The 72,089-nt window shown below is 31.8% G+C and overlaps 1 protein-coding gene and 1 long non-coding RNA gene across 3 annotated transcripts; one reads left to right on the top strand and one right to left on the bottom strand.

Moving 5' to 3' along the window:
- Window positions 1-8,098: 8,098 nt before the first annotated feature.
- LOC114370995 lies at window positions 8,099-8,636 on the top strand. Its single transcript, XR_003657980.1, has 3 exons — window positions 8,099-8,268; window positions 8,384-8,410; window positions 8,520-8,636. It is a non-coding gene; the product is annotated as an uncharacterized LOC114370995 (long non-coding RNA).
- A 38,839-nt stretch (window positions 8,637-47,475) lies between these two features.
- On the bottom strand, window positions 47,476-54,335 carry LOC114372405 (protein cornichon homolog 1-like). Of its 2 annotated transcripts, none has more exons than XM_028329937.1 (4): window positions 54,068-54,335; window positions 53,779-53,960; window positions 50,415-50,537; window positions 47,476-47,789 (listed from the first exon to the last, which is right to left on the bottom strand). In XM_028329937.1, exons 1-4 carry the CDS (start codon window positions 54,143-54,145, stop codon window positions 47,723-47,725), a joined length of 450 nt encoding a protein of 149 aa, XP_028185738.1. In that variant the 5' UTR covers window positions 54,146-54,335; the 3' UTR covers window positions 47,476-47,722. The 2 variants fall into 2 exon arrangements, with proteins under 2 accessions (XP_028185738.1, XP_028185737.1); XM_028329936.1 differs by lacking the exon at window positions 47,476-47,789 and adding an exon at window positions 49,957-50,304.
- Window positions 54,336-72,089: the final 17,754 nt, after the last annotated feature.

The following is a 72,089-nucleotide window of genomic DNA, read 5'->3' as shown; positions in this document are numbered from 1 at the left end:
GAAATTAACCACCTTATTTTCCATCCTTTCCTTAATCAATTTCCGCATTTTCCATCAAAGTTTAATCCTAGACGATCCTAAGTCAGCCTTTATACAATGAAGGTTCATATCAATTAGTCTTTCAAAGCTATTATCCTAGCCTTGAATGCAATTAAGAGACAACTGGAGTGCTCTTCAGAGTGTATATATTTCCAATTAAAATATTCATGTAATCAATCAATATCATGAATAAAAAGTTTTCTTTAATTGTAAATTTTATCATTCAATTTTTATTATTTTGTAAATTTTATCATTTAAGTTTTACTTTCATAAATTTTATCACTTAAATTTTCAATTTTTATATATTTTACTATCGTTGATAAAAAAATAAATGATTTTAACTTTTGACATCGGTTAATTATAATCAATATATAAAAATGACTTTTACATAAGTTATAATCACAGTTGATATAGAAAGTCAATTTTCTAATCAATTATACTAAAAAAGTAAATTTGTGCATCGTTTTGCTACCAACATTATGATAAAATAAACAAAAATAAAAATTTAAATGATAAAATTTATAAAATGTTTAAAGTTGAATAGTTAAATTTGTAAAAAAAACTTAGTGATAATATTTGTAAAATTAAGAAAGTTGAATGATAATTTTTTTTAAATTAAATAATAAAATTGAAAAATAATAACAGTTGCATGATAAAATTTATAATTAAGCTTATAATTTTAAGTGTCAGTTCTGAATAAAAAATAGTAAACGTACGTTCCACAAGTTATCTCGAATTAGTGATAGCTAGACATGAGAAGTCAATTTGAACTGCTGATATTGATGGAGAAAACCTGTTTACATACGAGATAGGGTTGGTTTCGGCGTTTTCTCGATTTATTAAACTGGAGTCGAATTCGAGGATGTAACTCTCTGGCCCCGAATCCTTCATTTTTATAATTATTGAAAGCCTATTTTTTTGTTATTTTTTTACATATTATTTGAATTAAAATATAATTTATTTAAAAATATATAAATAAATTTAAATGATAGAAAAAAGGTGTGGCAAGTTCCCTTGAAACCAATAAAATTCAACAAAAATGGGGTTGATATAAAAAATTTAAATTAACCCAACCATTTCAAACCCAAATCCAAATTTGCCCCACCTTTATATAGAGTGGGGGACGGAAAAACCCAAACCCATTTAGTCATACTTTGTTCCATGATATTTTTTTTTAAAAAAACTTTTCTTTTAATGATAAAATTTATTTTTAACTGTACAAACTATTTTTAAACACAATAAAGTTATATATAATTAAATAAAAGAGTGGAATCAAATAACTATTTTATATATTATATATATAAATAACACTTTTTTAAACAATCTTCGAAGACAATCATGCTTAAGACATCATCGGTTAATAAATGTAGTCACTTCTCCCTGCAATAAAAATTATTTGAAACTATAATTCACCATGTTGTGAAGTAATAGGGAACTTGATTAATTATTTAATTTAAGGACCCAAAATAGTAAATAATATTTATATATATACTCTATATTAAGAGCTGTATAATCCTATTTTAAAAGACAATAATAAAACTGCTCAGAATTACATATATAATTCAGTATAATGCCACGTTAAGATATATATAAGAGTAAAAATATTCTAAAGAGATTTAATTATTTAATAGAAGAAATTTTTTCTAACATCTAAGAGAAGAACAACAACCCTCTTTAATTTTTCCTTCTTCTTCAAAGCTTGAAGACCCATTTTTTTACCCATATTTCTTTTAGGGTAATGATATTTGAACACCCTAATATTACTCGGCTACAATTTATAATTGTTGGATAATACAAAGCATGCAACTACTCATTTATCCAGAAAAAAGAAGAAGAAAAAATGCCAACTAATTCGATAATTCCTTTTCAAAAATAAAAATTCTAGCTGTTTAATGCTGAAAGGGCACACAATAGCACTATCACAATGGGTGTTGTTCTTGCTCGAAAACGAAGGTAGCACAGGTCCACTAAAATATATGTAACAAGTTTACGAGTGCATGACCAGACACATGCAACAATATATGCAAGTAGCCTCATATCTCTCTGACTAAGCTAGCTACACTTCATAGAATGGAACTTTTTGTGTGGCTCCAAATACGAAGTATTTAATATTTATGGAGCTTACTAGTTTTTTCTTTATTTTATTTTAATTTAATGTATGAAATGGAGCTCCCTAGCTAGTCAATAGCTACTTATATATTACAGATGAACAATCAGTGAGATGTGGTCCTAAGGCTTGACAAAGTTAAAAACATGACAATTTTTATTTATTGCTATCGATTGTGTTGATAGAAGAAATAGGGTTACCCTCTTCTACTCGGTAACAACTTGTTGTTTTAGTGCTCTGATTATGACCCTACAACCGAACCGTATATGTACCTACGCTATCAGCTTCCGTATGCTTCAACTCTGCCAAAAATCTGGCCAGCATACAAATGTACTAGGGTTTCAGAAACTTGGTTGGAAGTGATCATACTCTTCGTTTATCTTTATTTGAACTTAGATATAATAATAATCACAATACTTAGCTTTAAATAGTATATGTGTTACACATCAAAACTCAAGTACTTATAAAAGTTCTATCTTTTTGGTACCTATAGAGAGGCACTTTTGCTTTTAACTTTAATAACTTATGTTGGTTAATATTCAATGATAATTGTATTTTGAATTTTGTGTTTTGAATGATTCATGCAATTTAAATAAGAGTATAATTTTAATTTACTATTAATATAAGTCAATGTAATCGAATTGACACATCTGATCAAATCTTCTGTTCACACTAGTTGTGACTTAAATTTAATTTTTAGATATTTCTTGTTGGTAAATAATATGTAAATTATTTTACTATAAATCATTGTTGAGGTTGAAACTTGAAAGTCTTTTTTACCTTAAAATGAGTGTTTTTTAAATTTTTTTTAACAAAAAAATATTGTTAATAAAAAATTACATTACCAATTAATTAGAAAATATCTTGAATTTGACTTTTAATAAAATTATTACAAAAATTTATAACTTTCAATAATATGAGAATATATAATTGGATGACTCATGGGTATATTGTAATTGAATTTTCTTAAAATAGTGCATGGTAGGTTAAGAAAAGAACAAAGGAGAGCTGGTTTGGTTTGGTAGGTATACTATGATGTAATAAGGATGGAAGAGGGACAACACCCAGACATATCCTGACAACATCAAATGGGCCTGCTCCATGGTGGGGGTAAGAGCCCATTGAGCTCAGATTTTAATGTTAGTCATCAGCAAGGGCCTAATCCTAAATGTGGGTCATGGAACTTTGTGATGTAGCTCTCTGTTCATGCATTGCTCATCATCCCTCTCTCTCTTTCCATCTTGTGATGGAGATTCCTCTGGCTCTTATAGTGTTCACTTGCCCATATCCATGATCCATCTATGTCTTGTATCTATTAAGGGCTATTTTGGCCTCGGAGGGGAGGGGTGGGGGGACAAGATTGCAAGAATTGGAGAAAGACATGACTTGGCAGCTTGACATTTGTCCTTGTACATGGTGGTTATGATGTGATCGGTTCAATTCAATAGTGAAAATTGAAAGGAAAAAAAAAAGTAGCAATTACAATTAGGGTACCTCTATTTATGGACTTTCCAGCTGGGTAAAGCGACCCTTGGATATTGGGAGTTTTAAACTTGTTTCCACTATTGAAGGTTAAGCAACAAGGGCACTAGTCTATTCACGATTGGAATATGTGGGAATCTATCTCAAGATAAATATTCTGTTGAAATATTCATCCGTGGTGAATCCCAACTCTTTTTGGTGTTTTGTTAGACATGTATGCTGACGTTTCATCCAACCACGTACTATTAGTTGATTTTTGTGTTTTTATTCATTTGTTTTCTCATGGGATGGTAAAGGTTCTGATAATAATGTATCACTAACGAGCATGCTGCATTGAATTCGTTTTGCCTCGGTTTATTGAAAAGAATAATGATTTAATCATGTCAAAAGAAATAAATAAATTACCCAATTAATTTAATACTGATCGACGTTGTGTAATCAAACAGTGTTATCTTATTAAATATCTAAAGTCAACTCAAGTCCTTCTTTTTATCCGGGACATGCATGTCCATATATAATGTGTTTAATTTTCTGTTTAGGGTCTTAAAATTATGGTTTGGGAAAAAAGTTAAAAGAATTTATGTTTTTGTTTGGATCATGATTTAAGACTTTTCAAACAAATTATTTAACTTGTGTAAAAACCAGTAGAAATAGTATATCATATTCAAATAGAGGCCTCTTAATAATATGTTTGAGATAACTTAAATTTAAGGATTTCAACTGTTTTTTTTTTATATATATATACATAGTTGTTTGAGAATTTTTTGCATAGTTTAATAATATATAGTTGTTAGGTAATCCTTAAAGGCAGTGAAAGTTTTATAGAATTTTTCTCTATCCTTGTAGGTAATCCTTGAACTTACGCGGTTGTTTCATGGAAATTTCTTTTATCCTTTTAGATAATTCTTGAACTTTTGCAAAAGTTTCATGGAAATTTCATCTTTCCTTGTAGGTAATCTTTGAACTTATGCAGAAATTTCATGCAATTTTCCTCTATCCAATTGCTAAAGAATGATTTGTTTTAGGATAAGAATGAGTTATTATGTAGTAGTAATTAAGTTAACTAGAATTAATGGAAAGTAATTTGTGACACACGTCTAGCTAATTTGTGACTATATTAATCGAACTAGTAATTAAATTAACTAGAATGAAAATTAATTAATTTCTTCTGCTATAGTATAAAACAAATAATAAAACACATTTACAATTTACCTCCAAAGAAAATTTATATATGATCTTGGTTATCATCAATTATACATATAATTAATTATTAAAATAATCTAATTTTTGCATTCATCTACGCCTAATGAAATAAAATATTTAATAATTAATTATGTTCTTAATAACATAATATAATATTTCATAAGTTATCATTATCATTAATGATAAGGAGATAAGATAAGGATAAGAAATTAACGTTTACGTACTTAATTTAATAGTGTTAGTAAATTATTATAAATCATTATATCATAAGAATAAAATATTAATTATCGCCGAAGCACAAAAACAGTCAATTTTATAACAAATGGAAGGTATATTTATAAAAAAAATTGAAAGTTTTATTGTTGTAAAACATGTTAATTAGATAAAGAAAAATAGATTCAATGTATATATTCTCGTACTTCAATCATATGAAAAAATTGTGAAGAGGAATAAGCAAAATTAGATAATAATAAAAAAATAACAATAGCCTAAAATTTAATAAACTATTAGAAATATGATATGAAAATTAGCATGTATTTTTTTTTACTTTGATATTAATATGAAATATTTATTAATAAAATTGATGTTTAATTTTTATCGAGAAATTTAATTGATCACTTGTAATAGTTCTTTTCTTTCAACAATGTGGTTTGATTTGAACCAATGACGTGTTGGTATGATAAATTAACATGTCATTTATTGAAAAGAAGGCATATTTTTTTTATTTGTAGAAATTGAGTACATATAACATATAAACCAAGAGAGATGGATCTTGAAGGGGATAGGCAGGGCCTAAGCCGACCTCCCTTGAACTTTTCATGTACATACATATACATTTTTAAATTAATTAGTATGAAATTAAATAAAATTAATTTTTTATGTTGTTATTATAATAATGATTAAGATTAATTAGTGTAAAATTGTATAAAATTAGTTGTATTTGTTGTGTTTATTGTAATGTTTAAAGTAATAACTAATATAAAATTATATAAAACTAGTTGTGTGTTTATTTTTATTATCATTTAATATAAAAATTAGTTTCAATTTATGTGTGAAAATAATAATTTTTCAAAAATATCATTTATTAAAATTTGGACATTTAAAAAATTATAAATGAAGAAAAAAAAATTCAATCCTCCTATATAATGTTTGTGGATCCATGATTGTGAATTAGGAAGTTTATGAACCAAAAATTTTACAACGCTCATGTATTATGTTTTATCAACTGGATTAGACATCTTATTATTAGGTATTGAGTCTTCTAATGTAGTATATGTTATGCACATTCAATTTTAGTATGAAATTCGTCATGTAACTAAACTAGATACAAAAATTAAGAAAGGATAAATAAAAAAATAAAGTTCTTTGTAAGTTTATTTTATCATTTCATTTATTAGTTAATCTAATTTTTAAAATTTAATAATGATGATATAACTGGATAAGTATTCTCTAAAAAAAGTGAATAAGTAGATTTATATATGTAACTTGAGAAAGATGTGAGTGTTGTAAATTGATATGGTATTTAATTTCTATGGATAAAAAAAATAATAGAACATAAGGATGGAAGTTAAAAGCATAAGCTAAACTAAGCCCACACAATATTGGCCTAAAAATGGAATAATTGGACTTTATTTCGTTTCAATCAAACTAAAGACATACAATATTGGTCTTTTCGCTCTAAAAAAAATATTTGATTCTTTTATTTTTTTAAAAGTTTATCATTTTAGTTATCATATTTCAAAATAAAGACATTTGGTCATTCTTTTTCAAAAAATTCAAAATTTTGGTTCTCATATTTTTAAAAATATAAATTTGGTCCAATCTTCAATTTAGAAACAAATAAAAATATATTTTATTTTCATGATAAATGAACAAAAAATTTAATGTTGATTTGATTGATTTATATGTTAAAATACTTATTCTATTTTTTAAGGAAAAAATACTTGATTCTATTAAGTATGATAAAGTACCAACTTATATATTTTTTTTGGGTCAGAGACCATATGAGTATCACCCAACTTATTATAATTCAGTAAGTAAAAAAAAATTTAAATATCAAATAAAAATATTCACCCAACTTATTTTTTAAAAAGCAATTAGGAGTAATATATGTTTTAATTCGGATTAATGAATATATTTTAATTCAAAATTACAACATATTCAAATTGAGATAAAATATAAATAATTTATTGAGTGACTATAAATTTAATTCTTAACTTTATTATTTCCATATTTTTTGAGATATAATAATTATTTGGATCTTAAACTGACTATTTATGTAACGTTCTACATTAAAATAACACCCCATTCTAAAAAGAATATAAAATCTAAGAAATTATATTAGTATGAAATGTCTAGTATATAGTAAATGAAGTCAAATAAGTAAGTTTTTACATAAATAAAAATATTACTCTCAAATATGGGCATCTAAAAATAATATATACTAAAAGTATAACGTAATAAGTAACATTCGGCATAATATTCTGAGTACTAGCAAAGCTAAAAATGTATCTAAAGGTAACTAAGTTTTCAAGTCTCCTCAATTCCGAGAGCTTCTTCCTTGTGCCCTAAAAATAACATTTTTAATGAGATGATAGCCCTAGTGAATAAAACAATCCTAGAATATTTGTAAATAGTATTGTTCTTAGCCAACGTGCTAATCTGAAACATCAGTCATGATATCCATAATCAATTTAAAATAAGATTATATGTATATATATACTCCAATAAAAATCATATTAAAACAAACATAATTCATGACATTATGAATAAATAAATATTTAAATAAACGACAACACCTCAACGCATTTAAATAAATATAACAAACATAATTACTAGACTTAGTTAATGTGGATATGAGATTCTTCAAAGGATCTATGAACTCATATTCCATACAATGACATCTCATTGTCTTTCCCATCCCAAATGGAGGTGTCTATCATATAATTCAAAATTATTAATGCAACATTTACGATTATACTCAATTAAACACACAAATATCTATATACTATCTATAAAAGAGATACCCCTGGAAAATTCTAAAATGCCCATACCTAAGGTTGTGACACCTGTTCATTTTCTTGGTTTTTTTGTCTTTTAACCTTTTCATTTCCCATTCCCTTGGTTGCTCCACGTATTGTTCCATGTGTCTTCTTTTCTAACCTTTTCATTTTCCACTCCCTTGGTTGCTCCACGTATTTTTTCATTTCTCTTTCTCCCGTGAACAAACAACGCAAAAGGCTCATTTCTCTTTCTCTCTCACTCACTTTCTTTCTCTGTACAACTTGGAAGCTTTCTCTCTCTCAAAGCAGCAAGGTCCTCCACCACCACCACCTCCAATCTCCGTCTTTCAGGCAGAGAGAGATATTGTGTGTGAGATCAGTTTTTGGTTCATGGATTCCTTTTCTCTTCTACACAATTCCAAGCATCTATTCTTGGTATTTGATATATTTCATTCCTTTATTTCTCATATATTTTTTTCTTCTTTTAATTTACTAGTTTTTGGTTTATAAACGGTCACCCATGATGCGGATTGGATTTTGTGTTGTGCAGGTTTGAACAAGTTTTGGGCTTTTGGTGGTAATGTGGTGTTCTTTTTTATTCATTTTATTTAACATTAGATCATTGTTATTTACGATTGAGTTTATGGATTGTCGTTTTGACGTGTTTTGGTGCATTTCGTGTGCAGATGGTGGTGTATGCGTGTTGGACGAGGTTTGGCTTCTCTTCCGGTGCTGTTTTCATGCATCCTTTCTTACATGCATGTTAGCTTATCGTTTTTCTCTGTTCATGGTACTTTTGTTGTTCTGTTTTTTAATGGTAGCTTTGCTATTGTATTTTCTTTTATAAATGTATAACTTTTGACTTCCTATTATTAATGTTTTTCTCTTCTTAATTTTTCCAGATACAAACAAGGTTTGCCTTCTTTTTTGGTGCTGTTTTCATGTATGGTTTCTTACATGCATGTTAGATTTTTGTTTTTTTGTGTTGGCCGAGGTTCGGCTTCTCTTTCGGTGCTGTTATCATGCATCCTTTCTTACATGCATGTTTGCTTATCGTTTCTCTTTGTTATTTTTACCCTAAAAAGTTTCAATTTCTTAGAACAAACGCATAAAACAGACTAAAACAAATTCACTGGTACTTGAGATTCAACATTTTTACCCCTAAATTTGAAGTTTTTTATTTGTTTAGTCAATGTAGAAATTAAAGCAAATGATATGCAATACCAAAATCAATCTAAATCGTTATATTCTTCTTCTTGATAAGATGTTGTCTCTATTTAGTTTTATGGTGAATACTAATTTTGCTGATATAGAATAATGACATGCAATACCAAAATCAATTTGAATCGTTATATTGTTCTTCTTGATAATATGCAGTACCAAAATCAATTTGAATCGTTAATGATATGCAGTACCAAAATCAATTTGCTGATATAGAATACTTTTAATTTGAATACTAATTTTGCTGATATAGAATACTTTTAATTTTACATGCAGCGAACAAAAATTTCATCCTGTGATTCAAATTTCTTTTCTGAATATTGTCATTTTAATTTTGCAGGTTAATTTAGAATACCTAGGTAGAGTTGTGTTCAACATAAATGACGGGAACTGATTCACACACAACTATGATTGATGGCCCTGGGTGTTGCTGGATGGGGAGTTTTGCCCCAAAAAGTTTCAATTTCTTAAAACAAACACATTCACGGGTACTTGAGATTCAACATCTCCCCCCCTAAATTTCAAGTTTTTTTATTTGTTTAGTCAATGTAGACATTAAAGCAAATGATATGCAGTACCAAAATCAATCTAAATCGTTATATTCTTCTTCTTGATAAGATGTTGTCTCTATTTAGTTTTATCGTGAATACTAATTTTGCTGATATAGAATAATGAATTGTAATACCAAAATCAATTTGAATCGTTATATTGTTCTTCTTGATAATATGTTGTACCAAAATCAATTTGAATCGTTAATGATATGCAGTACCAAAATCAATTTGCTGATATAGAATACTTTTAATTTGAATACTAATTTTGCTGATATAGAATACTTTTAATTTTACATGCAGGGAACAAAAATGTCATCCTATTATTCAAATTTATTTTCTGAATAATGTCATTTTAATTTTGCTGGTTAATTTAGAATACCTTGGTAGAGTTGTGTTCAACACAAATGACGGGAACTGATTCACACACAACTATGATTGATGGCCCTGGGTGTTGCTGGATGGGGAGTTTTGCCCCAAAAAGTTTCAATTTTTTAGAACAAACACATTCACGGGTACTTGAGATTCAACATTTTCCCCCGTAAATTTCAAGTTTTTTATTTGTTTACTCAATGTAGACATTAAAGCAAATGATATGCACTACCAAAATCAATCTAAATCGTTATATTCTTCTTCTTGATAAGATGTTGTCTCTATTTAGTTTTATCGTGAATACTAATTTTGCTGATATAGAATAATGAAATGCAATACCAAAATCAATTTGAATCGTTATATTGTTCTTCTTGATAATATGCAGTACCAAAATCAATTTGAATCGTTAATGATATGCAGTACCAAAATCAATTTGCTGATATAGAATACTTGTAATTTGAATACTAATTTTGCTGATATAGAATACTTTTAATTTTACATGCAGCGAAAAAAAATTTCATCCTGTGATTCAAATTTCTTTTCTGAATATTGTCATTTTAATTTTGCAGGTTAATTTAGAATACCATGGTAGAGTTGTGTTCAACACAAATGACGAGAACTGATTCAAACACAACTATGATTGATGGCCCTTGGTGTTGCTGGATGGGGAGTTTTGCCCCTAAAAGTTTCAATTTTTTAGAACAAACACATTCACGGGTACTTGAGATTCAACATTTTCCCCCCTAAATTTAAAGTTTTTTATTTGTTTAGTCAATGTAGTCATTAAAGCAAATGATATGCAGTACCAAAATGAATCTAAATCATTATATTCTTCTTCATGATAAGATGTTGTCTCTATTTAGTTTTATGGTGAATACTAATTTTGCTGTAATAGAATAATGATATGCAATACCAAAATCAATTTGAATCGTTATATTGTTCTTCATGATAATATGCAGTACCAAAATCAATTTGAATCGTTAATGATATACAGTACCAAAATCAATTTGCTAATATAAAATACTTTTAATTTGAATACTAATTTTGCTAATATAGAATACTTTTAATTTTACATGCAGCGAAAAAAAATTTAATCCTGTGATTCAAATTTCTTTTCTGAATATTGTCATTTTAATTTTGCATGTTAATTTAGAATACCATGGTAGAGTTGTGTTCAACACAAATGACGAGAACTGATTCACACACAACTATGATTGATGGCCCTGGGTGTTGCTGGATGGGGAGTTTTGCCCCTAAAAGTTTCAATTTTTTAGAACAAACACATTCACGGGTACTTGAGATTCAACATTTCCCCCCCTAAATTTCAAGTTTTTTATTTGTATAGTCAATGTAGACATTAAAGCAAATGATATGAAGTACCAAAATCAATCTAAATCATTATATTCTTCTTCTTGATAAGATGTTGTCTCTATTTAGTTTTATGGTGAATACTAATTTTGCTGATATAGAATAATGATATGCAATAACAAAATCAATTTGAATAGTTATATTGTTCTTCTTGATAATTTGCAGTACCAAAATCAATTTGAATCGTTAATGATATGCAGTACCAAAATCAATTTGCTGATATAAAATACTTTTAATTTGAATTCTAATTTTGCTGATATAGAATACTTTTAATTTTAAATGCAGCGAAAAAAAATTTCATCCTGTGATTCAAATTTCTTTTCTAAATATTGTCATTTTAATTTTGCAGGTTAATTTGGAATACGTTGGTAGAGTTGTGTTCAACACAAATGACGAGAACTGATTCTCACACAACTATGATTGATGGCCCTGGGTGTTGCTGGATGGGGAGTTTTGTCCCAAAAAGTTTTAATTTTTTAGAACAAACACATTCACAGGTACTTGAGATTCAACATTTCCCCCCCAAAATTTCAAGTTTTTTATTTGTTTAGTCAATGTAGACATTAAAGCAAATGATATGAAGTACCAAAATCAATCTAAATCATTATATTCTTCTTCTTAATAAGATGTTGTCTCTATTTAGTTTTATGGTGAATACTAATTTTGCTGTTATAGAATAATGATATGCAATACCAAAATCAATTTGAATCGTTATATTGTTCTTCTTGATAATATGCAGTACCAAAATCAATTTGAATTGTTATTGATATACAGTACCAAAATCAATTTGCTGATATAGAATACTTTTAATTTTACATGCAGCGAAAAAAAATTTCATCCTGTGATTCAAATTTCTTTTCTGAATATTGTCATTTTAATTTTGCAGGTTAATATAGATTACCTAGGTAGAGTTGTGTTCAACACAAATGACGGGAACTGATTCACACACAACTATGATTGATGGCCCTGGGTGTTGCTGGATGGGGAGTTTTGCCCCAAAAAGTTTCAATTTCTTAGAACAAACACATTCACGGGTACTTGAGATTCAACATTTTCCCCCCTAAATTTTTAGTTTTTTATTTGTTTAGTCAACATAGACATTAAAGCAAATGATATGCAATACCAAAATCAATCTAAATCGTTATATTCTTCTTCTTGATAAGATGTTGTCTGTATTTAGTTTTATGGTGAATACTAATTTTGCTGATATAGAATAATGATATGCAATACCAAAATCAATTTGAATCGTTATATTATTCTTCTTGATAATATGCAGTACCAAAATCAATTTGAATCATTAATGATATGTAGTACCAAAATCAATTTGTTGATATAAAATACTTTTAATTTGAATACTAATTTTGCTGATATAGAATACTTTTTATTTTACATGCAGCGAACAAAAAAATCATCCTGTGATTCAAATTTCTTTTCTGAATATTGTCATTTTAATTTTGCAGGTTAATTTAGAATACTTTGTTGGATTTCTGTTCAACACAAATGATGGGAACTGATTGACACACAACTATGATTGATGGCCCTGGGTGTTGCTGGATGGGGAGTTTTGCCCCAAAAAGTTTTAATTTTTTAGAACAAACACATTCACGGGTACTTGAGATTCAACATTTTCCCCCCTAAATTTCAAGTTTTTTATTTGTTTAGTCAATGTAGACATTAAAGCAAATGATATGCAGTACCAAAATCAATCTAAATCGTTATATTGTTCTTCTTGATAAGATGTTGTCTCTATTTAGTTTTATGGTGAATACTAATTTTGCTGATATAGAATAATGATATGCAATACCAAAATCAATTTGAATCGTTATATTGTTCTTATTGATAATATGCTGTACCAAAATCAATTTGAATCGTTAATGATATGCAGTACCAAAATCAATTTGTTGATATATAATACTTTTAATTTGAATACTAATTTTGCTGATATAGGATACTTTTAATTTTACATGTAGCAAAAAAAAAAAATTTCATCCTGTGATTCAAATTTCTTTTTTGAATATTGTCATTTTAATTTTGCAGGTTAATTTAGAATACCTTGGTAGAGTTGTGTTCAACACAAATGACGGGAACTGATTCACATACAACTATGATTGATGGCCTGGGTATTGCTGGATGGGGAGTTTTGCCCCAAAAAGTTTCAATTTTTTAGAACAAGCACATTCACGGGTACTTGAGATTCAACATTTTCTCCCCTAAATTTCAAGTTTTTTTATTTGTTTAGTGAATGTAGACATTAAACCAAATGATATACAGTTCCAAAATTAGAATTTTGTGGATCCTTTTTTATTTGTTACATATGACAGTGAGAATTAGTTGATGTCAAATTGCGAATACAGAAAAAGTTGCAAGTTCCAGATGTGGAGTTTTCAAAGGTATGTATGTATGTGTTAATTCAATTATCTGCACTAGCACTACTTATTAGGCCTTTTAAAGCTTGGTCAACTTTTTTTATGGGAGATTGATGCATATTTTACTAATTATGTTAAAATTTTGTTTTCTCTTCTTCTGCATTGTAGTTAAATTAAACTATTATGTGAAAGTTTGGTCCATCTGTGTTTCAGCCCTGCTTCAATTACTTTCTGGGTGTAGAGCTATCAAGGTCAATGGAATCTATTTAGGAATATTGTTTAACTTCTACATGATTAAGTTATTACAAATTTGCACTGTTTGATTGTTTAGAGAAGGGATATATATGGTGCTTGGGAGCAATATCTTGGACTGGAACACGATGACAGTGCTCCAAAAAAGTCCTATGCAGTCAACCAGGTAAATATTGAGGATTAGTTTCTTTCTTTCCTTTGGGAGATTGGCCAATGTAGCTGTTTAGAGTTGAGATATTAGACTTACAATTTATTTTCTTCCCTGATCCTTCTTATTTATTTTTTGATTTAAAAATAAACTTATAAACTGCAGTAGAACAGAGCCTACATAATAATAATAATAATAATAATAATAATAATAATAATAATAATAATAATAATAATAATAATAATAATAATAATAATAATGAAACAAAACCAAACATTATTTCCTATCTCTTATTATTATTATTATTATTATTATTATTATTATTATTATTATTATTATTATTATTATTATTATTATTATTATTATTATTATTATGTAGGCTTTGTTCTTTTATAATTTCTTAGTTTGTTTGCTAATCAGGAAATAAATTGTTGCTTTGTTGAGTGGATGTGCAAGTTGAGGTGCAATATCAACAAAAGGTAACTTTTTTTTCTTTCATTTTCTGTCATTTTTATCATGATTTTCTTTCTCTTATATGTTACAAATGACAGACATACATGACATTTCAATGCATGTGTAGAATAAGCTTAGAAACCTTATACCCAGAATTGTGATGCTTCAACATTCCACTTTTTTTTGGAATAAAGAATATTTTATTGCCAAAGACTCATCAATACAAAACCCGCCGATCAAAGATCCAAGCCCAAACTGACAAGAAAACCCAAAAAGACTAGAGATTCCTATTGCAATACATCGTAAGTTTCCTATTGTTTTCAACTCTTCTAAGAGTCACATTTTTTATGGTCTCCCAATGAAGCTCTTCTTTCCTACCACCTTGAAATATGATCCGATTTCTCACAAACCAAACCCTATAAACAGTTTCAGCCACAACCAGCTTCATCAAACTTCTTTTACAACCTTTGCCTTTAGTATTTTCCACAATCCAATCAAGCTCATCATCCCACATAGTAGGAGTGCGAACATACCCAATCCAACGCAGAATCTTCTCCCAAACTAGTTTGATTTCACAACAACTAAAAAATAGATGTTGACATGTTTCAGCCATCTTACAGAAAACACACAAACCATCAGTGGGCATGCCAAACCTGATCATTCCACTTTGCTATTGAATGTTTGGTTTCTTTGGGTTCCTTAAATAAAGCATTCACTTTGAGAAGTGGTTCATCTTTTGTAGATGTTAAGAAATCAAAATTTTAGTTGCTTATATTTTCCGAACTCATAGGAATGTCCTTATGCTTATATTTTGGTTTTGTATTATTATTATTATTATTATTATTATTATTATTATTATTATTATTATTATTATTATTATTATTATTATTATTATTATTATTATTATTATTATTATTATTATTATTATTATTATTATGTAGGCTCTGTTCTTCTATAGTTTCTTAGTTTGTTTTTAAATCAGAAAAATAAATTGTTGCTTCGTTAGGTGGATGTGCAACTGGAGGTGCAATATCAACAAAAGGTAACTTTTTTTTCTTTCATTTTCTGTAATTTTTATCATGTTTTTCTTTCTCTCATATGTTTGGTTTCTTTGGGTCAAATCATTATTTTCTTTTGCTTCTGATGAATATTTAGGCTCTTCTATATTTAGTTTCCTTGCTCATACCTATAATGACTATCATATTCAGTACTCAAATGTTTTCTTTGCAACTTTGTGCTAGCTGAACTCCATATTATCCATGACCATGGTTCATAATAGACTCTTGACATTTTGTTTATTGATTCTTGAAGGATCCCAGGTTATTGGTCTATTGTTTTTTTTTTAACAAGTAGTTTCTTTGGGAAATAACATTGTCATTCAAATTGCAGCTGAAAGCAGGCTTAAGATAAGTATTTTCATCCTATTAGTTTAACTACATGTTTAACTTTTATGTCTAAACCTCCCACTATACATATCTTTGGAGCAGATTGCACTGCTATAGTACCTACTCCTTTAGCCGTTATTGTTCTTAATTGGACAGTTTTTTTATGTCTAAGATCAGTATTTGTTTTTGTTTTTAATTCCCTCAATTTTCTGTAGTGGATTTCTTGATATTTTCCATATGAGAAATCAAATGGCTTTCATCCAACAACTAGAAGCTATGGGTATGTAGTGGTTTTCATCCATTTTTTTCCCTTTTTCATTTTAACTTTTATCATTCTAATACCAAAGTTTCCTTCATATTTTTTTTGGAACTTTCTTACTTTCTTTCTTTTCTCATCCTGCAAGTTCTAAAGAACTGCATGTTTGGTAAGTCTTTTTATGGGTATTTTTTTGTTGATGCTTTGCTGCAATTTTTGGTTTTGGTCAATTCATGGTTGGATTTTTTGTATTATTATTATTATTGTTGTTGTTGTTGTTGTTGTTGTTGTTGTTGTTATTATTATTATTATTATTATTATTATTATTAGCTGAAGACCCTTTTTTATATTCTAATTCCGGGAGTGAACATTGAGATTTTTCTTTGAGCTTCCTGGTGTGTGTAGGTTGTAATATCAAAGAAAACCATTTTCGTTTTAGCATGCAACTCCTATCATCACAACATAAAAAAGGGTTTTCAGCTAGAGCCAACATAATAATAATAATAATAATAACAACAACAACAACAACATAAAAAATGACCTTCAACTAGAGTTTACATAATAATAATAATAATAATAATAATAATAATAATAATAATAATAAATGAATATTCAAATTATTAATAACAAAAATATATATAAGTTTAGAATGTCTTAATTATAAAAATGTTTTTTTAAAATACAAAACTCAACAAGCACTTCTCTACCCACAAGAAAGAGAAGTTCTTAATAATGGAGGAGTAAGCTGTTATATACTTTTAATTTTTAATTGTATATTTTTTTGGAAATGTTTATTTTGATATATGTGTGAATACACATAATAGGATAATGACTTTCAGAATAATGCCTAGAATTTCATCATGCTTGCTTTGATAACGATAAACCTATTCAGGTATTTCCTTCTTCCTTTTTCTTTTTCTTTTTCTTTTTCTTTTAAATCATAAATTTTATTGTTGTTGCAGGAAGTCGAATTAGGATTCTATTTAATTTTGTTGTTGTTGTTGTTGTTGTTATTATTATTATTATTATTATCTGTACTGTGCAGAGTATCATCTTTGGTAGCTCAAGGCAAAAATAGCAAAATTGAGGACACAGTTGTTGAAGCCTCCAAAAGTATGCTGCTATTTATACTGTTTATTTCATATTGCAATTTTACATTTTAAATTATAAAGTTTATTGTTGTTGCAGGAAGCTAGATTATGATTCTATTTAATTTTGTTATTGTTGTTGTTGTTGTTGTTGTTATTATTATTATTATTATTATTATTATTATTATTATTATTATTATTATTATTATTATTATGTTGGCTCTACCTGAATGTCCTTTTTTATATTGTGATGACAGGAGTTGTATGCTTCTCTGGTCAATAATTTTTTCCAAACCTAATTTCTCTGCTCTCAAAAAGTGATTTTTTCCCATGTTTGTTTTCTCTCACTTTGCCTTATGGTCTAATTTTGGTTTGGGGTTTATCTTCTATGTCTTTGATAATTTAATGCATTTAAATTTGAATATGGGTACTTGCAGAGTATCATCTCAGGCAATTCAAGGAAAAAATAGCAAAACTGATGACACAATTATTGGAGCCTCCAAAAGTATTCTGCTATTTATACTATTTATATCATATTGTTATTCTAAGTTTGCTGATGATTGATGCAAGCTTTTGTTATATGTCTGTATTCTCTAACTTGATTATTGAATGACACTTATCCTTTTGCAAAGAATGAGAAACCAGATTGCATGAGCAAACAAAGGCTTTAAATTGTAGTTGCAGTTAAGGCTTGGTTTTGGTTCATAATCATAGCCTAATGATGCAACGGTTGTGTTCCATCAAACTTGCTCATTTTTTCATATAACACTTAATAGAGTTTTGGGGAGGAGTCAAGAGGGAAAGGCAATTTGATGGCGTGCGATGTGTGTTGTTATTTGGTGCCTAACTTCCTAAGGTTGGGGATTAATTTCCAATATCAAACTCTTTAATATCAATGTTAGTCTTTTTCCTTTTTTTACAATACCTTTCTTTTAATTCTTGCATCGGAAATCAATTGGCGAACATGACCCGTGCGTATGCATGGGTTACCGACTAGTACATATATAAATGTTAATAACTTAACCATTCAAATGTAAGACACGGGAAAGAATTATCACAAGCTAATTTAAATTTGAATTAACGTTCATGTGTATAACTACTCATACTCTAATTTTCCCTCACTATTATCATGCACTTTTCTTCAAATTATATTATAACATTAAACCCAATGCAACCAAATTTATATATATTCTTATATGAGCAGAAAATGATTTTAAGGGGAAAGCTACGATACACAAAAGTTTTCAATTGGGATCCTTTTAGCAATTTAAAAGAATTATACCATGAAAGTTTAGAAGAAAGTTATTTTAGTCACCTCTTAACGCAAATAATTCGAGTTCTTTGTTATTTTTCTTTTATATGTTAAAATTTTAAAATATTTTTATTTTTCAGAAATTAACATATATGTTGTTGGGGAGATTCGAGGGGTCCATCTGCGGGGCACGCTGCGCCGCTATCTTACTCGTCTAAGCCGGTCATCAAGTCGAACCATTGGCTCTGATATCAGAGTTGTTTGGGAGATTCGAGGGGTACACCTATGGACCACGAGCCACCACATAAGGAAGCCTGACACCACACTCTAACCCAAAACCTTAAGGCTCAGGTTTATGGGTCTTCTCCTAACTTATATGGTGCTCAACCTTTCCACTTCTACCCGGTGTGGGACTTCACCTCACTCTTGTACTCCAACATATCTCCCCCTCAAGTGTGAGTCTCTTCCCCATGGTAGCCTCCCCGTCGAGCGGAAGTCATCCACAAGTATAGCCATTAGAACCCACATGCTCTAGCTATTTGCGATACTTGCACTGCCACTTCTTCTGCAGGACACGCTGCCTGGACTCACCGCCAGGAAGACTTTCAATACAAGGGATCCCCAAGGCTGAGATCCATCGCTTCTTTCCACGAGCCACAACAAGATTGCCTTTTGTTACCTTCCAAGCTCCATCTCCAAAAGTGGTGTGATGCCCCTCATCATCCAATTGCCCTATAGATATTAAATTTCTCTTTAAGGCAGGAATATGTCTGACATTGTGCAATGTTCATAGGGATCCACTAGAGGTCTTGATGTTAATATCACATCTTCCAATAATGTCCAGAGATTTTCCATCTGCAAGGTAAACTTTCCCAAATCTTCCAGAAATAGAGTTAGACAATAAATCTTTACAAGGAGTGGTGTGGAACGACGCACCTAAGTCCATGATCCATGAATCAACAGGACTATCCAAACTACAAATTAATGCATCATCAAATTCATCAGTTGTTGCATTTGCGGATTCATCATCATCGCACTTCTTGTTTTTGTGAGACTTGTTCTTCTTTGGTGCCTTGCAATGATTGCTAAAGTGACCTCTCTTGTCACAATTCCAGCAAGTAATGTTACTTTGAAATTTTGTCTGACCTTTCCCTCTTGACTTTGATCTGCCTCGACCATTCTGACCCTTCTGGGTAGTCCTTCCCCTACCTTCAGTATTCAATGCTAAATTGGAAACATGACTGGAAGATTCTCTTGAATCTCTCTTGCGAACATCTTCACTTAAGATCAAGTCACGAATGTCACTAAGCTTTAATGTGTTCTCCCTTGTAGAACTACTAACTGCAGTAATAGTTGCAGCCCAACTATCCAGTAGTGATGACAATAGAATCAATGCCTTCACCTCATCCTCAAATTTAATCTGCATTGATTCCAACTGGGCAAGAATAGTATTAAATTCATTAATATGATCAGTTACAGAGATACCTTCTCCCATCTTGAGGTTGAACAACCGGCGCATCAAGTATACTTTGTTGGCTACCGACGGCTTCTCATACATATCTGATAATGCCTTCATTAAGCCTGCTGTAGTCTTCTTGTTTACGATGTTGAACGCGACGTTCTTGGCTAATGTCAATCTGATCACGCCAAGAGCCTGTCGATCTAGCAAGTTTCATTCTTCTTGCTTCATGTCGTCTGGCTTAACCTTTGATAAGGGCTGATACAACTTCTTCTGATATAGATAATCCTCTATCTGCATCTTCCAAAAGCTGAAATCTCTGCCATCGAACTTCTCGATCTTTACCTTCTCCTCTTCTAATGTCATTGCTCTCATTGCCTCCTCTAAACTGAGAAGACTCCCACTAATTCCTTTAAACTAAGGAAATCCCGTGGAGTAACCAAAAGCTCTTAATACCAATTGTTAGTATAGAGCAATAAGAAGAGAAAGGAATAAGGAGAAGAGAGAAAATATAAAGTTTAACATGGTTCAACATACAATGTATGTGCCTACGTCCACGGCTACACTAAGAGAACTTTTTATTACTTGCACATATAAAAGCTTACAAGGTGTCTCTATATATAACACTAATGAGACACAAGTTTTTACAAACCAAGCGATGTGAGACAAAGGAACTAAGACCACAAACTCTAACAATTCTCCCACTTGGGGTCTAAGTTCCAAACTCTAGCAGCTCCTTGTAAGCAATGAGTTCATCAACTCTTTACCTAGTGTAGTGCCTTCATCTTCAATTATCCTTGAAGGACAACTGAGGCAATGCAAAGCCTCAGCTTGTCAGTTGTAACAACTTTAGTCAACATATCTGCTGGATTCTCTGATCCTAAGATCTTCAACAAAGATAAGTCTCCATCATTTATCAACTCCCTGATAAAATGGTATCTTAATTGAATATGCTTGCATCTAGAATGGAAGACTGGATTCTTAGCAAGACTTATAGCACTTTGACTATCACTAAACAATGAAGCATTGTCTTGTTCTTTCCCTAATTCATTGAGAAAATTCTTTAGCCAAATCATCTCCTTAGCTGCTTCTGAGATAGCTATGTACTCGGCTTCCGTGGTTGAGAGAGCAACTCTATTTTGAAGTTTAGACTTCCAACTCACAGCAGTACCTCCCAAAGTAAAAATGTAGCCTATGGTGCTTTTCTTAGTATCAAAATCTCCTCCCAAGTCTGCATCTAAAAATCCCTGTAAAGTGAGATTGCTTTTTCTAAAGCACAAACACATCTCTGAAGTACCCTTCAGATATCTGAGTATCCACTTTACGCCTTCCCAATGCTCCTTTGCTGGATTTGATAGGAACCTACTGACAACTCCCACTACATATGCTATGTCAAGTCTGGTACACACCATAGCATACATCAAACTCCCGACTACTGATGCATATGGTACTCTTGACATGTAAAATTTTTCTTCATCTTTCTGCAAAGATTGCTTCTTTGAAAACTTCAAATGCGATCCCAAAGGGGTATTCCAGGTCTTAGAATCTTCAAGGTAAAACCTGTCAAGCAACTTGTGTATATATTTCTTTTGAGACAACTTCAAAATTCCTTCTGATCTGTTTTTAAGAATTCTCATACCAAGGATTTGTCTAGCTGGACCAAGATCCTTCATTTCAAAGTTTGCTGCCAACTACTACTTCAACCTATTAATTTATGCTATACTAGATCCTGCAATCAACATGTCATCAACATACACTACAAGGATAACATAACTATTAGTATATTTCTTAACATAGCAACAATGGTCCATGTCACATCTGTTGAATCCTAAGTTGCTCATAAACTCATTAAACTTCTTGTACCACTGCCTCGGTGCTTGTTTCAAACCATATAAACTTTTATGAAGCTTGCACACAAGATTCTCCTTGCCTAGCACTTCAAAACCTTCTGGTTGGGTCATATAGATGTCTTCCTCTAAATCCCCATGCAAGAATGCAGTTTTAACATCTAACTGCTCCAAGTGAAGATTCTCTGCAACTACAATACTCATAATAACTCTGATGGTAGTTATCTTTACAACTGGAGAGAAGATCTCAGTGAAATCAATTCCTTGTTTCTGCTGAAACCCTTTCACCACAAGTCTTGCCTTGTATATTCTTCTACTGTTAGATTCTTCCTTTAGCTTATAGACACACCTACTCTGTAACGCTTTTTTTCCTTCTACAATTTAGTTAGAGACCACGTCTTATTCTTCTGAAGGGATGTCATCTCATCTTTCATTGCTAGCTCCTACTCAATAGAGTCATTCCCCTGCGTAGCCTCACTGAAACATTCTGGCTCACTAGCATCAGTTAACAACAAATAATGCAATGAAGGGGAATACCTATCTGGTGGTACTAAAATTCTACTAGATTTTCTTGGAGGAGTTTATGGTTTTGGTTCTGACTCAACCTCTATGCCTGTACTCTGGTTTCTGTTAGCTACATCACTTTCTGAAATTTCTTCAAGTGTTGCTTTCTCAGAAATTTCTGATAGTTTACCTGCACATGTAGATTTTGCAGAAAATTTGTCCTTATAAAATAAGTTATCATTAAAAGTAACATTCTTGCTTCTGATAAATTTCTTGGTTTGGTCATCCCAAAACCTGTAGCCATACATGTCAGATCCATAACCAATAATATAACACTTCCTCGCCTTCGGATCCAATTTATCTCTACTATTAGAGTCTGTCAGTATATATGAAACACAACCAAAAATTCTCAAATGTGAAAGTTTTACCTCCTTTCCAGACCATACTTCTTCGGGCAACTGATAATTCAAAGGAATTGATGGTCTTCTATTGATGAGATATGTTGTTGTGTTTATTGCTTCTGCCCAGAATGCTTTAGGCAAGCCATATTGGATCCACATACACCTCTCTCTCTCGTTCAAGGTTCTATTCATCCTTTCTACAACACCATTTTGCTCAGGTGTTCCTAGTATTGTCTTGATCATTCTGATCCCATGTTCTGAACAGAAGTCTTTAAACTCCTGACTATCATACTCCCCGCCATTGTCAGATTTCAGACTTTTAACCTTTAGACCTGTTTGATTTTCAACTTCTATTTTCCACCTTTTAAACACAGAAAAACACATCAGATTTATTTTTAAGAAAATAAACTCATACCTTTCTAGTAGAGTCGTCGATAAAGATGACATAATAACGTGGGTTTCCAATAGATTTCACTGGGGCTAGCCCCCAAACATCTGTGTGCACCAATTCTAGCCTTTCAACTTTAGGAGTCTTCCCTGCCCTTGAGAAGTTGACCTTTTTCTGCTTTTCAAGGATACAATGTTCACAAACACCAACATCAACATGCTTTAGGCTTGGTAGCTTACCTTTTGCCGCCATAAGCTTCATTCCCTATTCACACTTGTACTCCAACATATGTTATGAATGACACACATAAGTTGAATTTAGGTTTTAATTTAAAAATATCATTTTTTAAATATTTTATTTTAATTTTTTATTATAGACAACAACTCTAATTTTAGATTGTTTCTAATGTTATTTTTCAATAATTATATAAATAACTAACCTATTTAACATATAATTAATTATTATTTCTCTCATTCTATTTTTTAATATATATATATATATATATATATATATATATATATATATATATAAATAAATGAACTATTATTAATAGACAACAAAAACTAAATGGTTAGAATAAATAAGTATAAATTATAAATAATTCTTAATAGAAAAGTTTAAAATATATATATATTTAAAATTTATTTTATAAAAATATCTTAAAAATATATTTATCCGTGAATGACACATGTCACAACCCTCTAGTAATTAAATAATGGAAAAAGATTATGGAAATTAAAAGCCTAAGCTAAACTAAGTCCACACAATATTGGGCTGAATTTCGTTTCAACCAAACTAATATTTTTCCTGATAATCTATTTTTCTTGAATAAATAAATTGAATAAATTTGGTTGTCAAATAAATTCTTAATTATTATATATTTTTGTTATAAAAAAACACATTCTGAAAGAGAGTTCAGTGAACCTGGTCATTGCATCAAGAAATTTTTTATCAACTTTTGCATTTTTTTTGTCTTTTAATTTTTTATCCCTTATATTTATTTTATTTATTAATTTTTGTATGAAAAGAATAAATAGCATAAAAATGAACCAGCCTAAATTAGTTGTGCACATACCATTTCTTTCTATTATCACTTAAAGGAATTATCGAAGAACTTTTATAAATAAAGAAAGCCACATTTTACATAATAAAACTAGATTTCCTAAACTTATTATGTGCTTTTTTGTAAAAATATGTAATATATTATTCTTATATTATTAATCACTAGAGGTGTTCACGGGTACGGGTCATCAGTGAATCCGAATTGACTTAAACTGATTCGAACTGTTTGGGTTGAGTCATTTATGTATTTAGGTCAAAATCGAACCAAACTGATCAAAACCACTTGTGTACGGGTTGAATCATGAGTTTAGATTTATAGATCCGATCAAAATCGAACTAAATCTATCAAAATTTTTAGGGTTGGTTGGTTTGACTTTAAATACTACTAATATTGAGACGTCAAGTTGGACTATTAGTGTTGAAACTTAGTAAGTTATTACTTTGAGGTACATTGTTATTTGTTTCACCTTTTTCATATTTATTTTTTCTATCATGTCTATAATATTAAAGGATCATATTTGTTCATTTGTTTGAGCAATTCTGGTTGCAACAAGTTTGGTTGTAGCAAATATGGTTGCACTAAAGCTTATTGCAATAAATTAGTTTGTAGGAAATAATTATGATTGAGATATTATAGTAAATCTCGTTGAAGAATATTTTGTTTTAATTTATATTATTTTATTTTAAAATATTATGTTGATGGTATTAAATGAATTAATTTTATTATTTTCAGACATTTGATAATATTGTGTTAATTGTATTGGATATTTGACATAAATTCATGACATAAAATAATAGTTTTAAGAAAAAGAAAAAATCAAATTTAGATGGCTAACCCGTTGGTCTAAATCGAATCAAACTATTCATGAATGAGTTGGATTGAATTTAAAAAAAAATTATAAAAATCAAACCGAACCAAACTAAACCAAACCAATCAAATTTGATTGGATTGAGTCCTGAATTTGATCAAAACCAACCTGAACTGACCCGCAAACACCCTTATTAATCATCAGAATACATTAATAATATTAATAATAATATATTATCAGTCAAAATAAAAATAAAAATAATAATAATAATAATAATAATATATTACTATATTTATATTAAGCTTAAATACATCTTTAATATTTGATAAACCAATGAATTTAGTTTTGATTTCCTTTAGTTTTGTGTTGAGTACGTAAAATAACAAAAATACCGTCCACAACAAAATGAAAAAAAGTGAAGGAAATGTGGTGGTCTTTTTGTAGAATGACAAAATTACCTATATTTATATCAAAGTTTATCATTTATTTAAGATATTTATATCAATTTATTGACATATGCTTTTTTAAATTTCTACCAACCAAATAAGTATAAAGAAAAAAATATTTCTCTATTTTTACCAAACAACATAAAAAAAAAAACATACCACTTGCTTTTCCTTGTCCTTTCTTCCTTTTTCTTTCCTTTTATTTTCTGTCTTAAACCATAATACCATAAATGTTAAGCATAAAGTTAAAAAATATATATTTTATAATTGAGTTTATTTAAATCTTGAGCAAGTACAAGAACAACTAACATCATACAATATTCAGCAAAAAAAAAAAAAACCATCATTCAATGATCTTTTGACAAATGTCATTATCCCTATCCATTTTCCATGGATATAGAATAGTATTAGTCATTCATTATATTATTCGTTTAGGTAAAATTTAAAGGATTAGATAAAAAAAATCTTCATATAATGGTGACTCTGAGGTTAAAATTTATAATCTCATGCATATTATTTAACTTCACATTAGACTGGCTCTAGTGAGTTAGGGTTAGATCGTATTGTTCAACAAATCTGAATTAAAAAGTCATAAATTAATTAATTTCAGCACGTGCTGGAAATTTAACTCAAAAAAGAGAGAAATATATCCGTCAAAAAATGACCTTACATTTGACTAATTTTAAAAAAATTCAAATCAATATATGATTTTGACATTAAATCTAACCTACAAGCCAAAAATCCAAATTTGTTTCACTTAATTTTTTAGTTAAAATTCAGCATGTTTGAAATCAAGGTTTGTCTGGACAAAATTAGGATTCAAAGTTTCAAATTATGTTTTCATGATGCTAACTTTAAAGAGAATAGGTAATAAAATTTAGATTTAATTATTATGTGAGTCCCCATATTTATACCAAATTTTGAACTAGGTCCCTAAGCGTTTCCATTTTAATTGGGTATCTTAATTTTGTTTTTTTTTTCAATTGAGTCTTCCTGTCTAATTGTTATTATGAAAAAAATAGTTGCAAACACTTAGTTAGAGTTAAGGGACTGATGCTTTTGAAGTATGTTGTAAGTACAAATAAGTCAATTATGCGAGATGAAGTATGTTGTAAGTACAAATAAGTCAATTATGCGAGATTTATATAGAGTTTCAACCTTTGCAAGTCAATTCAATCAAGTATTCTTCCACAAGCCTTTCACAATTGTTTAGCTTTGCACTCCTTCTTGGTCATCAAGAATCACACCATCATTGGCATTGACACTAATATTTTTCTCAATCACCTTCATCATTGTCTTCATTACTCAAAGTAGTAATCACTCTTATGTTCATGATCATTAACCTAAAAATCTTCACTACTAGTCATACCATCCTCATCCTTTGACACCATCACTCTCCCGCCATTAATTTAATTTCAATCTTGCAATTGGAAGGTACGTTGGTTATCATTTTGCTTCTTATCAAGAGTTTGATTGTGATAATTTCTAAGTTATTTCTATTCTGTTAGGTAGGGTATTTGGTAAGATCCTGTGTGAAATCATTTGTTTAGATCATTGTTCAAATTAAAAGTTTTAGAGAGAGAGAAAGAGATCAAGTACTTGTTCATAGTTTGGGATTTTTTTTATGTTGTATATGTGTCATTTTATAATTAAGCTTTGTGCTACTACTTGGCTTAATTTTGATCATTTGTATGCCCTAATTGTGCACTTGGAGACTCTCTGATATTATTTATTGATAATATATTGGAGTTGTTTCTTTGTTTCTTTTATGTCTTGTGAGATTTTAAGATATAATTTTATTGAGGTTTAAATATGTTTTTAGTCCTTTAAATTTGAGTTATTTTCTTTTTAGTCCTTCAAATTCAAAGTTGCTTTTTTTAGTCCTTAAAGTCCACAAAATGTTTTTTTTAGTTCTTCTGCATTGTGCGAACCAAACATGAAATAAGATATTCGTGATTTGTAACAACTCTTGACCCTCAAAATTTGGTTTTCTATTTTATAGTTTAAAATACGCTTCTGGAGGTTAAAAAGTATTATAATCAAGTCAGTAAAAATTTTTAAAACCAATTAACCGCTTTAAAAATTGCTTTATTTTTTTATTGACTTGATTTTGCTAGTTTAAAATCACAAAAAAAATCATACTTTAAAATAAAAAATAGAAAATCAAATTATGTCGATAAAAAATGCCCAAAATTGTGAATCTTTTATTTTTTTTTTGACTCATACTTTGCAAAAGGACTAAAAGAAGATTTTTGAATTTTAGGGACTAAAAAAAGAAACTTCAAATTTAGAGGACTAAAAAAAGTATGGCTCACATCTAAGAGACTAAAAATATATTTAAGTCTTTTATTGATTATATCTTTCAATCTAAATATGACAGCATATAGGTGAAGGTGTATTAAAAAATAAGATACATAATTATAAGTATAAAATATGAGATGATGAATACAATCAGAATGTTAACGGTTATTATTAAAATCGATGTAGTAGGCAAAACCTTCAACATTGGTTATGTCAATCGTTGTAGGATGTGACTTGATTCATGCATACTGGCAAACTTCCTACATCGGGATCAAGAGAAATCGATGTTGAATGTTAGGATTCTACATTGGTTTGGAACCAATGTTGAATATACCTACATTTAACATTGAGCTGAACAACATCAATTCTGAAACCAATGGAGTATGTGTTCTAGAACTAATGTAAAATGGCTCTACTATATTAATGTTGGCATATCAAAAAAATTTCTTGCTTTTGATTCCATTTCTTTTTAACTTATTTTAATAAGTTTCAAAGTCAAGCTTCTAAATAAGCTCACATAGACACACAAATAAAAATAGCTTACGAGTAATTTCTTATTTTTTATCCGTAGGAATAAAAAAGTATTAGAGAATTTATAATAACGTATGCACCAAGCTCCACCAACTAAACTAGATCCCTAGTAAGTAATTTTTCATTTGATAAAATTTTATTGAATCTTAATTTGTTTACTCAAACAAGTCTAAAGATTTTAATTCTCTCATACAGAAATGGCCTCTCACTTGTTCATGAAGTATTTTTTTTTTCAAAAGTAGTATAACCTTGTCAAACATATTAAACAAAAAGAGTGGCCTCATGTAAGAAAATTAAGGTTTAAGCACTTTAGCACAATTATTCCACTTTACTTTAGTTGCTTCTTGTTCGTCTAGAGTAGGAAATTCTTCCTAGCTTGTAGAACTTGATAGTTTGTTAAAGTTTCCCAAAAAGCAAAGAAAAGCTAGAACCATGAGCTCCATGCTTCAAGATTTAATTTGTTATTGAATTATATTCTCAAAAATATCATTTTTTCCACAACTTTAGTCATTCATAAAGATTAATATGGTGACATTTTAGATTTTTAAGAAATCAATTTAATACAGTAAAGAAAAAGGAATAAATCAATTTAATGATCGAGTAAATATTAAAAGATTAACTAATGATAATTTTTCAGAAGATTAACATAGTGATAACTTAAATTTGAGGGATTAATTTGATTACAAACTTTTTTAGGATTAATGTACGACAACAATAATAAAGTCTTTTCTAATTAAGTGAGATTGGTGATGTGGATCACATGGTGTATTTTAACTTGGTTCAAAATCAAAATTTAAAGATATTATTAATTGAGATATCCCTCTTGATAACTTCTTCTAATGTCTTTCTTGGTCTCCTTCTTTTCACATGACCTAAAATCATGTAATTTACTCTTTTTACTAATGCCTCCCACGACTTTGTTTGTATATGTCCAAACCATCTTAATCAATTTTTTTGTCATATTTTTCTCAATCATACACCAAGTTCTCCTCATATAAAATCATTTCATATCTCGTCCTTCCTTGTATGATTAAACATTCATTTTAAGGCTTTTTGTTTTTACTATTGCTACACTTTTTTTCTTATTGGCCTTTAAAGTTCAACATTAGTCGAACATATAATAGTATGATAAAACTTACCTTTTAAGTTTGGTGGGTAAGTATTTAGTGATCACAAAATTTTACAACACCAAATTGATGATTTTCTAAATAAATAAAAAGTAAAACTCCAATAGTGCATATCATACAATCCCCACTCCCAAGTTGAATCTTGCACCTCCTTCTTCCAGGTAAAATTATGATAATACCCTTAATGAAACCCCAACCCTAACTTTTTCTTCCTTCCCTCAGAATCCAATCAACTCCTTCCCCCCGACAGTGCAACACCTCCCTCCCCCACTCAGCACACATGTCCCCTTACATTGTCACCTTCTTCCTTTGCCTATCTTGGTAAATCCCTACTTCCTTCCTCTTTCTTTCATTTTTAGTGGATGTGGGTTTTGGTTCTGAGTTGGATGGGGGTGGGGGTGGGTTTCTGGTTTGGAATGGGGTGGGGTGGGATTTTCTAGGCTTTTGGAACAGGCTTTCCAGAAGGCTATTCAAGAGTTTTTTTTTTTTTTAACTTTTCAGGTCCCTTTAAATTTCCTTTAAGATCATCTCTCATAATTATTTTGTGGATTCAACTTTTTTTGTTTACTTCTATAATCATCCATTGACTAAGAAATATATTAATCCATTGTACATTTTGTTTTAGAATTTGTATGATCACCCTTTGTTCCTCATCAATATTATAATATTCAATCATGATTGACTAAAAAATATATTCATCCATTGTAAATTTTGTTATAGAATTTGTATGATCACCCTTTGTTCTTCATCAATTATATATTTTTAGAGTTAACTTGGGAAGATAAAGGTGAAACTTCATACTTCTTTATGAAATCAACTAGTATTTGGGATTGTAGATTGGATCAATTTCCACCACTAATACTCTATGAAACCCCAGAGAACAAGTTATGGGTAGTTGTTGTGATTACAAATTCAATCTCTTTGGTTTGACATATCTTATTGATATTTGATAACAATGAAAAACATATTTTATGATTACTTGGATAAATTCTATAATTTTATTTTCATTTGAATTGTTCAAAATATTTGGAAGTGCCAAGAGAATTCATCTCAGCCTCTATGAATTTATATTCATATTTGCAATGCTTTTAACTGATCTGATTGTATAATCTAATGATTAAAATTTAATGTTTAGATGGCACATACAAAAAGAGTTAGTTTTGAAGGTGACAATGGTAATGATAGACACAATAGACCAACAATATCTAAGCGGAGACGACGTGTAGAAGCTCAATAGGTGGAACCTTTGGAGCAACCTATGCAAGTGGAGCCTGTCGAGCATGTTGACAAGGTCCAGGTTATTGAAGAAGTGAAGCCTGATGAGCATGTGTAGTTTGCGGACCAGTAGGAGCCAAAACTAGATGTTGGATTTCCAAGTGGCCTTAAGGAGATGTCACTACTGACCTCATCTTGATCATGTGGCATGGGAAGTATGGGGTGGCATGGTAAACTACTATGTTTGTTTGAATATTTAAAATTGATTCAATCATTGAATTTTTTGTTTTGTTTTGGGACATATTTAGTAATTATATATGCTGGTGTAGGAATGTGGTGAGCTTAAATTAGTATCATATGGGAGAAAGTTGCAGTCAGAGATTGCGCTACATGAGCAGATACACAATATGGTCAAAGGGTCTGGTTTATTCCCGTTGACTACATGCCGTTATTAGACAATATACAAGGGACTCTTGTCTGTTTTTGCTAATAGATGGCACAAGGAGGCAAACACCTTCCATATGCCCGTTGGAGAGATGACATTGACAGTAACACTTGATGATGTGGCATCGTTACTTGGCATTCCCATTACTGGCATATTTTATAATTATGAACATATGGATAAAGAAGTAGTTATTCCCATGCTTGTGGGGCTACTTGGAGTTGAATATAAGGACGTATTTGATGAGACAAAGAAAACAAGAGGGAGACATGTTTGTTTAAGCTGTTTGTGGGGTGTATATTAGGAAAGGTGTAAAGAAGAGAGATGGGATGAGACAACAAGAGCCTATTTGTTTCATCTAGTCGGTTGCACCTTATCTAGTAATAAAAGTGCAACCTATGTGGAGGTAAAATTCTTAGATTATTTTTCGTGACCTTGAAGGATGTTCCAAGTATTCATGGGGGCAACTACCTTGACATATCTTTATTAGCATCTTATTATTGCTAGTTTTGCTGGCACAAAGCAAATTGGTGGCTATGCCACTTTTCTTCAAGTAATTAGGTGTCTGATAAATTATTTGTTATATTATTAACATCATCACTGATGAATTGAGTATATACTTTTATTGGTGACACAAGGATGGATCTGTGAGCATTTTGTAACCATTGGCGCTAGGAATGATGTCTTGGGATATGAAGAGACGTCTCCACGCGTTAGCCGGTGGTCAAATAAGTTGTCTTTGTCAATAATCCATTACAGGAAATTCATTGATGAGTTGACCATCAAAGGAGTTAGGTGGACTCCATATGAGATGCATAGGACTTATCGTTCATTTGAGAATATATCCTTATTCTCTGGATATATTCATTTGGGCCCAGATTTGCACCTTCATTTTCCAAAGAGGGTGTTGTGCCAGTATGAGTATCACCAAGATATTCCCCGACACCCAGTTGTGCTCACTGATGAGATTCCCACCCCACAATAGGTTGACGATAGGTGGTTGCACTCACAAAATCACTTGATCCAGCCTATAATGGGTGTAGTTCAGCCATGGGATTGTGATGTTGGTTACAATGTGTGGCTCTATAGAGTCTCACATCCTTTTGTACAACCAAGATATTCTACTTCACCCCCTGATGCAACTATGGATCAGGCCCATCCTGCAATTTAGTCTCACCCTGCAGTTCAGGCACATCCTGCAGTTGTACGTGTAAATGAATTTAGTTGTATAATGTGTATAACATTTTGACATTTACTTCTTTGATGTATCTATGGCATGAAACATGTCGTAGGATTGGCCAACTACTGCAACGTATGATTGATCATAGGTTGGTTACCCAAGGCATTGATGCATATTATGTGACTAAAGAGGCATTAGCATCAGCGCATGGAGTAATTAATGATGGTCATGTGAACAACAGTAGTGCACGGGGTGCCACTAGAGGTGGGCATGGTAAAGGAGGACATTGATAGTTATTGGATTGTATTAATGCCCAGATTGTCTATTTACTTGTTCACTTTATGTCTATGTTGAGACTAACTAATCAATTGTGGTAATTGACTTATTATATTTATCATTAATGAATGTATGAACTTATAGTCTTTATCTTTAGTGAATGTACGAATTGAAAAATTATGAATATGTAATTTATTTAGAAGAGGATATGTCAAATTTTTGAGAGAAATAAGTAACTGCATAAAAATGGTAAGAAAGTACATGAACATAATCGATTGTAGCAAAAATGACCAAAAATGTTACATAAATCAATCATCTTGAAGGTTGACATAATCACATCTAACGGTTATTAATTGCGAAAACTATTGTATTTAGCCAACATAAGGGATGACTCATTCTTTTTCTAGTGGATAACAATGTGTGGACCACAACACACTAGGCCCTGGTATTGGACAACGATCTGTCAAATGTATCTACATAATAATTAAAAACATAGTCACATTGTGAAAATCTACTTTATAATATGTTATAACTCTTAGCATAACAAATGGTTTACCTGAACAAAATGATTCCCATTAACATGACCTATGCATATGATACAATGCATGTAACTACTTTTTTGTGGTTGAGTTTTAAGGGGGGAAAAACTTATGTTTTACTTCAACGACAACAAAACAAGAACTACATTGTACCAACTTGCAATAACATACCACATGCCTGGTACAATCATCCATTTATCCACACCAACTTGTTTAAATAAAACACATTGAATTAATATGGTGTGAAAGATAAATTAAAAAATAATCATCTCTACATAATAAAACACTAACAGTTGAAACATGATCAACAAGTAAAGATTGCTTTATCTGATACAAGCAATCATATCCTCTAAAGATATTTGCATACTCATCACGCCATTGTCCCAACTCTTTATGAAAATCGTTATGGATTATAGGCCAAGAATCTTCACCCATACCAAGTAAAGCTGCAACTGCCCGATACCCACAATGACCATCTGATCTTACATCTACAATGTCTGAAATGTACGGATGAAGGTTTCCATGGAATTGATCTAACATGGGAATCTTTCTCTTTCATGTTGGTTGTTGGGATGAGGTACCAAGTGACTTCCATGAAGATTGTTAGAGATAGAGGGAGCAACATGAAAAAGCTTTGGAACTTGAAGAAGTTTTATCTTTTTACATGCCCAAGTCTTTAAGTGGCATTTGTGTTGATTGTTGCATCTTAGTCTCTATCTTTTCATATGTACTTCATGCATCATCATGTAGAGGTAGGAAAATTATTTCTAAAGTTAGAAACTTCTTCAGTGCATAAAACTCTATATTTTAATCGATTATAAGAATAATCATAATCGATTACACAAGTGTTTGTAGCTTGCAGAGAGACTTTCGTTAATCGATTACCAGTTAACCGTAATCAATTACACAATTTAGTTGAGACCATATATGGTTATTCATGAGTATCTACTTTAATCAATTATCAGGTGATCATAATCGATTACTTTATTCTTAAAAGTGTTCCTAGAAGTGATCAAGAACACTTTAATCGATTATATCAAGAATCTAATCAATTACATCAAAATTGAATTCAACAAGAATTGTTGTCTCATTTTTTAAACTATTTCTGGTGAGGTTGTTCACATAGGTAAAAGAATAGGTAATATCTACATGTTGAATATTGAACATGCACCATTTCATGAACTTAGTTGTTTGGTAAGTAAGATTGATGATTCTTGGTTATGGCATCGTAGGGTTGCACATATAAACATGCATCATCTCAATCATCTAGTTAAAAAGGACATAGTAATTGGTATTCTGAAACTCAAGTTTGAGAAAAATAAATTGTGTGAAAGATGTCAAAAAGGGAAACAAGTTAAAACTTATTTTCAAAGTAAAAACGTTGTTTCTACTTCAAAACCCCTTGAACTACTTCATATAGATTTATTTGGACCTTCAAGAACTAGAGTTTAGGTGGCAACTACTATGGTTTAGTAATTGTAGATGATTATTCAAGGTTCACTTGAACTTTGTCATTGAAAACCAAAAATTAAGCTTTTGATGCTTTTTGCAAACTTGCCAAAGTTATTCAAAATGAGAAAGGTCTTAATATTGTTTCAATTAGAAGTGATCAATGAATGTGAATTTCAAAATGAGTATTTTGAAAATTTTTGTGAAGAAAATGGAATTCGCCACAATTTTTCCGCCCCAAGAACATCTCAACAAAATGGTATTGTGGAAAGAAAAAATAGATCCCTTGAAGAAGGAGCTAGAACTCTTCTAAATAAAACTAAGCTACCGAAGTACTTTTGGGTTGATGTTGTGAGTACTATTTGCTATACTTTAAACATGGTACTTATAAGATCTATTCTAAAGAAAACTCCTTATGAACTTTACAAAGGAAGAAAACCAAATATATCTCATTTAAGGGTCTTTGGTTGTAAATGTTTTTATTTAAACAATGGAAAATAATCTCTTAGCAAATTTGATGCAAAAGTTGATGAGGCTATTTTTCTTGGTTATTCATAGCAAAGCAAAGCATATAGAGTGTTTAATAAGAGAAATTTATGTGTGGAAGAATCTATAAATGTTGTATGCGACAAAATTAATTCTATTGTTCAAGAAAATTCTTTGGAAGATGAAGATGCAGGTTTTTAGGATAAGGACACTACACTTGAAGTTGAAACCAAAGTTGAAGAGATTGAACAAAGCAAAGAAATCATTGTCACACTTCCTAAAGACCTCCCAAAGGAATGGAGAACTATAAAAGACCTTTCCTTGGACAATATTATTGATGCGATATGAAAGGGAGTTTTCACTCGCTCTAGACTCAGTATTTTATGCAATAACATGGTTTTTGTTTCTCAGATTGAACCAAGAAACATAGATGAAGCTTTGTATGATGAGCATTGGTTGCTAGCAATGCATGAAGAGTTAAATCTGTTTAAAAGGAATGAAGTGTGGGACTTAGTTCCTAAACCTATCCCCCACAAGTCAATCGAAACTAAATGGGTGTTTCAAAACAAACTTGATGAATCAAGCATCATAGTAAGGAACAAGGCCAAATTGGTTGCAAAAGGATACAACCAAGAGGAAGGCATTGACTATTATGAAACCTATGCACCTATTGCGAGGTTAGAAGCCATTAGGTTGCTGCTTGATTTTACATGTATTATGGATTTCAGGTTATTCCAAATGGATGTGAAGAGTGTTTTTCTCAACGGATACATTGAAGAAGAGATATATGTAGACCAGCCGCCAGGTTTTGTAGACTTCAAACATCCTAATCATGTTTACAAGCTAAAAAAGGTCTATATGGTTTGAAACAAACACCTAGATCTTGGTATGAAAGATTAAGCAATTTCTTAATTGAGTAATCTTTTATAAGAGGTCAAGTTGACAAAACATTATTTATCAAGAGATCAAACAATGGGTTGTTAATTGTGCAAATTTATGTTGATGATATAATTTTTGGTGCTACTAATGAAACTTTGTGTGAGGAATTTTCTAGTTCCATGTAGAAAGAATTTGAGATGTCTATGATGGGAGAGTTGAACTTCTTCCTTGGACTTCAAGTCAAGCAAATGAAACATGGAACCTTCCTATGTCAAAAAAAAAATATTGTATAGAACTAATTAAGAAATTCAACATGGAAAAGTTCAAAGAAAACACCAATGACAACATCAACTTATCTTGACTTAGATGAAAAAGGTAAATCAGTGGATGAGTCAAGATATAGAAGTATGATTGGTTCACTTCTTTACTTAACTGCAAGTCGATCAGATATTATGCTTAGTGTTTTCTTGTGTTCAAGATATCAAGCTAACCCTAAGGAATCTCACTTAATAGTTGTTAAAAGGATTATTAAGTACATGTACAACCAATTTTGGTTTGTGGTGTCCCAAAGGTACCTCCTTAAATCTAATTGACTTTTCAGATTCTGACTTTGCAAGGTGTAAGCTAGATAGGAAAGCACAAGTGGGACATGCCATCTCTTAGGAGGCTCTCTTGTATCTTGGAATTGCAAGAAACTAGCCTGTGTAGCACTATCCACTGCAAAAGCAGAATATATTGCAGTTGAAAGTTGTTGTGCTCAAAGTCTCTGGATGAAACAACATCTTGAAAACTTTGGAGTAATCCTTGATCACATTCTTTTGAAATGTGACAACACAAGTGCTATCAATCTGTCTAAAAATCCTGTCATGCATTCTAGAACCAAACATATAGAGATAAGACATCATTTTCTTAGAGATCATATATCAAAGGGTGATTGTTGCACTGAGTTTGTTGATAGTAAACATCAACTAGCTAACATCTTTACTAAATCTCTTGCTAGAGATAAGTTCTTCTTTATTGGGAATGAACTAGGTATCTTAGATGGATCTAGTATTGAATAATGTTATGCTTAGTACATGTAGCATGTTATATATGTTCTCTATGTCTGTTAATTTTCTTTAATGTCTTAGTATGTTGATATGTAGTTGATTTTTCTCTGAAAATACATGTTTTACTTTGTCATTTCATGTTTTCACTGTTTTTGTTGATTACTCTTTCGTGTTAATCGTTTACATTGTGTTGTTGTGTGTTTATCATTTTTTGAAACCTTCTATTTTAATTGATTACCCCATCGTTTAATCGATTATCGTTTATGCGTTTGTGGTGTTATGGTTCAAGGTTTTCTATTTTTAATCGATTACTACATAATTTTAATTGATTACATGTTGGGCTTAAAGCTTTTTTTGGTGTTTTGTTTTGTTGTAATCGATTACAGCTTCATTTTAATCGATTACATGTTGTGGTTTTTGGCTTCTTTTGGCTTTGTGTTCTTTTTTAATCGATTATTTTACGTTTTACTTTATTACAAAGGCCTCAAGGAGAGTTTTACTGGCATATTTAATCGATTACACTTGCATTTTAATTGAATACTTTTATCAACTTTTGGTTTTTGATGAAAATAAGGACCAATTTAATCGATTACTATGTTATTCTAATCAATTACTTGTGTGTTTTTTTTTTGTGTAATCCGTTACATCTCTTTGTCGTCACCTCATCAACCACCATTATTACTGCATTTACTCCTGCCACCCACCTCAGCCAACCAAAATGACTCAACCTCTTTTTAAAAGCCAACCCAAACCTATCCACAAATCACACCAACACCCTTCTAAAACCTCATGTTACCACCCCTTTCTTAACCCAAACATCTTCTACTCTCAAAATATTTCTATCTTATTCAAGATGGCGAGATATCCTTCAAAAGCACAGAAGAAAACAAAAACTTCCAAGAGGAAGTAAGGCGAATGCTCACAGGCTACTCTCAATCGTTTGGACACATGGTTCATAGATGAAAGCAGGAAGAATGACTACAAGATGATATATGTTGTAAAAAATGTGAGGATCCCCAAGTATTTGGACTTGGAATGGTTCTCTCAATAAGGGTTCAACTTTCCTAATATGCTGGAAGCACAAGGTTTTCTACACCTTTGTACGTGCTGACCTTGAAGGTAACCTCTTCTCTACTGTAAATGGAGTAGAAATAGTCATTGATGTTGTTGTGTGGAAGGAAGTAGCTGGTCTGGACATAGGTGGAGTTTGCAAGTTCGATGAAACACTTGATGGGTACAAGAAGATGCAGACCTATAGGGAAATGCTTCTTGACCCTACTAGAAACTTGAGGAATCGCTTAGGAGTTGGTGGGCTGACTACAGAGGACAAAATGTTAGTTTTCCTCATTACCTACATTCTCACTTCGAGGTCAAGCAATCATTGCTCAGGTAACAGATGATGATTTACAGATTGTTTATGGTCTGAAATCAGGTATCAAAATGAACTAGGTACTACTGATTGAAGACATTATGTTGAAGAGTTGTCGCTTGGTGGATTATGAATTTCCTTATATTGTACTTGTCTCAAGATTCATTGACTAGTTCAATGTTGATGTCTCTAATGAGATTGTGGACTTTACAAAAGCATCTAATGAGATTACCAAAAGGCATCTCAAGAAGCTTGGAATGAGGTTTATTGATCATGAATGGATAATGGTTGGAGAGCCAGCAGCTGGAAACATTGAACAGATGGAAAAAGATGTTGAAGCTAAAGCTCCACAAGAGCCTGCACATCAATGGAGTCCTTTTAAGTCACTTATGATTCAAAAGATGAATTATATGCTTCACCTCCATCAAGAGCACTCAGCTGAAGTTCATAGTTTGCTAGAGAATATAACTACCCGATTGGAAAAAATTGAAACTAGGCTGACCCTTAGCAACCTCCTTAACCCTGATGAGGATGAAGCTTAGTTGTGTTTTAAGTGCTTGTTGTTGCTATCTGATTGTCCTTTCTAATTATGTTTAATTATGTTTCTGTCTCTCTATTTTTGATTAAGTAGTTATGGTCTCTTATAATAGTTGTAATGTTTTTTCTATGAATGAAATGCCCTGATCTTTTCCATTCTCACATCGTATGCATGTTTGTTTACTCTATAAGTAGTTGTGACTTTTTGGCCTTGTTATGCCAAAATGGGGAGAAACATTGCATTAGCATTGCATTAAGAAGGATTAGTGCATTGCATACATACATTCATATACAACTCTAACTAATGGTGATGATGATATGAATTGATATTTCTCTTAGTGTTCATAAACTTTCAGGTTTTCTAAGAAAAGTCTTTACTCTCAAGACTCTCCAAATGCTCTCAAATGGCAATTCATGTTTGGCATCACCAAAGCAAAAAAGGGGGAGATTATTAGAGATAGGGGGAGCAACATGAAGAAGCTTTGGAGCTTGAAGAAGTTTTGTCTTTTTATATGCCCAACTCTTTGAGTGGCATTGTATTGATTGTTGCATCTTAGTCTCTATCTTTTCATATGTACATCATGCATCATCATGTAGAGGTAGGAAAATTGTTTCTAAAGTTAGAAACTTCTTCAGTGCATAAAACTCTCTGTTGTAATTGATTACAAGGCTAATCGTAATCGATTACACAAGTGTTTATAGCTTATAGAGAGACTCTCGTTACAGGTTAATCGATTACCAGTTAACCGTAATTGATTACAGAGTTTAGTTGAGACATGTTTGGTTTTCATGAGTCTCTGCTTTAATCGATTACTAGGTGATCATAATCAATTACTTCATTCTTAAAGGTGTTCCTAGAAGTGATCAAGAACACTTTAATCGATTACATCAAGAATCTAATCGATCACATTGTTCTTGAAAGTTTTCCAGATGTTAGGAAGAACACTATAATTGATTGAAATGATAATATAATCGATTACTTCTTTGAAATAATCAATTACATTGACTATTTAATTGATTACAGGCGGTTATAACCGTTTTCTCTATAAATAACCACCTTATGTTCTCACTTTTAATGAAGAAAAAAAAGAGAAAGAGAAAGAGAGAAGAAAAAGTGATTTGAATAGTGTGTGCGACTCACAACTTCTAGACTTCATTTTTTTGAAGCTATCGTGGTAAAAAAATGAGTTGTGAATTTCTATTCAGATCAAGAAGACACTCATTCACTCAAGCAAAGGTTCTTGCATGTGATTGATCAAGTTGTGTCTCTCCATGACTCAATTTTTCGTGTCTTTTACATGTTGTTAGCATATGCATGAATTTCTGAAGGCATGCTAGAATAGGTTTTTCTAGTTTGGGCTAAGGTTAGGTTTCTCTTAGGCTCTTATTCACAAAGGACCCTAGGGTTGGGAACCTTAGTCTCTTTTATGGGGTAGGAACTGAGATTGATTGTGATTGCTTATAAGAATTCTATATGCATAGTGAAAATGTAATTCAGATTGGATTAGATAATTGGAGTAACTTCTCTAGAGATAGAGAGTGAACCATATAAAAATTGGTGTACATCTTCTCTTGATCTTATCATTCTTTCTCATTGTATTCTTGATCAATTTATTGAAGGTTAAAGAAAATATATTTTTGAATAAGAACTTTAACAAAAGGTTTTTTTGTGTTAAAGGTGGTTGATTAAATACTGGTTTATCAAAAGTTTGTGATATGATCCTTGGAAAAGAATTTTTTTAAAACTCTAGCTTTTTAAGTTTGATTTGATTTAGAAACCAATTCACCCCCCCCCCTCCCCGGTTGGGTTGTGAGTTCCATCATCTTTTTACAAAGATGAACTATCATGTTGCGAATGTAATGCATCCACATGCTCAAAGAAGGAAGGATGACCCTTTTGTGAACCTTTGGTTTTGACCTTGTCAACAGGTGGACACATAGAAGTCATATCAGAGAATGAAATGTCACGAAGTTTATTTTTTATAGTAATCTTGGCAGTTATGTCAACCTCTTTCAAACGTTTTGTTATAGCATCAAACTCTTATTGGACAGAGAAATCTTCATTTAAATGAGTAGACCCCATGTCATTGAAACTTAGCCTGGTCCAGTACAAATGACCGCTTGAAGTTGTATGCTACATAAAGCATACCTAGCTAGTTCATAGACACAAGGCAACCCATGTGTAGATCTTACAATGCATCCACGACAAGATGTGTCTACACCAATAAACTGCATTCTGTAACCTCGTCTGCAATATGATTCAATACATACCTTGAAACAAATCCACATAATTTCTTATACAATTATACATTGAAAGTATGACCGACAACGTGAATGCTATGTTCAAATGAGGCTTTAGTTTCATTTTGTTGCATGATGATCATGTTGTTCATTGCATCCCAACATTTACACAAAACTCACATGCTAGTCTTGAGCAACCGCTTCAATGCCCAATGGGCAAACTCAACCCTACAAAACAAGTTTGCGACAAACATTGCACCAGAATGAACATTGTATTAGTTTAATAGACCATGGGTTATGAGTTAATTACCTGTTGGTTGTTGTCTTACCCACGTGCATGACTTTATTTGTCCATGCCTTTACAAATCTTTCCTTGTGTGAGATCAACCAAGTTTGTTTGACATAGGCAACAAACAACTTCAAACTTTGTCAGATGATCTTCCTAGGCACACTTTGTAGGACAATCCATAACAAAAATCCATGCCTCCATCGCTTGATCCCAGGCCTCTTCAGGAGTTACATGTTGTTTACACTTTGCTATGACATTCTTATCAATATGAAATTGGCACAACAATTATGTGAATTAGGAAACACATTTTTAGTGCATTCATTAAAGCTAGATCTTTATCTGTGACAATCACTTTTGGCAATTCATCATGTCTGGGAAAAAGGTCTTTGAACGTTTCAAGTGCCCACATAAAGTTTTTTTCACATTCAGCTTCCATATAAGCAAAAGCAATAGAAAATGTCAACCCAGTACAAGTAACACCAACAATATCAAGCAAAGGTAGCCTATACCTGTTGGTTTTGTATGAAGTATCCATGAAGAACACTATGTTAAATGCATTCAACAACTTTACCGCATCAAGATGTGTCCAAAATATGTCACACACAACTTCATCATTCGTTACATGCCAATGAATATACATATCACGCTCTAACAAATACATTAAATGTTGCATTTCTATTCTGGGGCCTTTGAGAGATCTCTGACATGTGATTTTGGCAGTATACATTTGTCTAATAGTGGTGACATTTTTGTCATTGTGTTCTTTCAATTTCAGAAGAATATTTTTAGGCTTCACCATATTCTTTGTCATATCAGCAAGCATTGTCTTCTCATCACAAGTTAGTCAACGACCATATGGATGGCCGACCAATGTCTCAACAACATCATGGTTGTGAGACCCACATAGAACCCTAAGTACCCATACTTCACTAGTCTTTAGTGGTCTTCCTTTCAACCTAAAAGGGCAATCACATTTTCTAGTCCCAGTGACTGTCTTTGCATCTTTTTTATATTATATTTGTCACCCTTCTCACAACCCAAGACGATAAATGTCTTCCTTCCAGGTTGATTTCCTATGTCTGACCTCAAAATGACAACAATAAAACCCAACTCAAATGCAACCTCCTGAACCCATTTCAATAATTCATCGCGAGTATCAAAAACCTACATAAATAACATACAACATTTTTTTGGTCAAACATCACCTTCCAAGTATTAAATACATCAATAATTAAATAAACTACCTATTAAGTATAATTGATGGAAGCTTGCTTGTGGGGCTTCTATGGAGGCTGGATCTTTGAGCTTGAATGAGATCCTTTAATGGTGATTTTCCACCATGGAGATGCAGCGGAAGACAAAGGAGAAGAGGTGAGAGGAGGTGCCATCCACTAGGGAATAAGCCATGGAAGAAGGAGCTTCACCACCAAGATGAGCCTTGGATAAGAAGCTTGGAGAGGATGCTTCAATGGAGGAAAAGAAAGAGGGAGAGAAAGAGAGAGGGGGGAGCACGAAATTGAAGGAAGAAAAAGGGAGAGAAGTTGAACTTTGAATTGTGTCTCATAAGACTTTCATTCATCAAAGTTACAACAAGTGTTACACATGCTTCTATTTATAGACTAGGTAGCTTCCTTGAGAAAACTTTCTTGAGAAGCTTTCTTGGGAAAACTTTCTTGAGAAGCTTCTTTGAGAAAACTTCCTTGAGAAGCTAGAGCTTAGCTACACACACCCCTCTCATAACTAAGCTCACCTCCTTGAGAAGCTTCCTTAAGAATATTCCTAAAGAAGCTAGAGCTTAGCTACACATACCTCTCTAATAGCTAAGCTCACCTCCTTGAGATGAGAAGCTAGGGCTAGATACACACCCCCTATAATAGCTAAGCTCACCCCATGACAAAAAACATGAAAATACAAAAAAAAATTCCTTACTACAAAGACTACTCAAAATGCCCCGAAATACAAGGCTAAAATCCTATACTACTAGAATGGCCAAAATACAAGGCCCAGACGAAGGAAAAAACTTATTCTAATATTTACAAAGATAAGCGGGCTCATACTTAGCCCATGGGCTCAAAATCTACCCTAAGGCTCATGAGAACCCTAGGGCCTTCCCTTGGATCTCTAGCCCAATCTACTTGGAGTCTTCTACACAATGCCCTTGCGGGGTAGGATTGCATCAATAATGATGATATTATTACCTTCCTAGTTGTAAAAAAGTTGCTACAATCTTCGTTTTTAACGGTATCATCCATATCCATGTCAACTTCACCAAACATTTGGTTGAAGTAATCATCCTCCATACACACTAAAACTAAAACTATAAAATAAAAAATTACTAAAACTGTAAAATAACAAAATCAAATTTTCTTCCAGAATGACCATTTTGTAACCAAAATATGCTTTCAGAATAGCATTTCCATAAGCAAGAAAAGATGTTTTGGAAAGGCCTTTCCAGAAGCAAAAAGTATATTCCAGAATAGGCTTTCTAGAACGAATAAGCTTCTAGAAAAGGTATTTTGGAACAGCCTTTTCTTGGAATGTTTATTCCGAAAGCAAATGTCAAGAATGTTATTCCGGAAGGGGTCTTCTGAAAAGCAATACTGGGCTTACAGAAAGACTACTCTAGAAGAAGCACTTGCACTCCAGAATAGGCTTTTTGGAAAGGATTTTTTCCTTTCGGAAAGGTTTATTTGGAAGAAAAATATTCCAGAATAGGCTTTCTAGAAAGGTGTCACTTCCAGAGTAGGTGTTCCAGAAACCTTTTTCTGGAAAGGTCATTCCAAAAAACAAAAAAGATGGGAGGTGCAGCACGTTGAAATGTACCTGGTGTGGATAGTTGGAGGAGGAGAGTGTTAGAACCTCTGCCGTCGTTGGAAGAACACTTCAGTTAGAACTTCTGGCATAGTTGGAACCTTTGGCGCTGTAAAGCAGGTGTGCTGCGGGAAGAGGAAAAGAAGGAATGGAAAGGTCTGTGGGAGGAAGAAGGGGAAGAAAATGAAGAAGATACAAGGGGTAGGGGTAGGTTAGGGGTTTTCAAAAGAATGGGAGGTGCAAGATGTGATTAGGGAGGTGTAGAATATAAATCTCCTGAAAATGATTGGCAACAACTTGTAGTAGCCCGATGGGCCCAAAAGGGACACCCAATTATGGTCAAATCTAGGGCCTGGAAAGGACTCGACATGTCACGAACCAAACACAGGGTCAACACACAAGGGGATAAAAGGCCCAGATGCTGCTATAGAATGGGCCCAATCATCAATTATCAGTTGGAAGAAAGGCATACACTTCTTAAGCTGACTACAGTATGTCAAGTATAGTCAAAAGTGAGAAAGATAATGAGGGCCCACTTTAATGGCATTCTCATTCTCATGGATCACAACTATGTTTTCTTTGGGGCCTAATATGTCATAGTCCTTTTAAATATCATTTAGTTCATGATTAGATTTTTCTTTACTAAGATTCCATTTGTTTGTCTCCAAAGAGAGGGTGAAAAAAGAAATAGATACATGGTTTTAGTAACAAGTCTTGAGGTATTTAATCATGATTTTTAAATAGTAAAAATAAGTCTTGTGGTATTTAATCAAGACTATTATGATTTTTTAAGAAATTCAATATAAAGTCTGTTGGTATTCAATTAAGATTTGTTACAACTTAAAAAAAGTCTTATGTTATTCAAAAGCATACAAATTTTGATAGATTCTTTCTTAGGATATATTTTAATGAATTCATGAGACTTTTTAGTAGAAAATACACATTAAACAATCTCACTCAAACCCTTGAGATTTTATTAAACTTTTTTTCTTTCTTTCTTTTCCAACAAATTGACATGTTTTTCTTTTCTCATCACACATAATCCCTTGTCTCTTTGTTGAAAGTGGTAGACTATCATAATTTTTTTTACTCTTTTGACCAATGGTCAACATGTCTTGAAATGTGTGATATGAGAAATCTTTTCAATTCTTTGAATTTGTGACATCTTGATTACGTGCGTATACATATAAATGAACGTGAATATATATGAACATGAGAAATATATAATTTTAATGAACATGAGAAGCTAACTCGTGTATAAGTGGATAAATATATAAATAAGGTTTGAAACAATTGTTGGACATGTTTTTTATTTGGTAGGATCGTTATTGTGAGAAAAGCTACAAGTATCCATACTACTGGCAGACATTATGGTATATAATTTTTATACAATTAACATGATTGATTATTAAGGGGGGAAAGCCTATTGTGCCTGTAAATATGCTAGGAAAAATTGATTTGTTATGTAACATGTTTATGATTCTTTGTATAAGATGAGTTTTATTAAAAGTGTTATGTGAGCAAAATTCATGAATCTTTATCAATAATTTTATATGTTTTTTAAAAATTCACGAAGTCCTTTAAAATCTTAAAAACCCATAATGTCCTTTTAAATCTTATGAATTCATACTTTGTAAATCCATTAAAATCTGAATTACAAAATCCTAATTATAAAAGTCTTTTAAAAAAAATCTTAAAAATTGTTACATACTTATAAAGTCTAATCTACGTGATTTTTTTATGTCAAAGTAGTCTTTTAAAATGTTAATTCAATACACCCCTTAATTTTAACATTCACTTTAAAGAATATCATCAAATGATTTTTTTATATAAAATGATGTACTTTAAAACAAAAAAATATTCTATGATTAATGTGTTTGAAAAACATCATTTTTAGTCATTTGATCATTGTTATTGTATAAAGAAAACAATACATTTTCCTTGTGCTATCATACCAAACGTGTTTTCGGGAAAAGAAAATATTCACAAAATTAACAATGTTATGTATCATAATTCATAAGTCATATCATGATTTCCCTTATAATAAACTAGGGATGATTGCAATTCAATTATAATTAATAATAATAAAATAAATAAAAATAAAAACCTATCATAAAAGAAACTTGTGATTCAACTTACATCAATTTAAGAATAATGTTAAATTTGAACAGACTAATCCAATTTATTGTAATTTGAATTAGATCAAGTATTTTGATTTTCCCCTATCTTTTTTTAAGGATAAAGCATAAGTTTAGTCACCAATTAATTAGAATAAGAGTAAAGTCCCAAATTAATTTTTATGACTATTTTTTTAATGGACAACATTTATCAAATAAAAACAAATACATAATAAATATAAAAAAAACATTATTTCAAACTTTTAAATCTCGTCATAAAACCACAAACTTGATCTAAATTACAAACTACAAGTGAAAATAATCTTCAATTTATTCGAAAATAAAATATAAGTTCATAATAAGGTTAAAACTAATTTCAAAATAAATATAAAAGAATCAGTATAAAAAAAAAAGATAAAATAAGAAGACTAATTTAAATTTAGTCATGTTTCCAATTTGACTCAGTTCAATTTTTAGCATGAGAATCAAAAACCGAACCTCATTGAGTGAGTGTTCAGTATTTTGGATAACAATTTGCTCGATTATCAATTTTATTGGACTAGTTTAATAGTTTGGATTAATTCCTGAACACTTTTAACGATAACTCAGTGGAAGTGTTGCAAGAGATGTAAAAAGAATAGTTCTACGCATAATATGAAGAATGAGGACTCCTAAAAAATGAGTGACAAACACTTGGAAAAACACAATCAACCACGCTATTAATTTGATGCCAACTTGTAAAAAAAAAAAAAAATCTAATGAAAATTTTAATCTATTTTTGAAAGTAAATGCATAACTATGACCTGACGAACAATTCAACTTTTTTTTTTAATCTGTACAGTATTACTTCAATGGTGAATAAAAAATGTAAAAGTCATTTTAGTTTATTTTACACTCAACCTCTATCGTCCAATGTCTGGTGGCATTGTGACCACGGGCATCTAGTTCGGGTATTTTTTTTTCTGCACTTCCGGTATTACTTCCTAGACTTCCCATGATACTACCGGAACCGTCATTCCAGCAACAATATGGAAGGTGCAAGAAAAAATAAATGTTTGGCTATCTACGATTCTATCCCTTGATAAAAAAAAAATAAGCACAAGCATAACTCTTGATCACTTTAGCACGCATGCTTTGTTAAACATCCAAATAATATGTACCACTGAAATTATCTCAACATAAAATAAAATTCGTAGGACAAGCTATTTCAAGTGAAAAATACTTGGATCAAACAATGGGGATACACAAGTTTGCAATCTTTCATTCAAATTAATGACTAACATTTCTATTTCTGCGAACACCTGAATTATAAGTGTACAACTAATGGTACAGATTAAGTCACAAATTCCCACCAAAAAGGGGGCCCTCCCAGCAACTAAATAAAGGGTGCAACTTACCCAGAGTGTCATATTGCAAATGTTGTGGGTTACCAAAGGTTTCCTATGTCTTCATCGTCTTCGATGCCTAAATAGTAGACGGCGGTTAATGTAAGCCTGCAAATAGAAAGTTGGTAGAAAAGTTGACCTTCAGGTTCCTTGAGGGAGTTATAAATATTTAGCCATGAAGAATGAAGCTTGCAAGAATAATCGTAGAATATTTCAGATACCAGAAGGGAAATTGTCCATTTTATTTTCCCAAGGGAAGGACAATTTAAGAAAAACCATAAGAACAAAAAGGAGGAAAAAAGGCAAGCGAGAACATGTTTAAATTTCTTTGGCGTAATACTGACTGAAATGGTTTATAACAAAAAGATACAAGATGGATAGACACAGAAAACCCTAAGTTAAGAAATAGGAGGATACAATAGTCCCAGTAAAATAAAAACACACAGACAAATATTTATTGTTTTGATAAATTATAAAAAGCTATCTTGCTTTTCCACATATTAGCAACATGCTTATAACCAAAATACATTTAGGAATTAGGAGAATTCAAGGTTCTCATCTCTTTTTTCCCATGGATCAAGGGAGGCTCTACAGAAAAGGAGGGTCCCTAGGGGTAGCGCACAGGGAGACCCATGAAGGAGAGATAGAAAGGAGTTGGAAAAGTGGCTTATATGATGAAGATTGGCTAAGATTTATAACTTATAAGGACTAGCCATATTTCTAGTCAATGTGAGATCTCAACACACCCTCTCATGCCCATGACTAGACATCTAGAGCATGAATAAATGCATGTGGCTCAATAACAACACCTCACACCTAGGAATGGACATCTAGAACATAGACAAATACGGGTTGTCCAATAAAGAATTTAGGATAAGCTCTGATACCATCTTAGAACTTGGGCTTAAAATCTAACTCAATCCCACAAAACCAGCTTGTAAGTTGAGAACCATCTCAGCCCTATAAGGACTACATAAGTCATATCTCTAGTTGTTGTGAGATTTTAACACAGTTCTTGTAAAAGAAGCCAAGAAGTCTCCCAAAATTTCTTAGAAGCAACTAACAGTGATTTGAGGAGTGTATTTTAGGATCAGTGCATGAGTGATTATCCACCTTGAGGCAAAAGGGTTTGTGGAGGATTATATTAAAAAATTGAAGTGTTGGTGGCACAAATGGCTGAGTTGGCCAAAGTTTAGCTTCTTGGTTACTTCTTGAGAGGTTCGACTGTCCGAGACAAGATTTGAAGCAAGTGACTGAAGTCAACAATCTGGCCAAGGGCATCAAGGAGGAGCTGTGGGGCAACAAAGTATCACCATGGTGGATTAGAAGCTGTCAACTATGTGCAATTGTTGGGTCATGTCTCCAATCTCAAGGCCTGGACTCAAGCTTATGGCATCTATTGGAAAAGGAAATCATCACCAAAAAGTGGTCCATTCATTGTGACAAACCTAATGGATCCAACCAGTTTAGATCAAGAATAGTTGTCAAACGGCAATAAAAGAAGTACAATGGGCCCAAACAACTCAGAGAGGAGTTTCCCAGTAGGGTATGCCCCAGAAGTTCTCAAATGGCAATAAGTTGTTTTTATCTTTGTTTTGATTTTGTTTTATGTTTTCTCATGTTAATATAATACTTTATTTCTATATAGAATTAAAATATTGTATTACCATTGGAATCATTAATTCTTTAGTCAAATATTATCACAATTTGGTATCTTTTGAGTGCATTTAGTCATTATATACTTACAAAGTTTTAGGAAAAAAACAAATTATTACTCTAAAAAGGTTTAAATTTTACAAAATAATTTTCTTTTAAATATTGAGACCCCATTAACCCAACCCGACCTAACCTGTTTATGATTAGGTTGGGTTGGGTCGGATATGTAAAAAAAAAAATTCACAAACCCAACCCAATCCAACCTGAAAATTTTTTATCGGGTTCGGTAACGGGTTTAGCCAAACCCGACCCAACCCAACCTGTGCACACCCCTAATTGCAGAAGTCATTTTTTCAGAAAGTAAATAACTAATAATATCTCAAATAATTATTTTAAAAGAATAAGATTCTATTAATATGCAAGAAATTCATAATCCTTTTTTTCTTAAAAGAAGCAAATCTTTTTAACTTGCATAATTACATTTGGTATGTTCTATATTTTTCAGATTTGGATTTTGGAGGACAAAATACTTTGAAGATTTATTTAGGTCACATAATGCATGTAGACAAGGAACCCAAGCATTCTCATATGTGTAAGCTTATGTGTAAGAATGACACAAAAACAATTAAAATTTCCAAACTTAATATCAATGAATCAAGGTCACTTGACAAAACTTCACTCATTTAAATCAATATTGGAGACCAAAGGAATTAGAGTTAGAGAGGAAAAAAATATCGGAGGGGCTTGTCAAGAAATTGTAATTACAGGATTCTAAGAATCTCTATAAGACTAAAACCATGGCATCTGAAATGATTAATTTCCTAATGAGATAATCTACTAAAGAACAGTGTAGATTGCATGTTTCAGGAGGATTACAAAATTTTCCTAGAACCCTATAGGATTCAACCGAATGTCTAATTCTTCAAACTTGGAACTGTAGAGTATTACTCTTCCTGCAGCAAGAATCCTAATGGAAGGCCTTAATTAGAAAAAAGAAATAGATACAATGTAAGCAGTAAGACCATTCAAGCTAAACCACAGTAGATAAGCATGTTCTATTTTAAGGGTGTGACAAACCTGAAGATAGTAACAATGAGAACTGTTAAGTATAAAGCAAGTTTGGCTATCCGATATTTCTTCTCGGCATTAAGTACCCTAAACACCTCAGTAACATCAATAAGATGCTCTCTTTTCACATACCTGAATCATGGAAATGGAATAATATGACAAAATAACATAAAACACGTTTAAAGAATAAGCCCTAAATGAATGTATGAAACAAGTACACACATAAACTCATTATACTCAAAAATACTGTTGTTGACACTTGACATTTCCTATCCAATATGTATATCACCCCCAAAATAATTCAACATTTAGATATACAAGTTGGAAAACTTTTAAACATGAAAGTAACCTGGTCATGTGGCATGGATCATGGCATCATGCCTTCATTTCACTTTACAAAACCAATAAAAAAGGTTAACAAACTAATAGCAACATATTTCACTTACACAACTAGTAAGGTTAACAAGTTAAATGGCTCAAGAACATAAATTAGAAAACTATAATGCCAAAAAATAAAAAATAAACCTCAAAGCCAAACAGAGTTTAAAGAATTCCATCTTATTTGTCTGAAGTATCTAACAGTTAATAAGGATAAAAAAATCCAACTGAATGCAGTTTCAATAAAAACCTCCAGATCCAAACAGTATAATGAAAAGATTAACAAATAATTTCATGTTGACTGCCAGCCTACAGTAGGAATACAATATTCAATATATTTGTGTCTTTCTCAATCTCTTTGGTGAGTGAAAGAAATTTGATAATAAACAGCTAAAATATCTAAGTATTGAAAAAGGTTTACAATGGCTTTATGATAGGATACAGGGTTTGGGCCTAAGCCTTACAACTGGGCTGAACACATTAGTTAAAATTGCTGATGTGGAGCCAGTTGGTTAGAGGAGAGGAGGCAACATAGTTATAGTGAGAGGGCATGGCAAGGGGGAAAATTATTCTGTATTGTGTAGAGACAGCAGATCCTCAGATTTATACAGATTTGGATCTCCCCATTATAAACTTCTGAATGAGAAGAACATGCACACCGCAACCCATTTCTAATTATGTTACGTATGCGAATCTTTCATCATTTATCAGTATTTGACACAATTGCAACTAATGTGGATAAGGTGGAAATTCCTAAAATTATACAGAAGGCTATGGGACATCAAAATAGAGAGCTTGTGATTGAGAGCTCTTCCAGAAAATCATACTAGGGCTATTGTTCAACTACCTGACAGGAAGAGACGAGTGGGGTGCGAATGGACTTTAACAGTTCAGTACAGTCAGATGACAGCATAGAGAGTTTCAAGTCTAGATTGTTAGCTCAAGCCCCAAGGGTTACAACCTATGGCCTAGATTATGACAAAGCATTTACTCCAATTAAAACTTATGCAACTTAAAAAAAAAAAAAAAAAGACTCAAGCAAAGTTGCTTTAGTACTTTTTCAGAAGTAAAAAGTAATAGTTTCCAAAAAGAAGAAAAAAAAACTTCATCGTGAAATCTTTCTTATAAGAATCTACTACAGGTTCCTAAAGGTAAAGAAAGATAGGAGAGTTGAACCAAGGGAATCTCATTAAGGATGATGAGGAGATAAAGTCTGTCAGCAAACAAGATATCAAGAAAAGGTGAAAGAGTTACTTTCACGAGCTATTTAAAGGACACAACATTATATTGTACTCTGATAGTCTAAACACTAGAGAGGAGGAACAAAACTATAACTTCCATCATAGAACTTGGAAATCTAAGGTAAAAGAAGCATTGAAGAGGATGGATAATGGCAAGGCAGACTGGATAATATATCTATTGAGATATGGAAGGGCCAAGAAAAAAACATATGATGATTGACAAAGTTGTTAAATACAACTATGACTTGTGAGGCCTGAGATCATGTTGGATGAGGGGAGATGTACTTTAATCCCAATCTATGAGAACAAGGTTGACATTCAAAGCCTCAAATTATTGGGGGATTATGCTCATGAGCCATTCTACAAAGCTATGAGAGGGTGAATGGGAGGAGCTTAAGACAAGAGATCATATTACCAAAAATCAATTTGATATTATGCCAAGGAGGTCAACCATGGTTTCAATATACTCACTACAAAGATTAATGGATAGATATTGGAGTAACCAAAATGAATTAAGCATGGTTTTAGTCCATATAGAAAAGGCATATAATAAGGTGCCTAGAGAAATACTGTGGAAGGATCTGGAGGGAAAAAAAAAAGAAGAGAGAGAAAGAGAGTTCATATTGCCTATATTTTCAAGCATTTGAAGATATGAACAATGGGTCACAACTAATGTGAGAATACAAAGAGAGGCCACAAAAGACTTTCCTATGAACTTTTGTGAGCCTTTATTAGCATTTATTTGTTTTGTTGTTTATATGAAAACATCTCTTAGATGTATAATAAAATATCCAGAATGACAAGATAGGTATGAAGAATATTTCAAATAATCTTTTGCAAACTCAAATGTAGACTAGTAAATTAAAAAGCCAAATAACTAAACAATAAACACCACTGTAGCCAAACAGAGAGTTAAAAGAATTCCATCTACTTACTCTGTCACAATGAAATATTCAAGAGCTTATATGACAAAGAGGGGGAGAGGGGGAATAAATTATCAGAATAATGCAGTCTCAATCAAAACCTCTCAAACAGTAAATAAAGAGAGCAAAATTCCAATTCCATTCACACAAGTCAGAATAATCGCACTACTATTATCAAATCATATCATACAAGTACTTCACCCCCTTATTCCCCAAGCAAATTAGACCTGTACATACATCTATGTAGATAACAAAAAAAAACATAAATCAAAATGTAAATACAAAAGTTCTCCAAAAACTTCAAAAAGTGCTTGGTTTTCAGTTCAGATAAATCCTTCGAAAGTAAAACTCTTAGGCCTGACAAACTTTCCTATAAGCACTTATAAAAGAAAAATAAATAAATAAATTGAGCTTATCTGTGAGTTAAAACTTAAAATCAACTCATGCACTTTAACTTTTATAAAAGTTCTCTCATCTAACTTCTCCAAAAGTTGAAGCAACAGAGTTGATTTAAGCCTACCAAATAAGTTCAATTCATTTTACTTTTTTTTTGTAGCCATAACATTATTATTATTTACACACAGACACAGCATCTACAGCAAAAACTATCACACCCAAGTAAGTCAAAGAACCAGGGCTTTAAATTGCGGTCGCGTGAAGATTTTCACAGTTACGAATGAATTTGCGGATTCTGCGATGTGGATTGCGGTCATGGCGGCCTAAATGTTTCACACCTTTGCACAAAATTACATTAAAATGTTTTATATCATTATATTATATAATCTATAAAATAACCCACCAAACACAATGCCATTCAAAAAAAAAACTTACAGCCTGAGATGATAGCAAGTAACAGGAACAGTGAGCAAAAACATGAACCAGTGGCCAGTGAAGAGGCAGAGGGCACACAGTGCACCCTGCCCAACGAACTCCGGGAGGACGAAGTAGTTAATCCGCGATGCCGCGTCGAACGGGTTGATGTAATCAGATTCCAAATCAGATAGAATCAAAACCTTAAGCCCCCAACAACAACAACAACAAAAATCACAATAACTAAAAAAAAGTTGTATTGAGAAGAAAAACGAGTGTGAAAAGTAAAAGGGAAATAGAAGAAGAAGACCTGGTAGAAAGTGGATGCGAGAAGGGCAATATTGGAAGGGAAACAAATGGCGAGCCAGAAGAGGAGATTCCAACCCATTTACTTACTGAGTGACGAGAAGAGAGGGAGCGGAGCAAAGTAGGGTTTTGTGAAGGGTAAGTTGGAAACCGAACCCAACCGATTTGAAATTTCAAAAACTGGGGATTATGTTGTTGTGAGAGTGATGAGTTGGGAACAGAGTAAACTGGGGAGTTCGACTACATGAATATTTTCACGGATCCTTAACAGATGAATTGGATTAGGATTTAAAAGAAAATATGAAAAAGTTTTGTGCTATTCATTTAGAATTTTTAAATAGTGACTTTTAAGATTTTTTAAATAACATAATAAAATCTAATAATATTTAATTATGATTTTTTATAATTTTAAAAAAATGGTATTAAAAAATATATAAATTTAAGAAGAATTTCAATAAAGATTTCATCATTATCAAACTTTTTAATATAAAATATTTATCAACTAATTTCATCATATTTTATTTGACATTTTTTTATTTGCTACATGACTTTTTTTTTCTTTCATTACAAATCTTCTCTTTTCTATTTAATATTCTTCAAAATACATGTATTATATATATTTTTTCTATTCTTTTGAAATAAAAAATATTAAATATACTTTTCCCTTATACACTTTTCCTTTTATTTTTTAAATTAAATTAATATTTGTCTTATGTGCTAAGACTAATCATATTTTTATTATACTAATTATGTCCATAAAATATTTGACGCAATGTTTTCGTGATAGTCACTCTTAATTTCGTCCACATAACTCATTAACTCTCTTACCAATTTTCCACCCTCATTATTCTCTTCTAGTGTATGTTTATTATTGCATCTCATTTAATCATACTATTAGGTTTACCATGAAATAATTATAATAATAAAAAAAAATAAGAAAATCAACATATCCAAAAGTGAGAATGAGAAAATATTATTGTAAGAAAGGTCAGTATAAGAAGACATAAAACTAGAATTAATATAGTTATTAAAAGATTAAAAAAAACATTTTGATTTTACTTTTTTATTCAAATCTCATCTTTTCTTATATTTTTTTCACTAACTCTTGTAATTTTAAATGTATTTTTTAAAAAATATCAAAATATTTTTAAATCTTATATAAATCTATAAAATCCTTTACAATCCTTTAAATTCTTATGATATAAATTCATTAAAATCTAAGACGACTTCTAGCATGAAAGAGCGAAGGAAATCTTGTACGTACAAGGGAGGTGTAAAATTTTTTTTAACTATTGGATATATTATTTTTTGACTTCATTGTAAAACGCCCTATTTTGTTTATTACACTAAATTGATCTTCTTATTTTTAATTTATTATTTAAGTTCCTTTATATTTCAAAATACACTATCTTAATCACAGAGCTGATTTTAACTGTTATATAATATATAAAATAAAAATAAAGCTTATATAAGTATACATATTTTAATTGATGTGAAAATAGAATTTAATCTTATATATTATATTTTAAAAGAAAATGTATAAGATTATAAAAATATAATAAATTAAAAAAGAATAAAAATTGAATTTTAAACTATTTTCGCATAAAAATTATATTAATATTATATTTTGTATCAAATATTCAAATGAGTACTTGAGTGTAGTGGTAAAAGAGTGAGCTTCTTACTTCAAGGACCATGGTTCTAGTTAAAATTAGATATGGGGACTAAGATAATGTATTTTAAAATATAGGAGGACTCAAATAGTGAATTAAAAAATAGGAGGACCGATTTATTGTAATAGGTAAAATAGAAAGACGAATTTTGCAATTAAGCCTATTTTTTTAACCAAAGGTGAATTTTTTTTATCTTTTTCTTTTTTTCTTCTTTTACTACTTTGTTCCTCTGTCCCCATCTCTCCCTCCCACCCACTCAGAGAGATTGACGTTCTATGCGTGCCATGTTCGACCAACGTCGCGCTTGTGGTCGCAAGAGCCTCGACACAACGTTCGCATAAGCTTCTCAATTTTGTGTTGTTTGGGTTTTTTTTTCTTCAGATTTGGTTGTTGCTTAATTGAAAGAGAAAATGGGGAAATGAAAGCCATTTTCAGACCTGGTTGGGAGAGCATAAGAATTTTGGTGTGTAAAAGGGGAAGATCTTGTATTTTTTTTCAGATCTAGTATTGGCTTTGTGTAAATTGACTATGTTGATGATGCTTTGTAATTAATTGTTGCCTGAAAAATCTTATTTCCTGAAAAAATTATGTAAATTTGAGAGTGTTATGGTGGTGGTGGTGAGGTTTTCAGCACAACGATCGAAGGAGCGGGTGCGTTCGGTTCCCTTGGGGCGATGAGGGTTGAGAACACCTTCTTGGCACGATGGAACTAGTCGTCACCAAAGGGGGATTTCTTCAAAACAGCGATGACGATCTCGGCGAGGTGTTGGAGGTTCTTGACGGCGTCGAGGCTGAGGGTGTTGGTGTTGTGGTTGTGCGCGACAACAGCGGTAAGTCGTCTGTGGCAGTATGGTGGGTTGCATTAAGAGTACGGAGAGCTTGCCGAAGGAGAAAAGGATAAAGGTGGAAGGGTTGAAAAGCCACCTATGAGAGAGAAGATTGAATCAAGGGAAAATGGGGAAAGAAAAAAGAATAGATACAAAAAGATGATCTCACGACCCATATCAATTTGTGACCAACTACTCACAGTTGTTGCACTTGCAAGACTTGTTTTGCTCTTGCATGATAGAATTCGTCAAAAACTAGAAATAGAAAGGGAGCAACACCCCGAATTTCATGGGGTAACTGCCTAACTGGTAAGATGACAATAACGTGTTGAAGAGATTAACGTAGAGTTAATTGAAGGGGTGATTGAATAAATAAAAAATAAAAAATAGAGTAAACTCCAATGACTCTCTTGAGGTTTGCTTTATTTATACTCGACACTTCTCTTTTTTTTTACATTACTCTTTATAGAAAGAGATAAGGGAGAAAGAGAGAGAGGCATATGAGTAAACTGGAATTCGGTGGTACCCTACAATGTGTAACTACCCTCATATTTATAATACTGGATTAAGCATATACAAATACTTGGGTCAAGCTCGTATACATACTAGAATCCTTTTATTCTAAATAAGTCTAACATAATGGTTCTAACACTCTTAAGTCTTACCCATTTCTTGGGCCCCTTTCTCCATAACTTTTTCCCTCTTCACTAGAACCCTTGTTCCCAAAATTGAATTGTCTCTCCTCCATTCCCCCAAAGCACCCTTGACCCTAAATGTCATTGCCCTATCCCATATGACGGTTGCTTCACTTTTGACATACTTGTCGAGGGAGAGTGAGAGGATGTGACACCCTCTACCCCTCACATATATATTAATAAAGGAATAAAAATTCAAATATTAATTAAAAGTATTTTAAAAACATTTTTAAATACAAGCTTTTCAAAAGGGTAAAAGGCTCACATTCACTTTCTTCTACATCATATTCAAACTTGTCCAAATAAATAATAAAGTCATCTCGACACAAAGAAGGTCATCTAAGTTTCATACAATTAATATAGAACCTATATTCTAATGTTACATCCTATCAGAGCGTGGTGTTCCCGTGTCCTCTAGCATGAGGTTCTTCATAGTCATCCACCTATTCATTTGGTCCCCCGAACACAAAGTTCAAGATCATCACAGGACCCAAACACAAACAACAAACCGGGAGTGAGTTATCACATTTCTAACTAAGAGAAACAACACAACATATAGTAGCCAAATACAATTTACTTAGCATATCTCACATTATTTCATCACTTTGTCATTCATCAATCACACTTTTCATCCATCAATCACACCTTTCAATCATCAATCACAATACACAGGAATCACACACTTCGATCAAGACATAATAACACATCAATTTCATAATAAACAATTAGCAAGCGTATGCGACAGTTATGCTAAGACTCAAGCCTATATGCAATGTGGTATCATGTCAGTGAAAAACCTTGTCGGGCGCCTAGGAGTACATGACAAGACAAACCACACAATAATAAGTCAAGTCACTCTCACTAGGTAATATCATAGGGAGACCAGTCAGGGTCACAGTGTTTTGCGAGAATGCTCCAACCATATGGGATCAACATAGGCTTAAAGGAGCACTCAAACCGTGTGACCCCCAAGGCCTACACTCCGAAGAGTCCGTCAGGGCCTCTCCCTCCTGATTCAGGTCCAACCCAAAAAACATTTTAGCACACAGACTCTATCTATGAACTGTACAAAACACACGACTCCTCAATTGTTCTCAAAAATAATTTTAACCCGTCGCCCTTTAAGGGTCTTATCATTAACTCGTCGCCCTTAAAGGGACTTAACATCAACTCGTCGCCCTAAAAGGGACTTAGCATCAACTCGTCGCCCTAAAAGGGACTTAGCATTAACTCGTTGCCCTTGAAGGGACTTATGATCGTGTGATTGTACAATTCATAGTTCACAACTCAATGTACACAACACTTCAATGCACATATATATCTCAATCATATACATACTCAATTTATCACATACACTTAATCCCAATCACAATGGTATAATCTCAATTTAACATGTTATCACACCTCATGAATCATATACACTTTATCTATGAACTATGCAATACACACATTTACTCAATTGTTTTCAAAATCATTTTAACTCGTCGGGTTCCCACAGTGGATCCCATCACAATACTCGTCGCCCTTAAAGGGTCTTACAATTGTGTGATTGCACAGTTTATAGTTCACAGCTCAATACACACATCTCATCTCAATACACATGTATTTCATCATCTGTCACATGTTCAATTTATCACATACTCACAGTTTGAATCATCATTTCATAATCTCAACATAACAATTTATACAAAAGATTTTATCACAACATGGGATGTAAAACCTCTGAAATAGTTTCTCATAATTGTATAAAAATCAATTAATCAAAATCATGGGTTAACACAAAGACATCAAGAGTACTCAAGTTTATCAATCAATTCTCATCAAAACATCAATTGGTACATAGAACACAATAATATTGTATTCATAATCATAAAGAAAAAATATAATTCAATAAATATCCCAAAATAAATCCAAATTTAGTTTTCTAAGGATCCCTACACATGTTCTCACTAACCCCAATTGTGAATAACTCATCCTTTACCTTTGAGCGGACTCACGTGTCTTCAGCCAGCGATAGTAACATCTCTAGCGGTTCCCTGAGATTCCTTCAGTTATTCCTCCGACTGCTCCGATAGAATTCCCAAACGTCATAGAGACGGAGAAGAGATTGAAACCTCCACTTGTACTGTCTTCATGCGATTCCTTTTTCTCCCTCCACAAATATTATCTCGAAAATCGCAACGGTAGAATTTTGTGCAATTGAATTTCGAACAACATATCCAAATTTCATGAAAATCCAACGGTTAACGAAACCGGGATCGTAGTTTTACCGAGACAGTTTTGGGTTTCTGCGGGAAATTAAAATGCTACAATGCGAAGGGTTTTCCTCTAAGCTCAGATATTATTTTGAAATTCCCAACAGTGAGAATGTTCGAAATTGGGTTGCGAACGTGGTACTCAAATTTCACGATGATCGTCGTTTTTCTGAGACAGGTTTGGTGGGCTGCGGGAAAAAGAAAGGGTTTTGAGAGAAGAAGGGGAAAAACGAAAATGAGGCCAAGAAGAGGCATCTGACTTAACATAACTATTTATACCTAGGGTACTTAGCCTATTATTTGCTCTATATTTATTTATTTTATAAAAACAAACTCTATTGTATTTTCTATCAAACAAATAAATGAAATACCCTTTTTATTTTCTCTCCAATCATTATTTTAATTAATAATTATATCTCCTTATTTATTTATTTATTTATAAAATCTCATCATTTTTCTAAAACTCTATTTATTTATAAATAACAATCCTTTTTAATCTAGATTACAAAAATTGGGATGTTACAAAGGACATTGACACCTCTCTCTCGGTGGCTCCTCTCTCCACCTCTGTTGCATGTTTGACGAGGAATACCAGATCAAGGCCAAATGGGGAAAAAAGAATAGATACAAAAAAAAGATTGATCTCACGACCTAGATCAATTTATGACCAACTACTCACAACTCTTGCACACAGCTCTTGCACATGCAAGACTTGTTTTGCTCTTGCATGCTAGAAACTCTTTCCCTCTTCACTAGAACCCTTATTCCCCAAATTGAATTATCTCCCCTTCATTCCCCAAAGCACCCCTAACCCTAGATGTCATTTCCATATCCTATATGGCGGTTGCTTTGTTTTTGACATACTTGTCGAGGGAAAGTGAAAGGACATTGACACTTCTCCCTCGGTGGCTCCTCTCTCCACCTCTGTCGTATGTTCGACGAGGAATACTGGATCAAGGGAAAATGGGGAAAAAAGAATAGATACAAAAAAATATTGATCTCACGACCTAGATCAATTTGTGACCAACTACTCACAGCTCTTGCACATGCAAGACTTGTTTTACTCTTGCATGCTAGAAACTCTTTCCTTCTTCACTAGAACCCTTGTTCCCTAAATTGAATTGTCTCCCCTCTATTCCCTAAAGAACCCCTGACCCTAAATGTCATTGCCCTATCCCATATGATGGTTGCTTTGCTTTCGACATACTTGTCGAGGGAAAGTGAAAGGACATTGACCCCTCTCCCTCGGTGGCTCCTCTTTCCACCTCTGTCGCATGCTCGACGAGGAATACCGAATCTTGCAGCAGTTCTCGTTGCCACAACATAGACACTACTTGGTCACCGCCATAGATGTTGCTTCTCTCTTCACTTCTCACAATGTGGCCAAGTGTTGGAGTGAGATCTCTTCCTATCGCCATAAAAAATATTCATCAAGTCTCTTCTTCCTCACGACAATGTCTCTCCCATTGCCATTTGTGAATTTCCATTTTTTTAGTCTTTTATGCTTGCTTAATTACAACTAGGGAAGTTTTGTTTTGAGAAATTTGGAAGAATTAAATATGAACCTGTGAATGCTTGTAATGGAGTCTTTGGACCTTACCTTGTGTAGCAGGCACTTGTTATAAACTTGTTGCTAGACTTTGACCTCCCTGCATAACTCATCGTAGATTATCATTTTGCCCTTCTTATTATTAGAATAATTATCTCCATATAATGATATTTCTACCATTCCTTCTTCAACAAATTCCACTAATCGGTCACCATGGAAGTGCAATTGAAGAATCTTGTATCTCTTAGTTTAGGTTTTGGTTTTGATATTTTTACATGCCAAAACACGTTTAATAAGTGTGGCATTGTATTGATTGTTCTAGATAGGCATGTGTGTGCTTAGAATAGTTTTTCTAACTTCTACATGCTTAAGGATAATCATTCATAATGACTTGAGACATAAGGTTTTGGAAGGAAAGCAAGTTTTTTATGGTGTAATTGAATTACAAATTAGTGTAATCAATTACAAGATGAAAAGACTACCACATGAACTAACTTATATTGAGATTTTTCCTAAATTCATCAAATTAATCAATTACCAAATATAGTAACCTATTACCCCAACTAGTTTCCAGTGAAGTTTAGGCTTTGTGATGTGAAATAATCGATTTCCACATATTATAATCGATTAGAGTGCTTCTATAATGTAAGCTTTCTCTTTGTTTATCGAATTGATAGATTACCATTTATTGTAATTGATTACTTTGGGTCACAAATGCAACAAGAGCTCTTTGTCAATCAATACAATTGATTACCAAATAGTGTAATTGATTACCACAATCATGGAAATGCAGAATAAGGGTATTTGATCGAATTAATGGATTACATGTTTTGGTAATCAATTAAAACCATTTTAATAGTTAAAACTATAAATAATCTCATTTGTTCTTTCTCATTAGTGGCTCTTGTTACGATCTTATCTTTTGGAAACACATTTTGAGAGTCATCTAAGGAATCTTTTTTCTACATTTTTTCAAGAGAGTCAAGTTGATCAAGGTTCATACATCATTCATCATGAGTTAATCATCTAAGGAAGAGCTTGAAGAAGTTGTGATTTGAACATTAAAGGTGTATTCAATCCAATTTTGATTTTTCTATAGATTTTAATCTTGGTTAGGGTTACCAAGGGGTTTTGAGTTGATAAGGTTTCAACTCTTGGATTTTCTCTTCTAAGGTTCAAGGGAAAAGTAGATTGTTAGGGAATTTCTTGTACATAGTGTTTGTACTTTGAATAGTGGAATGTTCTAAGGAATCTTATAACGAATGGATGTAGGTCCTCTTGAGAATTAAACCAGTATAAATTTTGTGTGATTCTCTCTTTCTCTAATCTTTAGTTTTATGAATCCATCTTGATAGTGGAATTGATATGTATGGGACATAAAACTCTATTTTCTAAGGTTTTTGTATTCATTGATTCATTGCGATGTTAATCATTTTTTACAAGACTTTTGAGAAAACTTTGATTTGATAAAGGGTTTGATTTTAATTGAATCTAAATAATGATTAGGTAAAGTTTTCTTAAAAGAATCTATTTAACCCCCTTTCTAGATTCCCGACTAATCCAACAATTGGTATCTAGAGCTAGGGTCTTGAAAATTAATTCAAAATTCTTTGATTATGGCTAGGAATCAATTACATTTGTTGAAGGTGCGTCCATTAACAGACCCCCACTCTTTTGTGGTTTGAACTATCCATTTTGGAAAGTTTGTATGGATTATTTTATGGAATACGTTAATAGGGGCATTTGGCATTGTGTGGTAAATGGTTATATAATTCCAACTCAAGTTGTTGATGACAAAACTATAAAGAAACCATTTGAATCTTGGACTACAAAATAAATTAGAAGAGGATAGTATGATTCTAATGCTATGAATATCATTCACTCTTCCTTGAATTGTGATGAATTTTTCAGGGTATCGTCAAGTACTACAATGAAGGCGATGTGGGATCTTATACAAGTGACTCATGAAGGTACTATAGAGGTTAGAAGATCAAGAAAAGACTCTCTCATCCAAGTGTATGAGACATTCCAGATGCAACAAGGAGAAACTATTAGAGATGTCCAAAAGAGATTCACTCATATAGTAAATCATCTCAAAGGACTCGGAATAGTGTTTGAGGAGGAAGAGTTGAATGTAAAGTATTGAAATATCTTAATAGAACATGGCAACCAATGGTCACTACAATTTTAGAGTCTAAAGACCTCATCTCCATCGCACATGTTGAGTTATTTGGAAAATTAAAAGAATATGAGATGGACATTACTAGGATGGTTGAAGAGGAAGCTAAGGAAAAGAAGAGCAAATGCTTAGCATTGGAATCCTCCATACCATCTAGTGATGAAGAAAATGTAGAAGGTTTTGAGAATGAAAATCTAACATTGCTTGTTAGAAAATTCAAGAGATTCTTGAAGAAAAATAATCCCAAAGGAAGATCCTTTCAACAAAAGCATAACTTTAAGAAGAATGACTCAACCTCTCCAAAATTCACTTGTTTTGAATATGGAAAACCAGGTCACACGAAATCTAAATGCTCCATCTACTTGAAGAAACAACAAGGAGAAGAGAAGAAGGCAATGAGTCAAGGCAATAAGAAGAAGGAATACATAGCATGGGAAGAGAATGCTTCCAACACTACAAGTGATTCTAGCAATGAAGAAGAAGCAAACATTTGCTTCATGGTTGATGGATAAGTTGATAGCAATGTAAGTTCATCCGAATCCAAATCTAAACTTGATGAAAACTATGATCAAATTCTTGATGCTTTCAATGAGATGCATGGGGAAGCTTATAAATTATCTCTAGCCAACAAATTCCTTAAGGGAAAGTTAAGTAGGCATGTGGATAAGATAATTGTTATTCAAAAAGGGTTATCTAAAATGAAATTGAAAATTGAAGCCCTTGAAAAAGCTTTAGAAGACTCTTCTTGTAATACTAAAACTATCACCATAAGTCTTCCTTCCTGATGTGAAATGCACAAGGAACTTCAATCAAAAAATGAGTATTAGCTAAAAACCTTGTCTAGATTCACAATGAGAAGACTTGATGCACTCATTGCACAACAAAAGTGCATGTTTAACGAAACAAGACTTGGCTACACATTTGACAGAAAACAAAAATATTTTAAGAACTTCTTTAATTTTGTCAAAATGTCTAGCACTCCTTTCACAACATGTCATTTTTTCTTGCATAAGGGTCATTTCTCTAAAAAAATGTGAGATTAAGAGATATAGCAAATGGGAAATATAAATGGGTTCCCAAAGGAACAACATAATAGTCTATTTGTATTGTACATATAGTAATGACTATGAGTCTATGATCAATTTATAGTAATTAAAACAAGTTATTTTCCCCTTTCTCAATCTTTTAATTTAAAAGCAAGAATTTTTATTTTCTTTTATAAATTACCTATTGAGTCCAACAATAGACATGACCAAATAACATGAAGAGAGAGAGAGAGAGAGAGAGAGAGAGAAATGTGATGATAGGTAAAGGATGAGAAGGTTAGTTAAACTGTTTGGTTCTCAGTGACAGTAAGAAAAAAAAATTGGCATGACACAAAATTAAGGTTTATACTTGGTTAAGCTACTAGAATAATAATAATGTGTATTAAGATATTTGAAAGTTTTTGGTAGATGGATATGCAATATGCTAATTTGGTTTTGTCATTGTATACAAATTTGGAATTTGGATTTCTTCACCCTGCAATAAAGTGTAAGTATATTTTAAAAGGGAAAGTGTAGGATTAATTACTTCCTCTTTATCTTAAACTTTGGTTGTAAATTGAGAAAGGTTTAGGGGGTGTATTGGATTAGGATCTCAAAGGATTTTAAAAGACTTTTTTTTATATAAAAAAGTCTTGTGGTATTCAATCAGGATTTTTAAATAGTATAAATAAATTTTGTAGTATTCAATTAAGACTTTTAAGATTTTTTAAGGAATACCCTAAAATTTGATGGTATTCAATTATGACTTTTTATAACTAATAAAAAAATTTGGTATTAAAAATATACAAATTTCGATAAATTGTTTATTAAGAAGGATGTCAATGGATTTCATGAGACTTTTTAATATAAAACATCTATCAACACAATCTCATCCAAACCCTTGAGATTGTGCTAGACTTTTTTCTTTCTTTTTCTATTGGTTATCAGACTTTCTTTTCTTTCATCACTTATACCACATTCTCTACTTAATATTCTTCGAAATGCATGTGTCATATATATTTCTCCTGTTCTTTTGGAATTAAAAAATGTCAAATATACTCCTCCCCTCTGTACTTTTTCCTTTGTTTTCTAAATTAAATTAATGTTTGTCATATGTGTTAAGACTAATCATGTTTTTCTTATACTGACTATGCCCATAACTTGTTCGAAGCAATGTTTTCATGACTATCACTCTTAATTTTGTCATCAATATAACTCAGTAAGCCTCCTACGAATTTTTCACCCTCACTACTCCCTTCTAGTATATGCTTATTATTACATCTCATTTAAACATGTTATTAGATTTATCATGAAATGATCAATTAACAAGAAGTGAGCTATCTTGCTTTTGTTAAACTTAAGTGAACTATCTTGCTTTTGCTAAACTCAAAGCTGGTTTTTCCTCTTTATCTGTTAGCTTGCCATGGTATGTGCTAAAAGATGCTAATGGTGTGTTTGGCAATTTTTAGAATAAGCAAAATGAGTTTATTTAATACATGAATTATTCCAAGAAGTTTCTTTTCGATCCTAATAATTTGACATGCAGTTTAGTGATCATGTTGGGTGATTATTAATGCCTTGTGTTAGGACAATTGCGTATAAACTTTTAGGATCTAATGAACATGCTTAATTTGTCCAATTAATCCACTAGTAACACTCTAAGCTTATTTTGTCTAGCATGTATAACTAGTTTGTATGTGAATGAATGTCATGAGGAATCTAGGACTACTTAGAAATTTTGAAACTTAAAAATTGACTTCATTTGTGGTTGCACTTTAAATTAGTTTTTTTGCAGCTAGTTTACTTTTGAAATGTCTTAAATTAAAATAAACTTAACAACATATGAAGCGATATGTTATTTTTAATCCAAATTTAATATTTAAAGCAATGGATAGGTCATGGATTATGAAGCCATAAAATTGTGTTGAATATGAGCAAGGGGTTAGGGAATTTATTGATTTTTCCTTTCAACATAAATTAGTAAATGACAAAACAATATGCTCTTGTAGAGGGTGAGGCTTAGAAAAATAACAGAGTATGGATGTGGTGTGTGATCACTTAATATGTACACCATTTCAAAAAGAATACACCTTTTGGGTCCATCACGGGGAGTCAAGAATTGGAGAAACTAGTAATAGCTTGCCTAGTAACATGCCAAATGCAGTTCAAGACAATGTTATCAAAGATCCTATTTGAAACATGATCAATGATGCTTTTGGTGTTGCAAATAAGCACCATGCAAATGAAGAACCTATTGCATCAAATGCATATGTTAAACTTGGATGAAGATGTGATGCCAAATGTAACTCAAGAAAGGCAAGAAGCTAGAGAGTACTATGAATTAGCTAGGTATGGAGAACAACCATTGTATGGAGGGTGTACAAAATATTCAAGATTGTCTTTTTTGGTGAAGTTGTATCATATCAAATGCTTGTGTGGAATTAGTGACAAGGCCATGACTATGATTTTAGAATTATTGAGAGATGCATTTGAGCATGTAAAGATTCTAGGTTCGTTTTATGAGGCCAAGAAAATGATCACCAAGCTTGATTTGAATTATGAAAAGATACCTGCATGTTTGAATAATTATATGCTCTATTGGGGTAATAGGGAAGATGAAAAAAGGGAAACATGCAGAATTTGTCACACATCAAAATGGAAAAAAACCAAAGGCAAAAGCTGGTATGACTGAGGTGTCTAGTGAAGACAATAATGTTAAGAAAATACTAGCAAAAGTTCTTCAATAAGTTCCACTTAAACCTTGGTTAAAGAGATTATTTTTGTTGTAAAAAAAAACTGAGGATATGAGATGACATGTTGGTGATAGTAATAATGGTGGAATTTTGAGGCATCCTAGAGACTTTGAAGCTTGGAAGCAGTTTGATTCAATACACACTCAATTTGCATCAGATTCAATAAATGTGCATCATGCACTAGCTATTGATGGTTTTAATCCTTTTGGCATCATGGGTATAGGTTGTAGTATATGACCAATTATTCTCACTCCATACAATACACATCATGGGTGTGCATGAAGCAAGCATCTTTTATAATTCCAATGATAATGCTAGGTAAAAAAATGTTAGGAAATGATATAGATGTGGATGCATATGAGTTAGAAAAAGGTTTCCTAATCAAAGAGTTGAATGAGTTATGGACAATAAGTGTGGATGCATATGATTCTTTCAAGCAATAGACGTTTAAATTGCATGCAACTTTGATGTGGGCAATTTGTGATTTTCCTAGGTTAGGAAACCTTTCTAGTTGGAACACTTATATCATACTTGCTTGTCCATCTTGTAACTTTGACTTTGTTCCCACTTATCTTAATGGCAGCCAAAAACCATTTTTTTGGGGTTTTTCGTTGTTTTCTTGATTAGATACATGTATTTAGATTGAATAGGGTCCACTTTAATGGTGAACAAGATATGTGTAATCCACCATAAACATTAACAGGTGCTAAAATTCTAGAACAAGTTAAAAAATATTAGTTACATTTGCTAGAAAAAAAGATGATAAGGGAAAAAGAAAACTTGCCGATGAACAATGAAAAAGAAGAGCATATTTTGTGGTCTTCCTTATTAGAAAGATAGTTGTTAGTGTCATTGTCTTGACATAATTTATATTGAGAAGAATGTGTGTGATAATGTTATATATTATATATACTTTGTTGAGTGATAGCAAAAAAAGTAAAGACCATATTAAGGCTCACATAGACCTTAAACTTATAGGAATAAGACCTAACCTTTAGCCCAATGAAAATGGAAAATATTCTCCAACTACCTTTACTTTGACCAATAAAGGTAAGAGGATAGTTTTAACAACCTTAAACAATATCACTGTGTCAGATGGTTATTCAAGCAACATTCTCAATGCATTAACTTGGAAAATGTGAAGTTGAATGGAATGGTGAAGAGTCACGATAATCATATATTGATGGAGCAATTTTTAACATTAGCCATGCGGACAACATTGCTAGATGAGGTTTCATCGATGTTAATTGAGTTATGTTCATTCTTTAGACAATTATGTGGTCTAGTAGGAAGAAAACTCAAGGCGATTAAAAAGATGAGATATTTTAGATGGAGATCTTCCCATCAAGATATTTGTGTTACGAGTACCTAAATATAGAACTACTCTAGGATAGAAACCTCAATTATTATGTTTATTCTATTTTTTGTAGGGTTTAGGACCGGGTAAAGTTTATTATCGGTAATGGTTGTCAAACTTGAACTAGTTAGTTAATTGGAGAAATGTATTATATTAATTTAACGATTATTAATGTATTTGAACATGTAAATATGTGATATATATACTCCCTGATTTTGAACATTGATGGAACTTTTTCCTTGAATACATGTGACTTTTATTTATTCCTTATCCTTATGCCCTTGAGAAGTGTGTAGCAGGTATTTGTGGACAATGATATGAGGCTTGAAGTTTTATCTCAAAATTGAATTGATTGTTTAAGAAATTCATACTCACCTTCATGTCCAGGTTGATTTTTTACTTGAATCTTTGTTTTGAAAGCTGAAAGGTTATTTCAATTGTCTATCGAGTACCTATTGACGAAGTCACTTCATGTGGGCAACCTAAATGTTTCTTCACTATGTGAACACATGGATGCCAATCGCTTTTGTTTTACAAGTTTCATACTTTATAAACTGAAATACAAGTTTGCGATTTCAAAAAAATCGTAATACTTATCGACTTTGAGTAAACAAACTTCTACTTTCTAATTTTTAAATTTAAACTAGCTAAGTTTCAAACTTGACAAGCTAGGTCCCTATATATTCAATGTTACATACAAGAAAAATTGCCAAATGAAATGCAAAATTATTTTGAAAATGAGGCTTTTGTGAAATTTTTTGGAAAAAAAAAACATCATGGGTATGTTTATGGATGGGGCTTGGAGTAACGTCATCTCAATTGATTGCATCTAGTTCTTGTTTTGCAACATCTGCAACTAACTTTGACTCTAATGAGAAGATGAAACAAATGCAAGCTAAAATTGTTGCGCTTGAGGCACAAGTTGCACAAGTTGATCTCTGAAAGGAGCAAATTGCATTTTTTATGCAAAATTTTAGGAAAAATTAGGTAACCACATATGTTGAAAGTTTGTTTGTCAAATTATGCACTTTATAACCACATCGTAGATGTTTATGAGAGCTCATCTTTTAGATTTGAGGGTTTTAAATAACTTAAGTACTACATTAGCATGTAATGATGTTTGCCTTCAATTTTTATAGTATTCTGTTTGGAAGAACAAATACCTTTTAGATGGTAATGTTTTTACTTTTACATGAATTTGTATTGCATGGTTTGATGGATTTTCCTAAATCATTAATTTTGCAATCTTATCTTCCTTGAACATGTGTCTAAAAAACTAAATTGATTGGCCTGATATTCCTTGATTTCTTTCTCCTTTGTTAGTTGGATTTTTTTTTTTTTTTTGCTTTTATACTAGAATCAATGCAAGCATGAAATTGGATGTTATATTGGTAGAAGCAAATTTCAGGTGCTAGGTGGAATTTAAGTTAGCTGCCAATGTGACAATTTTATGTGTCATTCTTAATATTGATAAACCATTTATTTTTTTGGGTTAAAAAAAGATTGATTGTTGTCTTATAAGTAATTGGTTTTTTCAAAATTTTCAATGTTGTCATTTATTATATTTGTCATTGCTGCCAACGTGACCCCCCTAAATGATCCATTTGCTCATATTATCTTAGGATTAGATTCCAGTTTATGATTTGCTTTATAGAAGAATCAAATGGTGGATGCGTGGGATATGAAAAATTAGGTAATTATTGCTTATTTAGAAACAATTTTATTAGCCAAAAGAAGTTATATATTCGTTATGCCATTTTATTAAAATGTTTCCATTTGGGTATACATAGTACTTGTTAGTATATTGTTTAATTGGGTAGGAATAATTCTATCACAAGATAAGTGTGATTCTGAGTTCAGTAGCTATTCCTTTACATTGTATTTTTTTATAAAAAAAAAATACTAATTTAGTTTATGCTTTCTTTTTATTTCAGCCACCTGACATGGAGTCACCAAGAGCTATGGTATGTTGCTTTGAGTCAAGTCATATGCCTGAAGACCATGAACCAATGTTACATGGTATTGTTTTAATTGTGTTTATCTAAATTCTTATAATGTTGAAACACTTTAAAACTACTTATTTTGTTGGGTGACTTTAAAATAACTTCTACATATGACATTATTTATACCCGTATTATGTTATGAATGGATTTCAATCCCTCTTTTGGTTGTTATATTAAAATAAATTGTTTTAAAAATTAAATACTAAATATTGAGGTGGTTTTATGGCTGTCGCAATGTATTTTTTTATAAAGAAAATTATTACAACAGTTTCCTGAACAGTCACAAATGGATAAAAAAAAATTGCTTTCAAATTTGGCGTCAGGTTATCAATCGTCGCAAAGGGTGTACAAAGTTAGAGGTGATTTGTGAGTTAGTTTCTTTAACCATCGTAATATTGGCTTGTGAAAGACAACTTTGCGACAGTTGTCCAACTCTTGCAAAGCCCATTTAGAGGCGGTAGTAACTGTCACCTGCTTTGGATGCCATCAACGTTTAAGCCAATGAAGCTATGATCAATCAATGTTTTGAAGCTCATGATCTTGCTATACGTGCTTAGTGGGAAGCCCAAAATGTTGCTTGGAAACAAAGGATGATAGAAACGAGACAATATGTGGACGAAAAAATGTCACTGCTAAATCAGTCACTCTTTATGCAGATTCGTGCTTATGTACAACTGATCTTTGATATGTTGATCCAACAACAACAACCTCAGTAAATTCAAACTCCACTACTAGAACTTTAGTATCCACCTCAGTAGCCTTGAGTAACCATGATGATAAATCATTTTTTCCATGTTTCAAACCCATATTTTGTTTATGAAAAAAGGGGGAAAATTGGATTTTTGATCTTAGAGCATTAGTCTTTGTTTTTATCTACCAGACTCTTTCTTGTACATGCTTCTTTAACTGCTATTAATATATGAGATGTTGAATCATTCTTCTTATGTTGTGTTCTTTATTGCTTTACTCTGATATAAACTAATTCATAAGCATACTGAAAAATGTCGGACTCATAGGGAGTACTTACATTTTTAATCATATTTATCCTATCATAAGATATTACATTATCATCCTTCTTCTCTCTTCTATATCTAGTTATGATTATGTCTTATCTTGATCCAAATTTAATATTGTTTGTCATCATAAAAAAAGGGAAGATTGTCAGAACCTAAAACATTGGATGATGTCAGGCCACTCAAAATCTATGGTTTTTTTTTATGATAACGAAAGTATTAAATTTTGTATGGACTAATGATTTTACCTAAATGTTATAGGGATACGCAGTCCATTGAACATATAGTAAAACTTTTAAGTTCTTATGCTATATTCTTTAAACATCCACAAAATGGAACTTGTTTTAAACTAAAGCTAATACAATGTCCAATATGTTGTAAATAAACAAGTGTCCAAATTGTTTGTGAAAACCAATACCAAAGTACTGAGAGCTTTAAGCATCCAAAAGGAGCTAACTAATTTACACAAATTGGTCTATATATTAGTTAGTTAATTTCCAAACATGAGCTCACACAATTGTCCTTTTACAAGGTTGATACACATTCTAGAAACTAATATTTTTGTATTTGCTGCTATAATTTGAATGCTAATCATTTCAAATTCAAGTGTATACAGCAGAGAGGATATTCTCTACAAGATGATTATCGTACAAATAGTGGAACAAGAAATTGTGTATTGACTGTACTATTGTCTCCT

This window comes from Glycine soja, chromosome 10, assembly GCF_004193775.1.
Source record: "Glycine soja cultivar W05 chromosome 10, ASM419377v2, whole genome shotgun sequence".
In the NCBI taxonomy this organism is placed as follows: Eukaryota; Viridiplantae; Streptophyta; class Magnoliopsida; order Fabales; family Fabaceae; genus Glycine; species Glycine soja.
Note: the sequence above shows the minus strand (reverse complement) of the source record. Positions and strands in the feature narration are given on the sequence as shown.

Coding starts and splice junctions, on each gene's coding strand:
- LOC114372405 (XM_028329936.1), bottom strand. CDS start 54,145: ATGGGTTGGAATCTCCTCTTCTGGCTCGCCATTTGTTTCCCTTCCAAT. Junction 53,961..54,067: donor TCGCATCCACTTTCTACCAG/GTCTTCTTCTTC, acceptor TGGGGGCTTAAG/GTTTTGATTCTATCTGATTT. Junction 50,305..50,414: donor CTCATTGTTACTATCTTCAG/GTTTGTCACACC, acceptor GCCTTCCATTAG/GATTCTTGCTGCAGGAAGAG.